At 52.1% G+C, this 70,770-nt stretch overlaps 2 protein-coding genes across 2 annotated transcripts; one reads left to right on the forward strand and one right to left on the reverse strand.

Annotated features, from left to right (window-relative positions):
* Nucleotides 1-6,497: 6,497 nt before the first annotated feature.
* SLC16A2 (solute carrier family 16 member 2) lies at nucleotides 6,498-38,677 on the reverse strand (the record flags this gene model as incomplete). The annotated part of the gene is made up of 6 exons (XM_080352548.1): nucleotides 6,498-6,718; nucleotides 8,024-8,252; nucleotides 8,760-8,903; nucleotides 9,343-9,805; nucleotides 13,794-13,938; nucleotides 38,350-38,677. The coding sequence occupies 6 exons, from the start codon at nucleotides 38,675-38,677 to the stop codon at nucleotides 6,498-6,500; spliced, it is 1,530 nt and encodes a 509-aa protein (XP_080208674.1).
* A 17,134-nt stretch (nucleotides 38,678-55,811) lies between these two features.
* LOC308045363 (actin-binding protein WASF3-like) lies at nucleotides 55,812-60,741 on the forward strand (the record flags this gene model as incomplete). Its single annotated transcript, XM_080352614.1, has 8 exons — nucleotides 55,812-55,944; nucleotides 57,326-57,460; nucleotides 57,594-57,747; nucleotides 58,059-58,176; nucleotides 58,320-58,495; nucleotides 58,911-59,177; nucleotides 59,612-59,994; nucleotides 60,584-60,741. The coding sequence occupies 8 exons, from the start codon at nucleotides 55,812-55,814 to the stop codon at nucleotides 60,739-60,741; spliced, it is 1,524 nt and encodes a 507-aa protein (XP_080208740.1).
* Between the last annotated feature and the right edge of the window lie 10,029 nt (nucleotides 60,742-70,770).

Consider the following 70,770-nt stretch of genomic DNA (forward strand, 5'->3'; position numbering starts at 1 on the left):
TCAGCATGTTTGCACGGGGCTTCCCGCTCCCCGCATTGCGATGCCGTGTTCCCTCTCCTTGCTCCGTCGCTGCACTAAGTCCTCTAATTCCCTTTGGATCTCTATTTACCACCTCAGCTCAGCTGTGGGGGGGTTTTGTTTCCCTGTGCAAGAGCCCCCGGGAGCAAAGATGATGGCAACCTCCAGCCCACCAAAGACACAGGCACGGACCCCCTTTTCTTTTTAAAGTCGTTTTATTCTACACAATTTTTTTAAACAACATTCATAAAACAGTAATTACAAAAATGGGCTAGTATGGGATAGGTTTGTTTTCTTTTCTTTTGTTTTGTATACCAACAATCAGAACTTCACATTTTGAAAGGACAGTCATACTTTTAAGACACACATTCAAATACTTTACTTCCAGATACAAAATCTGAAGGGAATACAAATTGCTTACAAGGAGCAGATGCAAAAAAAAAATTAAAAATGGAATAATTTTAGACTTTGGGGCCTGACTTCTGCACTGAATTAAGTGTCTGCTTTCAGGCTGCTGGTTTTGGAGCTCCAGGCCCCTCATAATAATAATGTTTGCAGAGCTGCTAACAGCGCCTGCAGCCTTTTAGTGTCTTTGCAGGGGCTACAGACACCCTGAGGGTGAGCGTTACCAGCACATTGGCAGGGCAAAGCAATGCATCCCACCCCAAAAACCTGCTGTTTCCATCAGCGATGGAGCTGATGCTGACCCAGGGCTGGAGTGCGGCATCGGGATCCACGGACCGGGGGTGGTGGCAGCAGGTTTGGAGGTCCCATTTTAAAAACAAGCTGTCACACGAATTACCCAAACTGGCCAAAATTCTAGCCTCCACCCTGGTGCTCTTATGTGGAGTTGGCTCCAAAATCCACCTATCTGAAAGCAAATATTTGGCTTTGTCCTGCTGCATTTCAGGGCAGGGAAGGGAGAACAGAGTAATTTCCTAACTCCCCTCAGCCTCCCCAAAAAAGTCTTGTCTCCTGCTTTAATGGGTTCAAACGGCTGAAACAGGATATGCTGGGAAAGCTCAGGCCTCGAGAAGTTGTGTCCTTTCCTCAAATGATTGGATTGAATGCACTTGGCGGCCAAAAACCCAACTGCATTCAGGCAATCTGGCCATCGCTGACCAGAGCATCAATGCTACGCAAAAACTTGCTCCAGTAAACAACTCGTCTTACATGCCATGATTAAAAATGTACAAAAAAAAAAGCTTCATTCCTTAGTAAAATAGACTTGCCTCTAATCCTATGGTTAAGAGCTACGCTTGTCTTGCTGATTGGACGTGATGTAGGGTGAGCATTGGGAAGTATGTTACAGAAACAGGAGAAGCTTTGGAGGTACAGAACCTCCTTCCAAAGCCGTGTTCTGCAGAGAACAGGAGGGACCGTGTGTCTTTCCCGGCTCAGCTCTGCCGGTGTTTTGTCCCTGCAGTGGCACAGCGGTGGTGGAGAGAGGAGACATGGGGCACCGCAGTGCCTGTCCTTGGTGGGAGTACTAAGGGCATTGCAATGTTTGCAAAAATAAAGCGACAAAACAGCCCCGAAAGGGGTTGTGCAGGATGAGCCTGCCAAAGCCCAGCGATAATCTCGCTGTCACCAGGACTAAAGTCTACAGAGCCACCGTGCCAAGCTGATAAAGCACCCGGAGTGATGCTCACCCCTTGAACACGGGGAAGGTCACCCCTGCAGCCACCCTCAGCCACCAAACCCACTCGGAGCTGCCCGAGGATGGCAGCTGCATTAATCCCACCTCTGCTTTCCTTCTGAGGAAAAAGAAGGGATACAGCTTCATTTTGGTTTGCTTTGCCAGTGGAGCCCCTCCACACTGCCAGGTCCATCCCTGCCTGACGTTAGGCAGAGGATGTTTGAGGGGTATTTAAGGAGCACTTGTCAATCACGTCACTCTCCCCAAAGGTTACAAGTGCGGCTGACATTTAAACAAAAGTGCCCAAAATTGCTGCCCAAGTGTGGGTTTTTGCGGCAGAAAGCAGCAGCTCTGGTGGCGGGAGGCGCTGCTCGGCTTGCCAAAGGAACCAGGGCTTTGAGAGTCATTCCAGTCTCCTGCTTCCAGCTGGATAAGGAGAAGCAAACTCTGCCAGTGTGAAAATTATTGAAGCTAAAATAACCAAGGTAACTCCCAAACAAAACTCTGTTGGGTACAGAGGCACGTGAAAGCCGGGTAGTGGTTTGCAGTGAAGGATGGAGGGACGGCAAGGGTCTCAGCTGGATCTGCCCCCTTCTGCATCCAGAGGATTTGGTCCAAGTTCACCTTTATGCAGGGTGTTACATCTGTATGGCCACATACAGATGCAGATGTCAAGCAGGCTTAAAATCCACCCCAAGCCACCCGAGATGCTGAACCAGAGTGATGTGAGCAAGCGCAGGTGAGATCCTCAGCACCGAATCAGGCTGCCCAGAGCAAATCACTCTTAGCACCAACGTACCAACGCCAAAAGAGCCCCTCGAGCGCTGTGCGAAATGCTCCTGCAGCACTGTCATGCATGGAAGGACGGGAATGTCCTTGCCCAGCTGCAGCCCAGAGGGTTATGAAGCTCCTTGACTGCCAGCGTGGCCAAACTGGCAGCCCCGAGCTGATGGTGGGAGGCAGAACCAAAAACGTCTTGAAACAAGGGGTCTCCAAGCCCCACGGTACCTCAGCAGACCTGCAACAGCCCTCAAGCTTTGACGGCAATTAGGATGTAGCCTTCCCACAGCAGGGAAATGTTAGGAAACCTCAAGCCCAGCCAGTGAATAGCCAGAATTTGTTAATTTTAAGCTATGTGACTTTAAGCTATATTTCCCGGGTTGTAGGACCTCAGGGCAGGGCACAATGCAATGAAACAGCTCTCAGAGATGGATCCAGCTTTGTTTCATAACTTGAAGAAGCTCTAAGCCTAGAATCACGGCACTTCCCTGGGCAGGTCCCACAGCCACTGCCCCACCAGCCTTCCCAGCGCTGGGGCAAAGCCAAAGGCTGAGAGCACAGCCAGCCCCTCAGCTCGGCTGTCCTGCTCCATCCCTCAGCCAGAGCGAGAGGAGTTAAACCCGACGCCTCACTCTGTAGCAGTAAAAAAAAAAGAAGAAAAGACAACAACTTGGTTTTGAACACCCTCAAGCTAGGGATTCAGAAGGCAGCCCCAGCCAAGCCCCGAGCAGGGCACTGCTGAGACACGTCCCGTGCTTGCTGTGCACTTACACCAAGCTACGCGCGTGCCCGCAGCTCTCCAAACACTGCAGGCACAGGGTGAAGCTGATCCCTCCCCGCTGCCTTCCACCCCCTTCCCATCAAGGGACTCGACCCATCCTTGTACCCTCGCTGGCTCTCAAAAATGTCCGAGCCTGGAGTGTCTGGCTCCACCTTCCCCTCCCAGAGCAAGGGAGCAGGGGAGGAATCACAGCACGGCACTCACAGGAGATGGAGAAGTTTGGTGTTTTTACTCAGAAAACTGAGTAAAAGGTAGTTTTTACCATGAACACTGCTTCCCATTCAGCCCTTGCCCGCCCAGAGGAGGACGTGGATGTGCTGGGCCGGGATGGGGAGAAACAGATGTTTTAGTATGAATCTTTTTGCACCAGGTAGAGACCTATTTGGCTTCACAGCACCAGACTATAACAGGGTAAAAGGATGTTTCAGGGAACAATACAATTTCTCCCTGCTCATAGATTCTCAGATTGCCACAAACCCTCCTCTCACATGCCACAAGTCTGCAAAAAAATTCTTGCAAGCTGCCCAATAATCAAGGACAAATTAAACACACAGCAGCACCATTTAGCTGATAAACAAACCCCAAAATGCTTCCCTTTATGTTGACAGACTCCAACCTTTGCCCTTCCCGTTCCCATCTGTGTTTGCAGACAGGTGAACCTTTCATTGCCGTTGCTCAAACATTCTTTCCCCACTGCAGAATTCGTCCTTGTCCTGACCAGGGGCAGGATCTAAACCAGACAAAGATGCTGAGGGTGAGTTTGGGAGGCTGGTACCAGCTGGATGAGGGGTGGATTCTTTCAAACAAACTTGGGTGGCCCATGAATGCACCTCATCACTCAAAATCTAGAGAGTAGAAAGTCATGGGCAAAGACCAAAATTTAGGGGGGATGACCATGGGTACCACCTCCCTCCTCTCCTGGGATGAGAACTGTCTCCTGCTGACACAGAGCTGACACAGATGTCACTGCAGTGTTAAGCACCCACTGCACCGAATGCAGACTCCTCCCAGGGCAATGACCTCTGCAGGCAGGCAGAGCATTTAAGGCAAGGGGAAATCTGTAGAAATTTGGGCTTTGAACCATAAATTGCCTTACGAGCCAGGGAGGTTTTACCGCAGCGAAGTCTCATGCAAAGCTGGGAGCAGCCGCTCACTCGGGCCAGCTGTGGGTTTGAGGCAGCTCTGCTCATCCTCTTGTTGATCTGAAGAAGCTACTTCTTGAATTTAAATCCCTCATAAGCTCTTTTTCAGGGGGCATTAAGATCAAAAACATGATTTAAAGAACTTAATCAAACTCCAATATGAATGAAAGCCTCAAAACTCATGAAAGGAGTTACAATATGACCTATTTCTTTCCTTCAGCTGCCAGATGGCTTTGAAGTTGCCCCACTGCCAACGCTCCCACCTGAAAAGCATCACTTTAATGGCCTGCCCTAGGCTAAGCCCGGCAGATTCTACCAGCGCTGGAGCAAAGGCACGGTGGTTCGGCTCCCCGCAAGGCACGGGTACCTGCACGTCCTGCCTTCCAGGGCAGCTCCTGCTGCCACCCGTGGCTTCCTAAACCAAGCAACGGGCCAGCAGAGCCACAGCAGATGATGCAATACAGGCAATGAGGGGTAACACCAGTCATAGAAAAGAGTATCGAAGAAAGAGACAAATGGACATTGCGTTTTACAGTCATAAACAGACATGTCACAACACACCGATTAGTTTTCCAGCTTGTAAGGGGAGAGAAGGGCCACAAGACCACAAGACCTTATAACGCATTAGCCAATGTGGATTAAAAACAGGGCCAGAGGGGCATGCAGGATCCTGAGCCTATATACAAAGGTCCCACTGCTGACTGCGGGATGGGGGGTGTCCACTGAAACCAAGTTTCCACAGTAAAGACTTTGTCTTTTATGAACCCCTGCACTCGCCTGGGGACCGAGGGACGGCACATGTTCCTGTTCAGGCTTCTCATTTTTTAATGGCAGGTGAATAAAATGAAAATCCAGGATAAATGCAACCAGGATAAATGCGAGCTTTGTTTCTTTCTCTCTTCTGAGTTATTATTCCCAGGAAAAGGTACCCTGGTCCCTCATTCACACAGGGACTCACTGGGGTGAAGCTCTGTGCCACACTCATTAGCGATACTTGGAGATAACGAATTTCTGCACAGGGCTGAGCCCTGCCTTTGCTCGGCGTGGTGGGTACCATGGGCTGTGCTATTTTCTTGAACTCTCTCCCCTTGGGGACAGCACTGACCCTGCACCGGCTCTGCACTGCAGCGCACAGGCTGCAAGTTAAATGCTGCCAGGGCTTTTATACCCTTTGGAAACACCAGGCTGACTTGTGGTTATTGCTGCATAATACACAACCGGCCCCAAAAAATCACAGCAGTACCCTGTGCCCAAGCCAGCCGCCTCCCAGCACAGAGTGAACCCACAATACATGGGGCTCTGTCTCGACCCTGTGTGCCTTGATGCCTCTGAAATCCCATCTCAGCATCTCGCAGAGCCAGCTTCCCTGCTCTTTTGCACCTCAAAAGCCCCATAATTAGTCACTGGGTGAGAAAACGAAGGTGGAAAGTGACTGAGGGACCTGCTGCTCTTGTCCCTGCGTTTTTAAGGCATATTTCACAAGAGAAGGATGCTCCTGTGTGGCTCCATCCAAGGAGGGCAGCAGGACCCGAGCAGGACGAGCTCCCCATCGCCCCCGCTGCAGCTCCCTGGGAGCACAGGAGAGCAGTGGCAAAGGAGAGGAGATTAATGCAGGACTCGGTGACCATGTATTTGGTCTGTGCATCGGACTAAAGCAGCGTTTCCTCCTTCACATCTGCTGGCTCCAAAACAGCCTCTGGTGCTGGACAAGGAGGGGGCTGCCTCGCTTGGACATGACACCGGAGGAGAAGGTTGGACAGCTGCAAGGTTCAACATACTCCATCCGTGGCCTGCTTTAAAAAGGCATTTATTAACTGTAAACTTCTGTTGTGATGTATAGAAAACTGGAGAGAGGAGCGGGAGATGGATCAAGTTTAAATCCTGGTGAGAGTTTTCCTTAGAAAAATGGTTAGAGGAAAAAAAAAATGTGGCTTTGAAATCAAACCTGTCCTGAAAGAGAGAATTTCTGCTAGTTAAAGCCTTTAACTAGAAGAACTTTTTTGTGTTTCTTCCTTTACAAACATAGTGCATTTGTAATTATTGAGAATTACAGTCCATCTAGAAAAAGACCTGTGCTTGGGCTATAGAGAGGCTGCTGGTGGCGACAGCGAGTGTCGGTGAGCAGAGATGTCACTTGTCACATGTGCGCTTCGGAGGCAGGACAGCCTGGCAGCAGCTCCCCGTTCACCGTGGTCTCTGAGACCAGCATCTTGTCTTTGCCGGAATCCAGACGCTGCTTCTTCAGCATCCTCTGATGCACCAGTGGGACGACAGAGAGCACCAAGCTGCCGATGATGGGGGGGACTCCGGCAAAATAAAAGGCTGCATCATAATTCCCAAAATAATCATTGAGGTATCCTGAAAGAGAAGAACAATGGTGGTTATACTCACGTCAGTCTAATACCGAGGTGTCTTCTCCCTCGAGTGAGAGCTGCAGCTTGCTTCAACCACCAGATCTGGGGAGATTTGGGTTTTTAAAACAAATCCTTTTTTCCATTGCATTCCTTGGAGTTTTTACAGCCTGGATGTGCACAGCCAAGAAGCAAAGCCTCAGCCATCCTTCCTATTTAACCAGAACAGGAAACAATCAGACACATCTCAAACAACCCCAAATGCAAGCTGAGACAATATTCAATGACCTGACATTTCAGGTGGCTCTTCCTAATGCCTTGCTGGCCAGGACGTAATAGGAAAAGCAGGCAGGGGCTGTTCCTCTGCAGATTGCCACCATCTGGAAGCTCTGCTTTGCTTACGGGTATTTTATCTATCAGGGGGTGTCAGAGGAAACATACATTCTGCCAGTTATAAACAATAACCGATCCCTTGAAAACCAATTTGCTTCTGCACGTGTTAGTTCAGCAAGTTCTGACACAGCCAGGCACCCGCAGAGAATAACGCACTACCATTCCTTGGTGCTGGAAAACCCCGCTGAGTTTTCCCCTGTGTAGATGCTTGCCTAGGGATTATGTCCATGAAATAAGACCCTTCACTCAGCCCTGCACTGGTGAGCCCGACCCAGCGGGTCCTGCAGCAGCACCTGAACAGCGAAATGTCTGCAACCCCCACGCTCCTTCACAAGGGCATTAAACTGAATTTTGCTGCCAGAAGCAGAAAGATCAGAGGTGCTTATGCAGCTTTAGCTTAGCGATCGCTGTTGCAGACATTCTTCTGCTCAAGGGCCAGCTTTGGCAAAGGGCTCGCTGTTAAGGACGTTGTGGTTATGACTGTGCTTAAACACATACCGAAGTTTTGGGAAGACAGAGGCTCAGGTGTCTCCATCTCTACCTTTGACTCAACAAACCAGGGGCTGAACTTACCAGTTGGCAGTTAGTCTCTAGATATCTAAAAGGACTTCTAGAAAACAAATATTTGCCAATTTTTAGCTCAGCTTCAAGCAGAAACCAGTTAATGTGATCTTGGGTCACTCTAACTGTTCCCCTACCCGTTACTTTTCTTCAGTTCAGGAGAAAGGCTCTGAGATGCTACAGGAAGTAGCACGGAGTGATGCTACACCTGTACTTCAACATCTATGTGACAATAAGCCAGAAAATTCCAAACCATATGCCTGCTCTCATGCCAAAATATAACCACAGGTGAAAGCTGTTACAGGCATCTCCTCCCTCCCAAGCACTGGGCCAGGTCCATCACCATGGCGCTACCAACCTGCTATTGGTGTACCCGCCGTCATGGGCACGGCCATCAGCCCCATGAGGTACCCTATGGCCTGGGACGCCTGCATGGGCCCCACCAGCTCGAAGGCGATGGGGGCCATGATGGTGGTGAAGAAGCCGTCGCAAAGGCCGAGGAAGAGGCAGATGACAATGACGCCCTCGAACCCTCGGCACTGGGGGATCATCATGCACAGGATGCCCAACAGCAAGAAGGACACAACCTGGGGGGGACAAAAGTGGGCATGTCATTGAGGTGTGAGATGAGTGGAGATGAGCAGCAGGAAGGGTCACGAAGAGGACGCGGAACAGGCCAAAGATATCACCCCTCCCTCTGGACCCAGTAATGTCATCCATCCTCTGCTCTCGTCTCGGAGAGGTCCTTAAGCATAACCTTTCAAGAAGCTTTAGGAAGGATTATCTGAAGGATTAGCTGCTAGATTTCAGCAGTTTTTCAGTGAGCGGGTGTCCAGCAGTCTGGGAAGAGCTGGGATCACAGAATTTGATTGCTGAATGGACACCAAGACCTCAGGTTGAGTGTGTAACTTCTCTGTACACTTTTCTATAATAATTTTTCCACCCTAACAGCAGACAAGGGTGTTAGGTAATGGTTGGTAAAGGATTTGCAGCCTGTGGTTGACAATTATTAAGCCGTGTCAATACTGATGTAGAGATGCTGTCCCCTGACCCACAGTGGTCATCAGCTACGCAGAGACGCAGACACAATGTACCTGCAGGTAAATCTTCTTCAGTCCAGGAATGCAGTCACCAATGCGGCCTGAAATCAAGCGCCCCAGACCTGACGTGGCTCCAATGCAAACCAGGAGGATCCAGTCCTTTTTGGTTTCTTGGAATCGCTTCTCCACGTATTTTACCTAGGATAGAGGGAAGGATGCAAGGACATGAATCCTTAGTAGTTAATCCCTAAAAGGGACAAGGCTTCCCACAGAGGACTCATGGCTTTGGGGGTGGTTGTGGGACCCTCATGTCTGCACTATGGTGACCTGCACACACCACTTGTCTCCACCCCAAACTAAACAGCCCCCTCCTCTCCTTCTACTAATGCCTGTCCTGGGGAGCTGTGGAAAGCCATGGCTCTACCCACCCTGGCGCAGGGGACACATAGCAGCCTTAAAAAGCTGTCTCCTTCCATCACTATTCCCGCTTAGAGGATGTGCCTGCGGCAGTTTCTTAGCTTTAAGGTTTTTGGTGGCTCTGTTCCCAACTGCCCATCTCCACCACTTGCATGGAGGAGCCCTTTCACTGCAGGCAAAGGCACCTCCCTCCCCTTCCAGTCCAAGCCAAGGTTCTCACCAGGTTCATGAAAGGTACAAGATATCCCAGGACAGCTGTAGCAATCCCAAAGGCCCAAATCCGATAGGTCTTTCTCCGGAAAATCCTCAAGTTGAAATACTTGCGCGTCTGGGACCAGCATTGCTGCCGCACACTCCGGCTGCCCAACTTGTCCTGCCCTCCGTGCTGAGAGTCACAAGAAGGTGGCAAGATGGGCCGATAGGTCAAGGACAAGAATATCTGGATGAACATTAAGGCACTGAGTACTTGAAAAGTATGTGCCAGCCCAATGGCCTTCCCGACCATCTTCAGGAAGAAGGGGAGCGGCATGGAGATGAGGCAGCTGCTGCCGGACACAATGCCGTTGGCCAAGCCAAGGCGGCGCTTGAAGTAGTGACCAAGGATGACCAGCGAGGGCTGGAAAGCGAAGGAACTGCCACAGCCAAAGAGGATCCCATACGTGAAATAACGAACTTCCAGAGACCTAGTGGAAAACAAAAACACCCAAACATCGAGGTGGTTACGTTATGCAGAGGTAAGGAAGCCTTCTCTACCGCGGTTCTGCAAAACCTGGAGCCAAGACGCAGGTCTCACACACCACAGGTGCTACACAGACAGTCTGACCTCAAGGAGCTTATTCACTAGCCAAAGTAAGGATCATCCTCAGTTCACAGCTGACACGTTAAGTCTTCAAGAAAATGGAGTCTAGCTGGGGAGCCCTTTCTACAAAGAAGAGAAGGCAGTAGCCAACTTGTCCTCCTTGGGAAGTTGACCGAACTTGAACATTTTTTAAATTACAGCAAGCAAGATTTTCTAAGGTAGGCAGGGTGGGTTATTTTTAGCTAAAAATCCATTTTTTTTCCACTGAAAGGACTAATTGAAAACATTCTGCACCCAGTGTTTGAAAGCAGAAGGCACCAGCCCCACTAGTTATTAGGCACTTAGGAAGGGAACATTGCATTTCTGCTCAGGCTCCAGGCTGGTTAATTAAGTTCTTCTTTAAGCTCTTCTGGGAGCTTCAATTAGACAGTTAATAGGTCTCATTTGTACCTTACATTGGTGGCTGCACTTGAGGAGAGAATGAAGTGGCTGCTCTACAGAACAGGTGGAAAGTCCTGAGAGCCTTTAGCAGGAGCCGTTTCCCAATTGCCAGTCCGGTTTTCCCAGCAGGAGCAGCTGAGAAAGGAGCCTAAAGATAGGCAGTGCCAATAACCCGTTGTGTTTCTCTCCAGATGAAGGATTTTTCCTTCATTCCAGTGCAATACATTCAGCTGCAAAAGTCTGCACACGAAACACTGCATGGGAAGAGAGCATGATGGAAAAGTTTGGGCAGCTCATGGGGCAGAGATGTTGCACAAACAGGATCTTTACTCCAACACTCAGAATGATTTGTGTGAAATACTGAGTGCTGCTCCTGTAGCAAGTGAGAAGACGGCAGCCCAGATCTAACAGAGCGCTTTGAAGTTGAGAAGACATTTACAAGCACATCATTTCTTCCATTACACGCTCTTCTCTTTAGCTAGCCAAGCAGAAAGCACAACATGCTTGCTGTATCCAACAGCTCCAAGACAAATGACTGTCATGAAAGGCAATTTCCAGCTCCTCCAGAAAGAAGCCACATCAGAACAGCCCTCCATGGGAGCCAGGCAAGCAGCTGGGCTGCACAGGCTGTCTCCGACCTCCCACGCACCAGCCTTGGCCATCTCAGCTGGGTCACACCAGCTTTGGTGCTGCTAAGCTGACATGTTGGATAAGTGGAGACAAATGCCAAGGTTCCCATCTGCTCCTCATGGATGCTAAGACACCCCCATATGAGCATAGCAAAGCAGGGACTCCTTTCAGCCTTTCTTCTTAGCCAGGATTTCCCACCCTGATTGCTGGGAATCAGCCAGCTGCTCTCCGGCAGGAAGGGCGGCATTGTCTCCCTTGGATAATGAGATCTCCCATGGATAATGACATCTCCTGGGACAAGGAGGTGTCCCTCACAGCCTCTCACAGGAATGGCCCTAGTTCAGCTCCGCTGGGGGAGGTTTGAGGTATTTCTCTTTGTGGGCAAAATGGAGTAGAAACTGAAGCAGGGAAGGAGAGGCAGATGAAAAGGGATCAAAACCCCACCACAAAACACTTAACAGTGAGGAAGAGCAGGGCTGGGAGGGCACTGGTGGGCATATGAAGAGAGCCCTGCTGAACTGGCTACCGTCTCCCATTCCTCATGCTGAAACATTCCCCCTTAAACTGGAGGGATGATGAAGTCTGAACACAACTGAGATTTGTCTCTTTTTGAGGGTGCAAAAGTTCTGCAGTGGCTTGAGCTGCTGAGGAGTACAGGAGACAGGCCAGTGCAAGGCAGCAAAGTGAGGAAAAGCTTCGCCTCAACCCCATCCAGAAAACTTCAGCCTTCCCCAGAGCTCTGCTTTTCAGCATATCTTGTTTATTTAGTGGTTTTCGTACAAAACTCCAAATATTTTGAGAGTAGGAGGCAACTGAGCACGAGCTGGGCGCTGGGGTCGTGCCATGAAAGCTCAGTAGGTTTTTGGATCAGCTTGGTGTGGTACTGGCAACCGCGGCTCCTCTGTTTGGACAAAGCAAGCCCATTTTAGAGAAACCAGTAGATAAAGGGTTGCTAAGCCTTGATCCAGCCCTGCCTAAGCCCACCAAACCAAGGCTACATCTCCCTTTACAGCAGCAGCTGATGAACAGCAGCTCCCTTTGCAGCGGCACTAGGTGGCTCATCTCCAGCTGCAGGGAGCCGGCAAAGGGGAGCAAAAACAAAACCAAACCCAAAAACCCAACCCCTTCTCCATTGTTCTGGGTGAGAGAAGCTCTGAATTTCGGGACATTCAGATGGATCACTGCCAAATCCCACAGCCCTGCTGCTCTTCCTCAAGCCGGGCTGTGCCGAAGGCAGCAGCGTCCCTCGCCACGGTCCAGCTGCAAAGGGGCTCCTTTCTGCCTTACAAGGAGCCAAAGGAATGTGAACCGAGAGCGAGGAGGCAGGAAATGGGGATTGCAGCTCTCGAGCTCTCCTGGAAATAATATTCTTCTCTGCCTGTTTGATTTTTATTGTTTTTTTAAGCCCAACACAACAAGCCACTGGCAGCGATGTGTCTTTGCATGAGCATTTTACAATAGTGGGGGGAAAGTCCAAACTCTGTTGATTAGAAGGAAAGCAAAATTACGTGGGAAGTGCCTGTGATCTGCTCTGCCAGGAGCACAGGCACACCTTCCCTCAGGATTGACTGTACTTTCTCCGATTAGTGTTATCTTGTGAAATACAAAGCGGTAGCACCTGCGGAGGAAGTCTCAGAGGGTGCTTTCTTGCTGCTGCTGCCCGAGATGTTTTAGCATCTCAAGTCCCCCAGCTGCAATTGGTCCCTGGGGCTTTGCAAGGAGGCTCAGAAGCTGTCCCCACTCTATGCGGTGAAGGAGTCCCATAGCTGGGGACTCAGTGACCCATCACACAGCACTATCCACAGGGAACCGGGGTTGGGCAAGAACGAGGGAATCATTGACCAGGGTAAGAGGGAGCTGGCGTCCCGCTGGCCAGCGCGGGCAGGGTGGGCAGGGAGGAGCACAGCACAGGCAAGTCGCCCTCTGGGAAACTTGCATTTGTTTTAAAAAACACTCACTTCTTGAAGCATTTTAATTAAAACAATATTGATCTTAACTGAAACCCAACCCAAAACAGTGTTTTTATTCAGAAAAACTGAGGAAAATGATGCTTTGGAGGGTGCCTCCATGGCGCCTTTGAGACTCCATTTAACAAGTGCTGCATAAAGGACCCCAGAGGTGACCTCTTTTTGCTCCCACAAAGATGCGAATGCTTGGTTGGAAGGATTCTCACAGGGAATCAGGTACACCTGCCATCCAAATGCACATCAGCAAGTGTGTGCCAGTAGAAATTCATGGCGCTGAATCAGCCATGGAAAATGAGGAGCAGTGATTGCCCTGCTCTGCCACAAACATTCAAGCTGGGAACAGCACACACTGCTCCAAACCTCGTCTGCCTTCCCCTCCCTGTCTGCCCTGCATGGAAACTCACTCTTGCCAGGTGTAATCCATCAAATATTATTTTAAGCATTAATTTACTCTCAGTACCACATGTGAAATCGGTTGCAAAGTAGAATGGTTTTGTCCAGGAGTGTCTCTTTGGAGCTGCCTGCGAGAGGCACGCCAACTTCTCACTGCCTGTTTTAAAGATCAAATGAAGGACGCGAGGGCTGAAATCCCATAAAATAAAGACCCTTGCTCAGGTAAAATTCACTCTCTTGTTATATAAGGACAAAACAACTTGGATCAATCTGGAGAGCACACATGAACAGCACATGAGCTGTAGGGGTGCCAGGAGACCTCCCACCTGAATGGAAACCACCTGCTTTGCCCCAAAAGGCAGCAGCAATGTGTAGATGGGGCAGTTGCAGGGAACAGTGAGGAAGAGGAGCTCACTGAGGAGCTGGACTCTGCAGCCTTACTTGGTGAAGGAGCTGGAGAGGAGTCCGATGAAGGCGATGGTAGCTCCCATGGCTGCCGTGGTCCTGCAGCCAAGCCGGTCAGTGAAGATGCTGACGATGGGAGAGCAGAAAAAAATCATGCCCATGGCCAAGGAGCCGACCCATGCTAGGGAGAGAGAAAAAAGGTGACGGTGAGGGTGTGACATCAAGCGGGTGACAAGAAGAGAACAACCAGGACCCAAGTCCAGCTTTGAAGGTGGTCTTGGTAGGGAAGCGGCCCCATCACATCATTAATTAACAGTGCAGCTAATAAATAGCAAGGTTTCCACACACGCTGCCCACTGGCATCATAATCAGGGTGCGAGCTGCAGCATCTCGCTGTTCACCCATGTGATGGAGGCACGGCCAGGTTTTCCTCTCATTCCCCTCCACTGGGCTCATACGTGTCCTAAGGAAATCACTGAATTTTCAGTGCTTTTTTCTAATGGCCCTTGCCGTGCATGTAATGATGCCTCCACTGATGCTGTTTCCACAGGGGACATCTCCATGACCAAAAGGCCCCTGAACTCCTCAGAGCCCTTTGCTCTGAGGCTTCGGCTGTGAAGAGTTTCATATGCTGAGTTACAGCTCTGCATTTCAAGGTACCACACTCATCCGTCACTGCTCCCCAGAGCCAGGACATCTCCCCCTCACCCCACGTTCAGCGGGGACTTCTCGTTGTGCCAGCTTGAATTGCATCCACATCACCCTGCCAGGCAATGCCCAAGTAGGACCATGATCTCATGTCTCCTTCCAATCCATCTCTGGAGAAAACCACTGTCTGGCAGGCTCTCTTTTTTCAGAAACTTTTATGATTTGCAGATTATTTCAGCCTGTCTTCTCTGTCTTCTTCTGAGAGAAAAACTCTCAGTTTACCAGCTCTGAGGAGGAGCAAGAGGCACATGTCCCTTCATGAGGCACAGCAGGATGGATGGACAGACAAGAGGACCCCAGCCCTACCCTGGTACCCAACTGGGGGCACCTCCTGGAGCATCTCCCAGCTACAGGCACTGTCTCTTGGCTGCCAAGCACAGCTTGCCCCACACAGACCGCAGGACATGTGCTCCTTGCTTTTTTTATTCCCCCCCTTCTTTTTTTTCACCCAAAGCAATCACTCTGCGAACCCTTTTAGCGCAGCCCTGCACAATAACAACCCCATCCTTCAAGAGCCATGAGATTTTTCAGAAAATAGCCAGGTCCCTATTAAAAGCAAATCCCAGCTATAAAACAGCCTCTCCAACCTCTGCTTTTCAAAAAAGGACCACACAAAGAAGCCCTTGCTAGCCTGGGAAGAACTGACCCTTCCAAATTAATTATAAGTTCGCAAGGATCCAATTTACTCCGAAGTCTTCCTTAATAAATGCAGAGCGGAGCAATAAGAAGCAAAGCAGAGGCTGTGCAGGAACCTCGTGGGATTCGCTGAGCTCTTGTCTCGACATCAGGCAAAATGAAAAAGGGTGAGGGAGAGGGACAGGGCCCCCCTCTCTGGCTGATTTTCTTGGTTATAAACACAAGGCACAGTGTAATGTAAGTCCTTCTAACAAGATTAGGTGGCACGGCTCCAACGAGCCGTCCAAAACAACTCCAAGAGAGGGCGAGGGGTGGGAGTAAAGCCAAGATGGGAAAGGCTCGTTAAATTGGATAATATACTTCCAGAAATGTTCCTTCTACTCCAGCCAAGGCAGTAAAACGTTAGATGGCCCCGTCATGTTTGAAGTTTGTTATTTTTGGAAATTACTTTAAGAAATGCGGAAATAAAAGCATAAAGCAAAGTATTAAATTTAAAGGGCTAGATTCTGATCTTAATAACCTGGGGATTTACATGCAAATAAGCAGTATCAATCTCTGGCCCCAAAAATGCACACTCACCTGCAGAGATCAAAGCAAACCTAGGGCGAGAGGCTCAGCAACGGGCACTTAAAAGCTCCTCCAGCTTTGGGTTTGTAAAAAGGAGATATCACTCAATTAAAATCAGTAAACACACAAAAAAAAGAGTCTCGTGGCAAATTGCTCTACCTTAAAGAAAGGGCTTACCACAAGCAATGAATAAAAATAGGCTTGGGGAAGAACATCAAGTTAAAATTAGTAAGAACAATAGCCTCACTTCCAGAGCGGGGTTTTGTCTTCCCAGCACTTCCCAGTGCAGCCCCGGGAAGCCGGGAGGGCTGGGCGAGCTCCAGTGCTGGGAGGAAACCTTGGTGAAATCTGGGGGACAAGAAAGCCCCCAGCTCCAGTCCCGGTGCAATTCACCCCAAAACAGCCCCTGGAGAAGCATGATTTACCCCCCTGTTTTAACCCCAGCGCGATGGTGGTTATCTTCTGTCCCCTGGGTCAGGGCAAGGCTGGAGGAAAGCCATGGCAGAAACCCATGGGTTGGGACAAAGACGGGGTTCAGGTGAAGTGTAGCCCCAAACCTGCCCTCCAGACATGGAGCTGGAATGTCTGGATCTGCTCCAGGGGATGAAGGGTTTGCTTTTGGCAACTCATGTAATGTGCTATGGAAGTTTCTCCTGGACTTTCCTGGACATGAAGGGCAGAGGCAGCTGTTCCTCCGGTGGAAACCAGACAGGGCTTAACCAGCCTGAGTCAGGCTTCCCTTCGGCAGCTCCTCAGACGCTGGAGAAGTTACAACTTGATTTAAAACCCAGAGGAAAAACAAAAAAAGGGGAATCTCTGCTTCTGATTTCCACAAGGTTTGGATGAGACTGTTAATTCCTAGCTCAGCCACACCTCGCAACCCTCTGTGGCTGATAACCTGGGTAAGATATAGAAATACAAAAAGACAAGCCCCCACAAGAGGCACGAAGCCTTATCAGCCATGCAGTGTGATCAAGCAGATTCTAAAAGAAATGATGGACTGAATCCAGCTGAGGATGGGGCTGGAACGAGCTCAAGAGCTGTGTAGAATTTGAACAGGAGTCTGGTTAAGACTTGATCAAGTCTTGAGGTGCTGTAAGTCCAACCATCTCCTGGAAGTGCCAGCTGAAGGGGCTGATTTTGGAGCTGTCACAGTGGGACCCAGCTGGCAACGGCCAAGAAACCCCCTCTCCAAGGGATGCATCTGCAGAAACACCAATGGCTTCAGAAAATGCTCTTTTAGTTAAAAAGAGGCATTTAGAGCACTCTCCTTTTGCAAGAGGGAGTGAAGATGACCTCTGATTTGGGCGCTAGGGGATGGCAGCAGCCCAAGCTGCCACCTGAGCCCAGGCCACCTGCAGCCTCGTATTCCTCTAGAGCTGACGGGACCTTCCTGGTGGTCCTGAGGATGCTCTGGGCTATGGGAAGAGCCCAGCATAGGGCTGATGCCCCTCTGCTGGAGCAGAAAGTTTGACCAAGAAGAGCCAAACTGTTGGCCCATGGCAGATCCAAACTGTTGGCCCATGGCAGATCCAAAGCAATATGGTCTTCAACACAGACAGGGTTGAAGATCTCCAGGGAGAACAGTGTGGATGTGGGTAACATGGCCAAGCTGAGCTGTCCTCACTCACTGCTCACTCTGGACTCAAGACAGAGCAAAAACTGTGTAGGTCACGCATCTGCCCACCAGCCCTACAGCATCCAGCTGCGTCCATGATCGAGGAGCTCTGGGACCAGGTGTGCCTTGGCCACCACGTCCTCATGGCTGTGGGTGACACCGCTGCTGGGGACCCTGTGGCAGAGGAGTAGGGTCAGGACCTGCAATGGGGTTGGCAATGCTGAGGGGCCAGGGAGGGCTGTGAACACCACGTTTGCATGTTCATGGCAGCAAGAGGTGGGCAGGGCCCCTGTCCTACGTGCCAGACATCAGATGAGCTTTCTTTCCAGCAGGGCCATCCCAAAAGAAGCATAGAATCATAGAATAGTTTGAGTTGGAAGGGACCTTCAAAGCTCATCCAGTGCTACCTCTGCCATGAGCAGGGACATCTTCACCAGCTCAGGTTGCTCAGAGCCCCATCCAGCCAGGCCTGGGATGTCTCCAGGGATGGTTCATCCACCACCTCTCTGGCCAACATGGGTCAGTGTCTCAACACCCTCATTGTAAATAATGTCTTCCTCATGTCTAACCTGGATGTCTCCTCCTCCAGTTCAAACTCATCACCCCTTGTCCTATCGCAACAGGCCTTTCTAAAAAGTCTGTCTCCAAAAGGATGAAAAGCTCCTTCCTTGCCAGTATTTTCCTGAGCATAAAAAGATTTCGGAGCGCTGTGGAGCAGAGCAAAGTAAGAAACAGCAGGGTAAAATGTCCCCACTACAAGACACAGATCCAAATGCCCACAGAATTTAGCACATTGTTTCAAAAACCATCACTAAAAAGTCATACCGCATAATACTTGTAGCTGAACCTATTTGTTCCTTTAAAAATGTGTCCCCAGGGAAAGAGAAGGAAGGGACGTTGCTCTCAGCTGTGCTTCCCCGCTGACCCAAGTACCCTGGGCTGGAGGGATCAAGGACCAGGAGGTGACCTCAGATCCGCCGCTGGAGGAAGTGTCTTCCCTTGCTTCCCGCGGCTTCTCCCGCTCGGGTCGCATGGCCAGGACAGGGCGGCTACTGGAGGGGACAAGGACATGCTGCAGAGGATCACCTCACCATGGCATTTGGCATTTCTTGGAGGAGAAATGGGTCAGCCAAAGGTATTTTGCCTCCATCTCCCCATCTGTACTGCTCCTCCAAGAAATAAGTAATTTCTTGACTCGTGCATTCTGGTGGCAGGGAAGCTCTGCTGCCATGATCTTCAAAGCCCTTCCCAGCTTCCTTTTCAGGTGGCCTGGGAGCCCAAGCAAACTGGTGGCCTGCCCACGCAGACACCATGGGGAAGGGATCAGCTGTGACTCCCATTTCACAGAGCTAATGTGTGCTGTCCGGAGCACATCTGCAATGGAAATGAAACAGCTGTTTCATCTTGTGCCCATAAAACACAATTTGCGTCATCCTCTTGCTTGCTCAAAGTTAAGCCTGACTTGTTCCCAACAGCTCAGCCTTATGTCCTCAACACCCCCCGCAGACCGAGAACATCCCGGGGAGGGTTGGTCAAGGCTTAAATAAAGGCAGATGCAAAGCCACATCTGAGGAGGTCACCATGACGCACAGCAGGAAGGGAAACTAAGCTAAAGAGCAGCAAACAGAAGCTCGGGAGCAGCAAACCAAAGCTGAGGAGCAGCAAACCAAAGCGGGGGAGCAGCCGGGCTCCTCTGGACGGGAGGTGGTGGTGCGGTGCAGTGGCACCTACTGTGCATCACGTGCAGCTAAAAGCCAGATAAACTCATTAATTGTATTGCAAGCCCTGCTTAGTACCATACCCTAAAGCTTCAGAACAAAGTCCTCCTTTATCAGGTTTGGCTGACTTCTCCCCGCTCCCTCCTCTCGAAAACAATTCCAAAATAGCCTGAAAATTGGAATAAATGGAATTATTCAGAGGAATTAGTCAAGGCCAGGTCTGACTAAAGACCCTTTCAAGGTCCCATGTGTGGCAGTACTAGGAAAGAGTAAGGAAAAATGTGAATATTGTAGGAGAATTGGCAGCTACTGTCACCATGCCATGGTCCCATGACCATGGATAACACAACAGCTCCTCAGAGACCAGACCCAGCAAGCGTCCATCCAGTCTTTGCAATAGGAGACTTGTAAAAAATCAATTTTTAACTTGTTCATGATCATAGGGCACTGGAGTAGAGTAGGCTGGGAAGGTACTTTGCTTTAAAAATCCACCATGTCTCTCATGATCAGGCTTCTCTGCCTTCCCTCGCTCTCAAGGACGCAGGAGACATTTAAGAGATGATGCCCAGGCCACCTCTGGTAACCACTAAGTGACAGACATCAGCTTATGTGAGAGAAAAGTCCCAATATTAGCTGCCCTGTGGCCACGTTAAGTACAGATGGAGACAAATCTGTGGTTTTGCTTGGCAAGCAGCAGGTGCGGAGTGTTTGCCTGAGGTTCCTGCACTGAACGTCTTGGAGAAACTCAGACCTAGCCACATTATGCACCATTTAATTCCAAAACCATAAAATTCAACCCCGGTTAGAGCAACATGGCGTTGGAGCTTGTGTCTGCGCTGCATCACGTCCTCCCCATTCACAGCCCAGCTCCCGCTTGGCCTCAGAGGCTTCAGAAATGCAAATTCTTGTGAAATCCATCCAAAAGCAACAAGGCAACATGTGCTCTGCAGCTGAAACCCCCCCCTGCTTCCATGTGCCCAGGCTGGATTTTTCTCCCCAGCATTCCCTTCACCAGGACAGGAAGGTTTTTCTTCTCTGCTTTGCCTTCTGGCTTACAATTTTTGAGAGATGATTCACCTACCACACACTAAAGTTACCCAGCAAATAGCTATGGTCACAACAACTTCATCTCAACATGGGCTCCCATCCATCACGTCCCATCCAGCCATCTTTCCATGGCCTCCATCCTTGAGGAAGCTGGAGATGTTGCTACTCCAGTCTCTCCTGATGTTAGGTGACTCCAAGGGATGTTGAATTGGACCAAGTTTGCCCATGTCTCATCTCCCCAGGTGAGAGCCTAGGGATGCATGTCCAGAGGGCAGAACTTGGGGTTCAATTGCTGTTGGGCAAAACGAGCGCCCTGACACAGCTCCTGCCTGAATGAGCTGGCAGAGCCTCTTAATATTGGGGGGAAAAAACCCCACATCCCAGGGGTGAGTGTTCCCTCATTGAACTGCACTGTCGAACACCCCACCAGCCCCTGGCTGCGTTTTAATACAGCAATTTTACAAAAGTTCCATTTTAATTGGTGAAAATTCCCTCCTCCCGCCCGCAGAGTGCCAATCTGTAATTAGCCTTTCATGTAAAAACGATGTTTATTCCTGACGGAGTTTATCTTGGCACAAACACGCACTCTGAAATGTGCACACATTTGAAGACTCAAACCCTGCATTTAATTCTCTATCTGCTTGTTAATCCTCATTGTTCCCAAGCCCGTTTTCAAAACACACCCACTGGGAGAAGAAAGCATTTATATATATATATATATATATATATTAAAAAAATGCTTACAGCATTAGGAACACCAGCAGTGAGTGCAGCATCACAGGCACCAGCCTGGGGTCTGGCTGCCCCACAGCTCCCAATGCTCACCCAAACACACCGTGCCAATCCCAGAAGCCTTTTGTCCTGATTTTCTTCCTTATTTTTTTTTTTAATATAACTGTTCTCTCCAGCTGTGATGTCTCTCGGATGTTCCCTCTGCAATGCAGTCACTCACCTGAAGGACAGGAGCCTCCGTGTTTGTTTGGCACCTCTACAGTGGTAGGGTGAGCAAGGCATGGTGGGGTCAGGGTTTGGGTCAGAGTGACAGTCAAGGTTAGGGTCAGGATTAGAGTCAGGGTTGGTGTTAGTGTTTGGGTCAAGACGAGGGTCAGGGCCAGGGTTTGGGTTAGGGTCAGGGCTATGGTCAAGGCTTAGGGTTAGGTTTAGGTGGCCTAGTTCTCCCCAGCCCAATGCACCTTGACAGGTTAGGGGTTCCTCCAGGCCCCATGTGCTGCCTCCTCATGCTGTGTTTGTGGGGAATGTCCCCACTGGTGGAGCCAGGCAGGTCCTGGAGCCGATGCAAATGATTAACTGTGGCAGGACGGTGTGGGTCAGCTGTGAACCCAGACGCTCACTGCTGCATGTCAGAAATTTTACACCTTTGGAAAAGCCATGACCTGACCAAATTTCACTGGGCTTTTACTAAGATTAAACTCCTCCAGTCACTTGTACAAGTGCGTGAAGGGCTCACTTGAGGACAGCCCAGCACTCCCACCCTGCCACGGCCATCCTCCAATGCTTGACAGGGCAGTGGTGACACTGTTCCTCTTCCCTGAGCCCAAAAATGAGTCATCTCCTCCAAATCCCCACCGTGGCTGCTTTTAACTGGCAGACTTGTACTGGTAACCAGTTCCTGCAGCACACAGATGACTGGGAAGAGAGTGCAGCTGGGAGATGAGGATGGAGTAGCTTCAGGAATTCACCCCGCTGCTTTATTTCCCTTCGGAGACCACCAGCACCAAGAGATCACTCTGCAAAACGTGGTTGTCCATCCAAGGCAAAAACCACCATGTTTGCAAACCAGGCAGGGAGGATGCAAGGAGGTGGCACCAGCCACCACCTCCCAGCCTGGGACCCAATGAGAACTGACACTATTGGGGGGAATACCTGACACCCCAAAAGGGCAGGAGGGTGACTCTGGAGGCACCCCACGCTCACCTTGCACCCCAGCATCCTGCCAGCCATCCCATGCACTTGGCTGTTACAGCATTTTGCCGGCTCGGGGCAGCTTGGCTGAATTTGTGATACGCCGCCAGGACGCAGAGGTTGTGGCTCCCGGCCAGTGCACATCACAAGACAAAGCAGCACCATGGCTCGTGGGCCCAGCTGAGGCCAACAGGACCCTCAGTGTCAAGGTCAGCGGTTCATCTTGCGGCCAGGCACAGCCTCCGTGTGCATCCCTACGGGTGCCTCTGCCCAGCGCAACCCTACCGCTGCAGCTGGCATTGCGTCTTCATCTATATGATGATATTATATCCAAGACATGGCTGCAGAACCCCCCAAAACCCAACATTATTCCAGCACCTGGGGCATCCCAACTCCTTGATGCCTCAGGGAGAAGATGGGCTACTGGCCCCCAAGCAGAGGCAGGTTGGGTACCCCTCCCAAAACACAGCTGGTGGCCCAAGACTGCTCCATCCCTTGCAAAATCACTGGGTGCTTTTTGTCTCCTCTCTCCTCCCAGAGCAAACCCCGCCTGGGCTGCATTTGGGGACCCTCCGCCTTCTGCAGGGAGGCTGGGGTGAGAAAGGATGCTTTTTTCCAAGCTGGAAGAGACAGAAAAGTTTCCCTCTTTGCCAAATTTCTCCCAAGCCATCTTCTGTTTCCCATTAATGGTGAGAAGAAACCCTCAAGCCTGGGTCTGTGCTCCTCCCATTGCAAGTCCCATGGGCAATTGTCAACATCCCAGTAAAAAAGGAGAATTAAACCCACCTGACCTGGCTGGCCATGATGCAGGGACCCGCAGAGCAAGGACTGGCAACGGATGGAAAACAACCCCCCTGCTCTGCTTTTACATCTCCCCCACAGACAGTTTTTCAACTCCAGTTGCTGGCAAGAGCCGGGCTGATCCCAGTTGAATTCCTTCCAATTACCAGCAAATAAATAGCAGTTAAATGGAGGGAAAGAGAAAAACACCCTTTTTTTTCAAAGGGAAAACAAAGAAGCTGGGGAAAATAAATGGAGACGAAATGTTGGGCTGGTCATACGCTCATGAAGATCTTTTTCCCCTCTGGTTTGTGTACTTGACAGCCTTCTCTTTCAGTTAATTAAGGGATACTCAGAAAGAAAAATACTTCCAGCCCTTTGCCAACGCTGACCATTAAGGGGAGAGTCATAGCATGCTTGAGCCCAAACCCAAGAGCCCTGACCACAGCTCCTCCATCCGGCCCAGCTACTTAAACCACCGTTTTTCAGACAAAAAGGTGCCATTGCAAGACATCTACAGTCTCCTCCCAACCCTGGCAGACTTCTGCCCAACCTCTTCTCCAAACCCTCTGGTGACAAGCATCTCGAACCTTCTCTAGGCAAGGGCTGGCTCTTCTTGCATTCCAAGTATTTCTCCCAACCAACACCCTTCTTGCTGCAAAATTTCAAAGCATGGCTTTGCAGCCTGTCCCGCACCAGACAGAGAAAGCAGCTTATTACCTTTTTAGCGGCTTTATAGGGAACTGAAGGCAGTGATGCACCTTCTTCCTCTAACAGGAACAACCCCAGCCCAGGCTTCTGTGCTGCTGGCTCTGCATCACAGCATCCTCCCCTCCCATCACCCCCAGCCCGTATAAACCTCACAGACCCCCCCCAGAAATGCTGCAGCAACGTCAGCCTGAACTCCCCTGGGGCAAGCGCCCTGAAACAGAGAGTGCTGGGGCGGTAGCGATGCCTCCTCCACAGCGCACGACCAGAGCCGTCTGCTCAAATGTTATCAAAATATTTCAGTTATGTTACTTATTCGCTTACACCCAACAAGGCCCCAATTTCCCTGAAAACAAAGTCCGCCCAATACCAGACTATAGATAGGGCTGGAAGTATGAAAGGGAAAATTTAGGCAGCTGCTGCGGGCGCTTTCCGAAGGGAGGCCCCTCTCCAGGCTGTGCCAGTCAGCTTTTAAGTTGGCTTTTAAGTTGTTTTGCCCCCAAGCTTCGTTCACAAAGGAGATAACACCTCCCTGCAATGGCCTCTTCTGTCTGGGCTCTCCCACCACTGTTGGTGGATCCCTGGGCTGGTCCCAGTGCTCACCCCTAGCCCAAACCCTCCGCAGCGCAAGGGATGGCACAAGGTGATGACCAACCACAGTGGAGGACCCACCAGGGAGCCTGTTCCCTTGAGCGAGTATCTTTAAAAATCAAAATAAGCTAGGAAAAGCTGTCTATAAGCAGGTTGAGCAGAGCTCTTGAGTGGGCACACAGCCAGGGCAATATCCCAGGCTGCCCCAGCCATGTCCGTGCAGCAAAACCTGATGGTCATTGGGAAATTTTTTCCTTCTCTGATGCAGAAGAGCTTCCCCTGGGTCTCCAGAATGGAGACATTAACACCTTTGGATCGAGCTCCTGAAGCCTGCTGATGGGGGGGAAAAAAATCCCCGAACAATGCAAGACTTGTGTATCATCATTAAACCACACACCTAGGGGCCAAAAGAGGGGTGAAATATCCACGTGATTTTAATCTCTTGGAGTTTCCTTACATTAAAGCACACACTTGAGAACACCTGGATATCTCAAAAAAATAGACCATGCTGTAATTAAGCAAATCCGATAGCTAAAGGAAACTGAAGAACAGCAATATTTTATTTAACTTTTTCCTCGACAAGAAACAGGTTATACCCCTTTGCCAATGGGCTGTTACTTTTGGCTGACCTGCTCTCATTTGAAAGTTTTTCAGACGCCGGGTGGCTTCGGCAGCCACCCCGCAGTGCGGGGAAGGGCCAGCCCTGCCCTTTGATGCTTTGGGCGGATGGAGAAAAGCTACGGCCGAAGCATCAGAGTTTCCTGTGTGGGACGGTACCCAGCCCCACGGTTCCCATCAGCATCTCGGGAACCCAGCCCCGAGCCCTCCAGCTCCTGTCGGTGCACCTTGAGTGAGGATCCATAAAACATATATACACACACACATATATATATGTGCATACATATGCCCATATGCATCTATGTATACACAGACATATACATATATATTAAAAAAGCAACCCCCTGAGGTCTTTAGCCCACACAAGGGTGGCTTCCCTTGAGCCCTGCAATGTTTAACGAGACCGAGGGGAACCAGGGACAGCCCATATCATTTAAAGTGCCTCAGCAGCAAAGTGCCCCGTGAAACATTAATGTGCTTCCCTGGAGAAATGCTTTTGCTTTTTGCTGCATCAAGGCCTTTGAAATCAGAATAAATAACAGGGCAGGTTAATGAAGGTTTCTATCAGTTACTGGGTAAGTTTTGGTCCCTCTGCGATTCAGGTTTAGAAACCAGGGAGCCACAGAAATACTGCATTTTGGGGTAGGAATTCAAAATACCCTGATTCCACAGCTGCCAGGCATGGGATTGCTGTAGGTAACACACACCACAGTCCCTGGGCTCATTTTCAAGTATCTGAGTTCAGATTTCTCCCACAAAGCCCATCCATGCCCAGGGGCAAAGGGAAAAGCAGAGGCCAAGCAGGTTCAGCAGTGCAGAGCTGAAGCCCCCCGTGATTTGGGGGTAAGGAGAGATGCGAGAGGCCACAGGCAGCTCTGGGATGCAGACTCCCAGCATGGGGTGGATCTAACCCTGCCACTCGCCCCAGCACCAGACTGTGGGTGGACACAAGTCTACCAGCTGCTCCATGACCATCTCTTCACTGACGCATCATAGGATTGCTCAGTGAATGCTCACCTTCTACAGTGACCCCAACATGGGGCTCTCCATTCCCAAGCCATGCCTGGCCACAGCGAGCTGGCTTTGCAAGTGGCTTGATGGATGGGCAGAGCAGGGCCAGGGTCCCAAATGCCACTGTGGGGCCAAGTGTCTGTGCCATGTGCCAGCAATGAAGGAAAGACTGCTGAGACCATGGTAAATCTGCACCATGGGGCTGAGCAGAGGCAGCCAACAGCTCTTTACTGCCCATGTAGCCCTTCCCAAGGCAAGAAGGGCTCCCAAACCCCAACTGCTACAGCTGAAGTCACAGCAAAATGTCAAGTCCTTTCTGCTGGCCAAGGAGCAACTCAGAACTGGGGCAACCTCAGGACTGGAGCAGCAAATGCAGCTGAGCTGTGCTCCCTGGCTGCAGCTGAGTAGCAATCACAGGCAACCAGAAGCTGAAATTTCCCTGCCCCCAAAAAAATCTGTGCTGTGGCACTGACCAAGTGTAGATGCACTAAGCAGAAAGTGTGGGAGGCAGAGCCCCATTTGCATCCACCACTTGGTCTGATCTGGTCACAAGGCTTCAGTGTGTCAAGGAGTCAGAAAGGGCACGGAGGTGTAAGGGAATGGGGTGATGGAGAAGCTGAATCCCCCCCAGCCATGGCTCAGGGGGCTCCCGTGTTGCTGCCAGTCCTGTTGGGCTGCAAGGTGGTGGCTGTGGGTCAGCTGGAGATCACGCATCATTTGCAGAGCCAGGGAGAGGCTCCCTCCCATCTTGATTGCTAATGAGAGTAATACCAGCTGCTTCTTGCTTAACCAGTCTGACCATCAGGCTGAGCCAAAACTGATTCATTCATAAGAAAATGGAAAAGGAGATCAACTTGTCACCAGCTCTGACTAATGGGGAAACCAGCCAACAACCTGCTGCTTGCACACTGGCCCCAGCATCGTGCTTTTTCAGCTTTTCATCATCTTCCCAAATTCAAATGCTCAGATGAAATGTGAGCTTTGCCATGGCATAGCCAGGTGGCAGGTGGCCTGAGTGACAGAAGAAAGGGCTATCTGCTGCAAAAAGTGCCAGCATGTGGCCGAGGAGTCAACATCATCTGTCAATGCCTGACATTTTGCAATAACTAATTCCCGCTTCAGAAACAGAGAAAGTATTAAAACCCCAAAAGACGTTGCTTTTCATGTTGCTCTGCCTGGCATCATCTTCCCAACAGCTTTTTGTTGTGGGTTCCCAAAACCCCCCATTTAATCTTCATCTCGAAATAAAAATCTAAGCAACCACCTTCATTGAGCAGAATAACTCCCCGGCACTCTGCTGTAAAAACATCTTTCTGCTTTTTTCTGCAGCGTGTTTTGATGTATGGGGCCAATGGGGCACAAACCATGGCAGTGGAGGCTGCAAATGTTGTCCAAAGGGAGAGAAACAAGTTCCAAAATCTAGACTGGGGCTAATCTAGGATGGGCCAGCAAGGGTTAACAGTGAGCCACAGAGGTCAAACCAGGACCCGAAGCACCTCCACTCCCCGGCTGTTTGGATTGTGCTTTGGTCGATGAAGTGAAGTAGGGCAGAGTTTAATAGCTTCAAAGAAAATAAATAAATAAATTGAAATAAATTAAAAAAAAAAAAAAACAACCAAAAACCCGCCCGTGCTATATCCACGTATGATTTATTAGCTTTGGGCAGCACATTTGATTTTACATTAATCTCCCTTAATAAAGCCCTCTCCCAAAATGCATATTCACAGAGTCACAGAATGTTAGGAAGGGACCTCAAAAGATCATCTAGTCCAACCCCCCTGCTGGCACAGGAACACTTAGATGAGGCTAAATGATATTGCAATGGCCAGGGTCTCCCAGCCAGAAGCCTGAGACACCATCTCTTGTCCCCAGACATCCTGAGTTTTTATCACCTTACCCTGCAGATGTCAGGACAAACACAGCAAAACTTGAGTTCTTGGTGAGAAACCCACCCTGCATGACTATGGGTCTCAAAAATCTTGATTGTCAAGGCAAAAAAATCCCCTGCCAGGCCAGCCTGGGCAGGGAAATGCCCCAAATCCCAACACCAGGAGTGTACAACCGCCTCAATGGTCACAGGGTTCCCAGGGGACAGCAGAAAGCCGAGATCCTGTGGATGAGAGACAAGCAGAGCTATAGGTATGAAAAACCTGCAAGGGATGGAAACCACATTCCCAAGGTGCAAGGGAAAGCCATCCAGAAAGTGGTGGACACCACCCCTGTCGGTCTTCACCCTTTGCCCTGCCAGGCTGGTTTCTCCCAACTGCGGGTGAGCTTCCCTGGCACAGGCATGGTCGGCATGGCTTTTATGTGATGCTGAATTTCCCTGCTGGCAGGGCATGCAGTGTGGTACAGGCAGGAGGAACCCTGCAAAGACCTCCTACCTCCAACAGTGATGACGCCACACTGAGTTTATGAAACAAAACAAAACAAAACAAAAAACACACAAAAAAATAAAACCCCAATACCACTTGATATATTCACACCTTGGCAACATCCTATCTCAATAACACTCTATTATTATACCCTGCAATTAAGCGATAAAGCTATAATTGCCTTATCTGATAGAGCTGGGCACAGTAGCAAAGCAGGAGCTGGCCTCTGCACCCCTGTCCCACTGGCAGGGGTGGGTTGGATTTACAGGGCAGATGGCATCACATCGGGCATTTAAAGCCACCCTGTCCAAAAGCATCCTCCTGTTTGGCAGACAGATAGACAGACAGACCATCAGGACTCCACAGCAGCACTCAGCTTCCCTTCTCCAAACCTATGTCAGCAGCATTACCCCTGTGCTACCCCACTTCCATCTCCGGAGACTTCAGGCGGTACCCAGGGAAGGTGTTAGTGGCCTCCAACCAGGATATCTGGCTGGGATAGAAGTACATAGAATAAAAGGAAAAAGCAGCTTTTAATCCACTTGTCCTGTGGGAAGGTGGAAGTGGATGGTGAGGGAACCAAAGTGCAAAACCACATCACCAGCTGCTCCTCAGCCCTCCCTGCTTCAGCATCCCAGGGGCAGCCCATGGCCACACAGCCGGGAGAGCCAGCCAGTGGCCAGGGCACTTGGAGAGCAGCCCTTCAGTACAGGATTGGGCACACCCAGCCAACCAGCCACATCGGGGCACTGGGTTTAGAGGAGGTGACCCCAGTTCCCCAGCCCAGCATCTTGACATGCTGAGCAAAGCTGCACCCAGCAGCTTTCAGGCTGCAATAAATGCGGCTTGGTATTTCCATTCACATGTTCATCACCTCTAAAAGCGCTCTCACAGGCTATGGCAGCCTTTCCAACATGACCAGCCCTGATTTAATTTAAATTTTTTTTTAAGTTTGGTGTCCCCTGTATCCTGATTCTTGCCATATTTTCAAGTCTTTTGAACATTTCCCAAATACGCCCCAATCAACCCGGGTAGTGAAGCCGCCCGCTCCCCGCACCCCCAGCCCAGCGGCCGCGGTGAGGGGTGCTGGGCCCTGCCGTACCCCCTGCCAGGGCAGGAGTGCTCCCGCCCGGGCGAAGCCACAAGAAAGGCCGATGCAAATCGCATCGTTAGCATTCTTTCCGTTTTAATAACCCAAGGTGTTACCAGCAACAGTGTTACTGATTTTTATCTCCGCAGCGCCTTTTAAGAGCTGCAATTTGTTTTTCTTGGAGATCTCATTTTGTTTTATTAAACCTGACACCGAAGAGGGAAAGGAGACATTCTGGGCCCAGAACAAAAATATCCCATTTAAATACGCCGTATTATTTTCTTGGATATGCTTCTCCTTTGACTTTAATTAAGCTCTCCCTGGGCTCGCGAGCTTGGCGTGCTTGGCTTTCAGGAGAATTTAATCCCAGCAAGCCCCCACCGCCCCCAGCACTCCCCGATTCCATTGCTTACACAAACCTTAAGAAGTAAACTGGCTTTTGCTAAAATACATGGATTAGTAGCTGGCCCACCATCAAGAACATCTTGACGTTGCCTCTCCGTCACCAGCTGGCCGTGGAGCAAGCACACAGTCCTGGCTGCCCCACTCGCTTTGCTGATACACCCCAAAAGCAGCTTTTATCTCTTATTTCTTTATTATTTTCTGCCATTGCAATGCTGAGTATGGAAAGGGGAGATCTGTCCCTTGTGCCTGACCGTGCCCAAGAGCTGCCTCGGCTATCAGAGGAGGCAAGTTCGCCCACGAGCCCGGCTCCAGTGGCCACAGCGCTGCTGCTGGGCCTTGTGCAATCGCACTGGCTGCTGCCGTAATGTCAATAATTACCCCCCACCCCCCGCCATGGTAGAAGCACTTCAGGATTATTGCAAAGTTAAACACTCCAAAAGTTGGGAAATCCCAGGAGGGAGCTTGTCTGGGCATCATCTGGTGCATACCCATTATGTAATTACCGTCGATTTTTAATCACAGGTGATTTTTTTCCATCGGACCCAATTCAGGCTGCACAGGAGGCACAACCCTCACCAAAGAAGCTGCCATTAGATTTGATTTCCACCTCGGCAAGCTCCTGCTGCTTCGCACGAGGTTTGTACAAACCCTCTGGCCGCAACGCCTGACTCCTTGGCAAGCACCAACACACCCGCTCACGCAACGTCCCCCCGAGAGCGAAGGATTTCAACTCCCTTTTACGCACAGGATCTGCGGGCGGACAGATTAAGGCCAAGAGGCTGAAAAATAAGCTTTGTTTTGGTGCCTGATGCACGACGGCCAAGAAAGGGGCTTTTGGGGATGCTGCTGCTGCATGGCAGGGGGGAGCCTCCATGCCCTGGGGCACCCATCCCAATTGGTCTTTGGGGACAGGGTGATAGGTAGGTGTTCCGAGCAGGTTCCATTGCTGCAGAAAGACTGTTTCTCCTCCCTGAGGAGGGCCTCAGCATTTGCCTGGGGCAAACCCCAGCAAGTCAGCCCATGCAGCAAGCACCCACATCGTCCCCGCAGCACGCGGGGCTTCCCCAACCCGGGAATGTCGGCTGTGACCCCACTGTGCTCTGCATCAGGGCAATCAAGCTAAAAACCATCACTGAGCTGCTAAATCCAAACCCAGAGCCAAAAAGACAGCAAAGACTGGGAGAAACAGAGTCGGGTGAGCTCGCCTCTCCACCACATCTGGAGACCAGATGCTCCCAAAGCCTGTCTCCATCTCGCACTGAGGTGCCTGCACTAGGACACAGCGCCAGGAGCTGATATTACAGCAGTGTGGTGCAATGCTCTTCCATCTGCGCCCTGCGGGATGCAGGGATGTAGGTGCGGGATATCCCAGCCTGGAGCTCCCCTGGGGTGTGCAAAGCAAAGGTGCAAAGGGGTGACGGGGCTGAACTGCCAGCACAACACCCCTGTCATCTCATCAGCCCCATGCGAGCCCAGGAGGTTGCTCAGAGCAGCCTAAGCTGCTCCTTGTGAGGAGGACAGCGGGCGGCAGGGCTGCCAGGCATGCCCGAGACGAGTCCCAGCGAATCAACCCATGACGGGCACAGGGCTGCGACCTGGCAGCCGTTCCCAAGGGCTTTCCCCTGCATTTCTCCCTTCTCCAGCTCAAGGGATGTGCTGGGGGCAGCTGGGAGCTTGAGCATCAAGTGTTTCTTTAGGGATCTGCAAATAACAGGGCAAAGGCGGGCAGAGGGTGGAAAGCCTCAGAATGTGCTGCACCCCTGCCCCGTGGGGTGTGCTTGACAGGCTGAAGCGGCAGCAGGAGCTTTGCTGCCTGCAGCCCGTGACGCAGGCAGGCAGCGGTGCAGGCAGGGTGCTGCGGGCAGCCCCACGTCCCGCCTGCCCGGGGCAGCTGGCAGGACCTGTTGTACGAGGTGCCTGGGAGAGATTGGAATGGCTTGCGTCTGTGAGCGTGTTGCAGCAATTCCCAGCACACGTCATGTGGGTTTTGCAACCGCCCCAACTGTCTCGAGATGGATAAACGGAAAAGAGCACGGAATGAACCGAGCTCCCCCATGGCCACTGCAGGCATCGACACAACCCCAGCACAAGAGCTGAGCAGGGTCCCAGGTGATGCCTAGCCTGGCACACATCCCTCTACCGGGGCTTCTTCTGCAGGGATGAATGACAGAAGTCAGCATCTCCTTCCCTTGTGATGGCAAATAATCAATCCTTCGAGGAAGAGGAAGGGAAAACAGAACAAATCCCTGCTGTAATGGGTACAGCGTTGTTTTTGTGAGCATTACAACACACGCGGGGTGCCTAGTCCTCTTGCCCTGCGTTGCCAAAGCAGGTATGGTTACGCCATGGACCCACAGGTTCGTGGCTGCGGAAAGCTGGGGAAAAGCGATTCCCCAGGGAAACTGCTGGCTGCAAGAGGAGTGTGCACAGCCACTGTCCCTGGCATCCTCCTGCATACCCCGCCTGGCTTGTAGGAAAACCCTGAGAGGTCATCATCCCAAAAAAAGCAAGCAGGAGAGACCAAGGTATTTGGTGACATGCCAGAAAACTTCCTACAGCACCTGGACACCAGCCAAAAGTGAGCAAAACCCCAATTACTGAGCCGGGGTGAAGCCTCAGCAGTTTCCAGCAAGGGGAGACTGTTCTGGGAGCCCACATGGGGGGTGGTGGGGAACAGTAAGTGTGCATGGCACTGACCCAAATACCGCCAAGGTCCCCGTCAGCCTGCACATTGCTTTGCCCAGCCACACTGTCACTCTGCTGCTGGCACACACGCTGCGCTGATTTGGCAGAGGTCCCGAGGAGTCATCGAGATAAAAAAGCAAAAGGTTACCCAGGCCCTATATTGAGATGCTGCCAACTGATCCAAATTCCTCTGGGTACAATGGGTACCGGTGCTACCGTCCCACCAGGATTAGCTCCCTGTTAGCATGGCGGGAGCAGGACTTGTTTACTGCCACCCATGCCCCCAGCAGGAATTTCTCCCTGCACGCTGCAGGACACAGAACCAGGCTGCAGACATCCCTCTGGGCACTTTCCAAAGCAACCAGGGCACTGCAGACGCCACAGAGCTCGGTCCTGCCAGTGCCGGTGGGCTCACAGCCTTGGGATGGGGGAAACTCAGGTTATTTCCCCTTCCTCAAACATCCCTACAAATCCCACTGGGGTTCTGACAGCCCCAGCTCCATGTCCACCTGGTCTGGTGGTCTCCATCATGCTGTTTTTGGGAAGATGGTTTCTTCCACCATTCGTCTGGTGACATGGTGGGACAGGGAACCCATCGGTGCTGCCCCGCAAGTGGCATTAGTCCCATGGATGGATGTGTCCATAAGCACGTGGGATACAGAGGGAGGGAGGCAGAGGAGCTGCCCTGGGGACACAGGGTAGGTGACAACGCCCACGTGAGCTATGCACAGTCAGCCCAATGGGCACTGCCTGAGAGGTCAGCGGTGCCTGGCGGCTACAGGGTTTTGCCCAACCTGATGGGTTAGGTCTATTTTAAGGTGCTGGATGTCAAACGCCGCAGTTGGTGGTCACCTTCCAGCTGCTGAGTATTTTTAAGGAGATTAAAGGGTGACCTGTCCAATTCCCAGATTTCCTCTCAAAAGGTGAAATGAAACTGACCCTACACCTCTGCATCCATCCCAGCCCCACACCCTGCAGCATCCATCCCCTTTTTCCTCCTGTCCCTCCTCTTCAGTGACGGAGCTGAAACCTGGCGCCTTCAAAGTTTAAACTACAATCAAATCGCAGCAAGGTGGGGTGGTTTTGCTTGTTTTGTTGTAACTGAAAGGACCAAGAAAGAACCTCAAACCAATTGCACAACCCCATGTGCTGCTTCTTTCTATACTGCAGCAAGGTCACGGGAGCTGCCACCACTTGAGGACAATGGCCACTAGAAATTACAACTGAGACTCCTTGGCTGGGTGGTGGGGGACACTTAAACTAAAAAAACCACTAAAATGGCAAGTGGGCTGGCTGAGAGGGACTCTGCAGTCTTTAAAACAAGAAACTCCTTTAGAAACAGCGCTCTAGCCTCCTAATAACCTTATTCACTACTGATGGCCACAAGACCAGGTTTAATGACACAGCTACGTTTTGTTTGCTTTTTAGGCTGCTTTATCTCATGCAGCACCTTGCACGCAGCTCAAGAGATGAAAATCCAGTTCCACTGCAATTCACCCCTGTTCCCCTGTGATTACTAGCTCTGTCTCCTAAAATGGTGGGAGCTGAGCCAGGGAAGAGCCCGGTGCTGGCACACCAGCATCCCACCGTCAGAAACCCCCAGTAAAGCTAGGAAAGCTCCATGGCGCCTTTTATACTCCCCAGTTAGCAGGGCTGGGTGATAATAAGCTTTTTTATGGATCTTCTTGTGGGATTTACATCCCCATGCAGTCTATGTAAATATCGTTCATGACAGCACATCCCTCCGCAGGATTAGGAAATGCAGAAGAAAGCTGGAAACTCAGATGGATGTGGGGAAGCCCCCAGGAACACCGAGGTCCAGTGCTCTCTGCCAAAGCATTTGTGAAACGGAGCCAGTGACACTCCCTGGCAATTAATAAAAGCATTGAATCCTGCAGATTTGGGTAAAAAGGTGACAACCACAGTGTCACCTTCAGTAGACAGGAGCCTCCCGGGCGCCAGCACTGGGCGATGACACCCATCACAGTTTTCGGATATATCACTGGTTGGTAATTCGTATTTAAGAGGATCGATAAGGGCGGCCTCATCCATCCCAAAGCCCAAACCTAACACCTGGGGTAGATGCCTTTCATTGCAGCAGGCTAAATAAAATGTAGTTTCATGACAGCTACCCCTATTTGACCTTCACCCAGGCCACAGAGTACTGCTGAAATTTAGTTGGGTCCCTTTCTAAGAACTACCTCTTGTGACTTACGGTCTCCTTGGGGTTTCCCTTCTCAGCTCCTAGTGCTCCAGCCACGCCGATGAGCCCTGGTGCTCATCTTCAGCCCAGAGAGTTGTCCATGGCTTCTCCTCCCCATATTTCACTGTGACTGTTAGCACTGAAACACTTTATTTTCTCCAAGAAACAAACATATTCTTCCTTACCAAGCCTCCATTATGATGCTGGAGTAAAAACAGCCTTTTCCAGCTGAGCTCATCTGTTCTAAGGATGTGAAATCAGGGATCAGGAAGAAATTTCCCACCAAACCAGATGGGAATTCAGGGGTGAAGATGACACCAGTTATGTCTTGGCTTCATGGGTAAAGACAAACCCAGGGTTGTGGGCCATGCACCAGCCTGGCTTCCCCTGGCACGGGGCACTTTGGCAGCTCCAGCTCCCTGGGGAAAGCTGCTCCCCGAGTTCTCGCACACAGACCAGGGGATGCTGCCAGACAAATTTGGAGGAGCTGCGGCCAAACCAGACCAGCTCCTCAGGCCATCTCTGAGTACTTGCAACTCCCATTCCCAGCCACCTAAATATTAAGCAAAGAGAGTTAATCTATACCTGGGATATTGACACAAAGCAGAGAAGGGCAGAAGAAAAAGATAAATATTAAAAAAAATAATCAATGTGTGTCTCCAAGCTGTCCTGCCAGCACTTGCCAGACCTCCGAGCACGGCACCAAGGATGCATTTGGAGGAGCAAGATGCACTGAAGTGCCGCTCTCCTGGCTCTCTGCTCTCCCCAGGTAGCCGAAGCACCCACTGGGACCCTCGGGTGGCTTGGGCAGAGAGCCTTGGCCGGGGACGGGCTCACCTTGTGCTCACCTCTCCCGAAGTTGGGAGAGCATCCAAGCAGTGGCAGAAAAGACATCGATTTGAGAGGGTCAGCGCTCAGTTAATACTTACCAGGACTGGTCAGCCGCTCAAATTGGCTTTTGGAGCTGGGAAAGACAAGCACACACCGGGATGGCTCATCTGTCCCTCGGCTCAGTGTCAGCCCATGCCTAGTGGGCCTGGCACTGGAGCAGCCGTGCCCCACGGATCCCTCAGCACCAGAACAAGCCTTGTACAACCGGAGGGAAACGCCACCATTCATCTCCCAGCAAACACTTTCAAGCATCACTCAATACCTCTCCAGCAGAGGAGACCGATATTTTTTTTCCTGGCTGAGTACTCATATGTATATTATGTTTTTTTATCCCAGTCTCAGCAATCCCCCCTAGGCCTCCACTTCCCCCGAAAGAAAACAAACCCAAAAGCACAGAGTGTGCCTCGCAAAAGTCCAGGCTCTGGCGTCCCACTGAGAAGGGGCACGCGGTGGTCGCAGCAGCCAGCCCGCCTCAGCCCGGCGCTGCTTGTTGACATATGCAGTACAGTATATTTCTTTAAACAAAGGAGCCTATGCATTCAATGCATTGTTGCGAGAGGATTTGTTTTCAAAGCCTGAACTCCACGGATCCTGCGTTTCTCAAGATCAAACGCGAGAAAACGTGACCAATGCAAACAAGAAATAAACCTTGATAATTATAGCTGTGTGCTAGGGCGGCTATTGTTTAGTGCACACTAGTACCCACTTTAGCATAAACATAACCCTATTTTTAAAGAGGTACCTGACCGGCTCACAACGTTACTCCCCATTTTGCCTCCAAAACCCCTCTTTGGTAGAAACCCACCTTCCGGAGAACAGAGGGGAGATTTAAAAGCGGAGCCAAAGGGCTAAGCGATGCACCCATGGCCGTGCCGAATGCTGGTGTCGGAGCTGGGAGTGGATCCTTGTGCCCTCAGCCTGCTCTCCTGGTTGGTGGAGGACAAGGGGGACCCTGGGGTCCCGCTGTTGCTTGCAGCCAGCAGGAGCAGACCGACACCGGAGGACAAACAGACAGACCCCGTCTTTTCAGGAAGGCCATATCACTTAGCGCTTGGAAAGGAGCTACAATATTTTCCTGATTATGTTTGCACGCAAACGAGTGCCGCGGGGAAATTATGCAACCCTGAGCAGGGAGGGGTGGGAGCGAGGGAGGAAGGGCTGGAGGGGGCCCCACACTGCACCCCGCTGCTCTTGGCCCCAGACAGTGCAGCTGCAGCCCCCGAGGTACCGTGCTCCCCACGGCAGATGGGCTCCATCACTGTCGCTGCCGCCAGAGCCCCTGCACCACAAACTCCCAGCATAAAGGCAGCGCTCAGCCGGCATGTCGTACAATGCAGGGGTTATTAACGGCCTCTTTGTTAAGTGCCCTGACCAAAATGCATATATTCGTCACCCAGGCAATTTAATTACTGAGCCCAGGTTCACCTCACACACCCACACGCCTTTCTTTTTCAAGGCCTCTGTGCGGTCATAGCCATAAATAAATAGATCGCAGGAACAAGAGGCAGATGCTGACTCCTACCACCTCTGTCTTGGGCATGGAGCCTTTAAACCACCAGAACTTGCAGCATTTAATTTCTTTTGTTGCCGCTTCTACCTTTAGAGCTCTGCCTTAGGCTTTCTAGATATAATCACAGGGAGCAGGAAACGGAGCTACACGATGAGCTTCCTGGGGATCACACACACACATACACACACACACTCATACAGCCCATCAATCATCCTAATTACAAATGGCCACATGTCTGCAGCTCTCCGGGGCACTCCGTTACTGCCCATGATTGCATGATCACATCGTCTCTCCAGTAACAGTATCACAGAGTTAATTAGTGATCTGGAGATGTAGCGTACCTCATAATGGATTTCATCCTGGCGCGCTCATTGTCGCGATCACCAGTCATGCATCAGCTGAGCAGAGGGAACGTGGGCAACACCAGTCCTCAAAATGAGACTTTCAGGTCCCCCCGTGCTCCCCAGCACTGCCTCTCTGCACAGCACACCCCCACTGGGGTTTCTGATTGCTGCTCACATCCCACCCTGAGTCAGGACAACACCACAAGCAGGTTCCCTCAGTGCCAAGTGCTTGTCTCTACCTGCCTGATAAAAGCAAGGTCAGCCATGGGTGTCCATCACAGGGATGGATATGACCTTCTCAGGGAATATACCAAGACGTGGGACAAGGCTGGGCCTCCTGACTCCAGTGTCTGTCATGGACCCACTGGGACCCTCACCCTGACAGGTTGGTGTCCCTCCACCAAGTCTACTTAAACAGTGAGGTCTTTGCAGCAAGAAATGTCCCTTTTCTCCATGTTAACACTACACAGTCTTAATCCTGCCTGAGCCTGTAGGTCCTAACAAAACACACAACTGGCTGCAGTTTATTAAAGGATGTTGGCTGCTCAAGACTCCACATCAGCCTCAGTGTGACCACACAGGCAGCGCTGCCCTACGTTGGCTTTCCCACCAAATGATACAACTTGGAGGAAGCGTGTCGGCAAGGCATGCTCTCCTGCAGCCACCCCGAGCGTGGTCCGGCAGATAAGGCAGACAGACATACGGCTTGAAAAACCCATAACAAAATAACAATAATAATAAAAACTAGAAGGGGTGGCTCGCACACATCAGCTAATTCACCAGTGATGCTCTCCTTACTCCAAAACGCACCAGGCAGGACAAGCTAAGGGCATGTTTTTCAGATGAATTACTTTTAATTGAGTACATAGGAGCTTTGAAACACATGATGCTGCTGGAGATAAATATAGCCACGACTACGAGGATGGAGGGGGCAGGGAGTAATCGCGGTTCAACGCATCCGAGAAGGAGCTTCCAGCCGCACCAGCTCCCCGGTGTGCTCGGGAAGGCAGAGCCGGCCGAGCCGCTGCACCTTCCCCCGCCGCGGCCCCGCTCCCCCAGGCGGCTCCCCGGGGCTGACAGCTCCGCTTGTACAAGCCCCGAGCGGTGCTCGGGCACCCCCTGTTCCCCCTTGCTCGGGCCGGGAAGGGACCGTGGAGCCCATACCTGTTTTGAACTCCAGCGCCGGGTCCTTCTCCCCGTCGCCCAGGTCGCTCTGCAGCATCACGTAGATGATCCCGAAGGAGTTGTTGATGCCGAAGATGGAGCCGTTGCACCAAGCGGCGGCGAAGACCACCACCCAGCCGAAGCCGCCCTCGGGGGGCTGGAAGGGCGCGGCAGCCCCGCTCGGTCCCGGCTCGGCCCCGGCCCCATCCCCATCCCGCGGCTCGCCCTCACCCTCGCCAGCCGCCGGCCCCTTCTCGTCGCGCTGCGCCATCGCAGCCGCGCTCCCGCCGCCGCCCGCCGCCCGACTGCCCGGCAGCCGGTCCCACATGCCCGCCGCCCCCCCCGGCCGGCCCCCCCTCCCGCCCCCTCCTGCCGCAGCCTCACTCCCCGCCTCCCCTCCGCCGCCTCCATCCTCCTCCTCCTCCTCCATCGCGCCGCTCAGTCCCTACCTGCGGCGGGGGCCGCCCGCGCACACAACCCCCCCCTTCTCCCACCGTGCCCCCCCTTCCCCCGGGCCGGGCCAGCCGCGGGCGGCGCTTCCCCGACGTCAACGGCGTTCGCCGCCCGCCCGCGGGCCTTAAAGGCGTCCCCGGGCCCGGCCGCGGCCCCGCATCGCCCGCCGGGCCGCCGCACCGCCGCCGCATCCTGCAAGCGGGCGCAGACCCGGGGCGGGCCGCCGCCAGCACCGCCCTCGCGGGGCCCGGCTGGGCCGCTGATCGTCCCCGCTGTCTCCCGGTCCGGGAGAGCCCCGGCCCTGCGCTCCGGCCCCCGGAGCATCCCGCGAGGGGAAAGTGCCCGGCGGGGAAGCGCTGGGAGGGACAAGGGGGCCCCGCGATGGCCGCAGCTCGCTCGTGCTGATGCTACTCCCCTCTGCCCCGGCCGAGGTAAACGAAGCACCGGGAAGAGCCCGAGCCGGTGGCAAAACGCAGCCCAGGTGCGGCGGTTTATTTAATTTCATCCGGTTTTGCAGGTGGGATTATTGGCTCGCCAGCATATCCGACGCTGAAAAGCTTTGAGACCGTTTTTGTAACAGCAGCCCAGAGCCACACAAGCTTCTTGCTGCGGGGTGGCAAGGCGAGGAGCCTGCAGCTTAATCCCATCAGCAGGATGTTCCCCGGGGCTGTGGGTCACCCCATGTCACCTCGGCATTGGGGTTCGCTGAGCAGGACAGGCAGGCTAGTGGTGGCCATACAAACTCGGCAGGGAGCTCCTCTCTTGCCTCTCTCATGTTTTGCAATGAGCTCTGCCTTTTCTTTCAATAAATAATTACAAACCCACCAATATATTAAAGCCTGTCTTTTCACACGCTGAAGGTATTTACACTTTAGTATATGCCAAGTCTAAGTTATTATTCTTTCTTTACCCTAATGGCTGTGTCAGTGTCAGATTCCTATCAGAGTAAAATAATACATCCCAGCCTCACGCTGTTCTTTCTTTACCTCCAGGGGTATGAATTACCAGCACCTGATGAGGCAGCAGGGCAGGCTGGGGAGCCGGAGGGGAGGTGACAGGCAGGGCCCCCATGCCAGCACCATCTCCCCACTTCTCCTGCTGCTGGAGAGCAGCACCCAGCCACGGGCAGGCGGGCTTGGAATGTGTTTGCCTACGTGCTGTGGCTCGCCGGGCTTGGCGAAGACCCTCTAGGACATTGCTACAGCCAGAAAAGCCTCTGCTTGGCCTGCCTGCTTGTGCTTGACTGCAAATCACTGCCAGATCTGTGACTACTCCATCGCCATCCGCTTCCTCCCACCCAGGGAATGAGCAGTGGTTGGTTCTCCCCAGCTTCCAGCAGCCTGAGTGTGGGTTGGCGAGATCTGAGGCACCGGGGTGCGATGGTGGGAGGCAGAGAAGTGGCCTCTTCCCCTCACCTTCCCTCTTCGCTGCCACGCCGATTGATAAGCCCAAATCCTGCCTACCCGGCGGGGTGCCTGGCGGTAACGCCACACTCCGGTCAGCCTCGCTGCTGGAGGAACTGCATTTTTATTTCTCTTCCTCTCTGGTGGAGTCTCCTCCCCGGATCCCCATCTCCGCAGCACGGCTGGGAGAGGCTTGGGAGATTTGGGAGCGTCTTCCACTGCCCTCTGCCGACGCGAAGAGCTGTAGCGCTGAATTTTAATAACCATTTTGCCATAGGGCCAACTGGATTTGCTGGCCTGCTGATTTTATTTTGTTAAACCCCAGCAATCTGAGAGAGAAGGGGGTTGGGGTAGTCCAGGCTGTGCACAGGGATGCTGCACCTCAAAATGCTAATACCTCACAGCAGCAGAGCTGGGACTGGATTAAAAAGAGCAGAGAGAGAGGTGGGAGAGCCCTTTGCCATAAGACACATCATCTCACAGGGACTTTCCTCTCCAGAGATGCAGAAGGCTCTTGGGAAGTGGGGAGTTAATATTACTTTGGACTGTGAGCCAGACACAAAACCACTGGGCAGCACCTCTCCTGGATGTTGCTGCGCGCTGTATTGATGGAGCTTTTTCTGGTGCTGGCTGTGCCAGGAATCACTGCAGCTTTCTGGGCTGGGCTGAACAGCTCCAGTGGACAAAGGGGTAAAATCATGGAGGGGGCAATAAGTGAAAGGGGGTTAAAGAGTGAGCTGGTGGAGGCTTCATCCAGGAGGGAGCTGCAACCTGAAAAGCTCTGGCGTCATCAGGCAGAAACGGCTCTGCTCACTGATGTAAGACCAGCTTTTATTTAGGTTGAAGCATCACACCCAAAGTGTTTGCAGCTCTGTAATCACATGCTGAATAAAATACTGAGAGAAAAAACAGAGAAAGCTGCTCTTCTGTGGTTGCAATTGATGAGAAAATATCCCCCTGTGTCTGTGGCTTGGCTTACCTCAAAGCCTCTAGCCCGCTGGCTTGGTAAGGGACGTGGTGGATGGCTGTGGCCAAGCTGTGCTCTCCAGGATCTGCATCTGATGTCCCCGGGGAGCTGGCAGGCAGTGCCTTGTGTTGCAGTTGATGGGTCTCTGGTTGCCCAGATAAAGAATGACTGTCAGCAGCTTGTTGCTTGTCTCTGAACTGTAGTGCCTCTGCCAAAGGGATTGGCAGCCACAAAATGTGTGTGTTTGGTTTTGTGGAAGGGGACAAGTGACTGAATGGAAATATCTTATGCAAGCACCTTGGGAAGTGTCATGGTGGGATGTGGCCTCTGAGGACAACACAAATTCCCGGTAGGTGTGCAACCTGGCTTTGTTTTGGTGGGTGTTGCACAGTGGTGTGGGGTCACATAGGGCTGTCCTGAAGGGATAACATCGCTGACAACATCTGCTGCTTGGCCAAAACCAACTCCTGGCAGATACATTCACGTGCTGGGCACAACCCCTTCTCGTCATTAGCAACGCTTTTCTCTTCAGATTTCAGCCATAGTTAAGACAGCCGTTACATCTGGCCTGACAAAGACAATACATAGATTATCCCAGAAGAATAAACAATTCGGGGGCAGCCTGAAGGGACATGGCAGCAGTCACCCACTGCAGGGGTGCTGGGACACGGGGTCTGGCACCCAAGGATTGTCATGGTGAGAAGACAGCGAGAGCACCGGGCCCCACGGTGCTGCCGGCACTGCCTTCAATGGATCAGAACCCCGATGGCAGCAGCCAGGCCATGGGCAGCACTGCGGGAGTGCTGCCTCTTGTACCCGGCCAATGCAAAACGCATGCCGCGGCACCCTTTCTCTGCCTGACTTTCCTAGTGCCTGGGATCAAAATATTAGAGGTGGCATTTTCTGCCTGCTTAACAAGATTAAAGCCAGTTCTACTTAGTTTGGCTGAAAAATGAGGCAACTTAAAAGTGCTGGTGTGAGCAGTGAGTTTTCAGGACATGGTGTGCCATCAAGCTCTGTGTTTGGCTTTGTTTCGGTGATGGAAATCACAGCAACGTGTTCTCTCCAGCGGCTGCAGACTGGGTGGGGAACGTGGTCTGGCTCAGTCACAGCCACTGCCTTGTCAGATTTACCATGCAATTGAACAAAACCACCATTTCTGGCCCAAACAGAGCAACAGGATGTATCTATATTGTATTAAAGGGCTTCTGAAGTGGTTTACCTGCCTGCTCACCTTCAGTGTCCAGGTGAAGAGGTGTGAAGGGTGCTTTCTGAGAGAGCTTCACTGGGTTTGCATCTTTCCTTTGAAATAAGAGCTACAAGGACATGTTCCTGCGAGGAAGTGAGAGCTCCTGGCCAGAGTCACCAACCCCAACCACCATCCAGCCGCCAGCAGCCACTCAGCTCTGCTGCGTAACCCCACAGGACCTCGGCAAGAGGTGCCAGAGATGCTCTGCTGACGGGAAGAGCTCAAGCCGGTGCACAAAGGAGGCAAGGATCCAGCTGTAAATTAATATTTTATAGAACACCAAGAAAAATCAGAGAAGCTAATTACAGTGATAATCATCGTGGCCCGAAGGCATTTCCATGGAAGTCAGGAATTACCCAGGATTACCTCACCCCTTGCAGCAGCCTGCGCGGGAGGCGAGCGCGTGCGGCGGCAGCACGGCACCCGGCACCTCCTCCTGCGCCGGCTGGGGGGCTGTGACCCAAACCAAGGAGCAGCTGGGTTTTGGCAGCCTCCCGGCATCCAACTCCAGATGCATGGCACTTGGTTTGCCAAGTTGAGTGTGCTGGAGGGTTGGAGTCGCAGGGTTTTTGGCTGGGTGCTTATGCCAGTGCATGCCTATGTGTCCCCAGTGCCGCTGATGCAGGAGCCACTGTTGACTCCAGGTAGGTTAAAACCCGGAGGTGTTCTGCGCATTGCTAGTAGAGACATTCGTGGATGTGCCCCCAGGATAAGTTGTTCCCACAATTCATTAATTAGTGGTAGCAACTGTTAATTGCATAGCTTATCCAGGAGCAGAGTGAATTCCCTGTGAGCTCCTCAGTCTGGAGGCTGTGGGGCACATCTCAGCTTCAGCACAGCACAAGGTTGGCCTCACGCTGCTTGCAGCAAGCCGGGAGCATCTCCGTGAGCTGTGTGGCCAGGAGGGCCGTCTGCTCCTGCCCCGCGGCCCAGGGCAAAGTCAGCGCAAACATCCCCAGGGCGAGCCGCTCCAGCAGCAGAGGAGCATTGGTGAAGCTGGTTGGTGCAGCTGAGCTCGAGCAGGAGGGCACAGCCAGTCTAAGAGACAACCTGCAAGAGAGAAAGGAAAAAAGCTTGGGTAAAAACCCGACGCATGCTGTGCAGAGCCAGGAAGAGCCTGGGCAGAGGCTGGCCCCAGGCTGAGCGTGCTCCTCAGTTCCGATGGTGCTGCTGCCTGCCTGCACCCTGCCCAAATCGTGCGGCAGCACCCCTGGCACTGGCAGAGACAGCAGACACAAAGCATCCCCTCCCACAGCTCCCGGGCAGGCATGGAAAGAGAAGTTCCTAATCTCTAGAGTTGGTAAAGAGGCAGAGAAGAGCTGCAAGGAGCTCTCGTTGACAGACCATCTGCCAAAATGTCCCTTAGCATGTGGCCTGGCTACCAGCTGAAGGCTGCGGTGAGGCAGCAAAGGTCTCCACGCACAGGAGCGGAGCTCATGCTCTCTGCCTCTCCGTCTGTCTGCCATCAGGAGCAGCACGCTGCCTTTCTCTGCCCATCCCTGCAGTGTGCCGACCAGATGGCCAAGCTGCATGGGGTGGCCCAGGCACGCTGCCTGCTCGCTGCCTGCACCCGACGGGGGCTGTCAGCACACTCACCCAGGAGATGGTTCAAGGGCTCCTGGGGCTGAGGCTTGAGGAGCTTGTGACACCCGATGGATTTGCTCCTGACGGTTTGCAGGTTCATGATGTGGTGACCTGCTCTGTGAGCCCTGGCAGCGCAAAGTGCCCTGGAGCTGCTCCAACAAGGGCTGGATGTGACTGACAGCTGCAGGCAGCACTGGGCAGCTCACCACTCAGACACAACAGGCCATGGCATGGGGGCTGCTCACATCTCCTGGCTGAAGATGAGTCCTCTGAATCCCTGTCCCTGCGACGAGGTGGTGCTGACACAGGCTGTGCCAGTCCTGCACTCATCATGCATCTGTTCTTGTTTTCTCTTCTTGACGACTACCAGGAGCGGTCACAGCAGCGCTTGGGGCTGAGGGTGCAGCAGCATAATGTGCTGGGGAACAGAGAGGTTGGCCCCGCTGCCTCCACAGTGCTCACTGTGGTGCTTTCCTTACACACACAGCTTAATCCAGCCCTGGAGCACTCCGTAAAAAAAATCAAAGCATGAGTCATCCCACTCCAAACCTCAAACCATGTCACAGACCATCCCTTGCTCTGCTGAACTTCTCCCTCTTCCCCCACACGCCTCAGAGGAAGGGGAAGCAAACAAGGTTTCCCACATCCAAGCTCCTGGCACAGCTAAAAAACCTGTCTTGCCTGGCTCACTCTGCCCTCTAGTAGTGGCTGGATTTACAGCAGTGTGCTATTTCGGTGCCGTGCCTTACTCTGCTGCACCACCACCCTCCAGCCTGGAGCTGCCCCTTGGGCAGGGGCACAGCCAAGAGTTTGGGGAGGGCGTAGGGGGCACCAGAGCCTGCCCTGGCTCCACAGCCATGCCTGTGCTAAGGAAGTGTTGTGTTTTGGTTTTGGTTTTGTTTTTTCCCTAGGTTTCCCACAGCAGTGACTCATGATAATTTACGAAGCACAGCGTAGAGAGCAGCTCGAGTTGGGTACCTCCGAAAGAGGGACCTTGAGCAAAGACAATCCTGGGCAATTACACTCTTACAGTCTAACCCTTCCACCCCTCACACATCAGTTTGGGCCAATTGTAAAATGTCTGGGGTCTCCCTGTTCTTCATTAAATCTCTTCATTTTTGTCAGGTGGACTGTTTCTTGCCTCTGTTTGTGTTTTACTTGACCAGACTGGATGTCAGTTCTATGTCTTGACCATTGGTTGCTATTTTGCACCTGCAGCTGGTGAGAAAAAGAATTCCTTGGCAATAACCATAACATTTTGTTTCTTGTCTTCTTTTAGATGCACCATTCTGTTCCTTTACTTACCTCTAGGGATGCCGCTCCTGCTGATGATCAAAAGCTCCCTTATTTTCTTGCTTGAACAGACTCTGGGGCTCTTCTTTGCTTAATGAGGCAGAAATTTCAAAAGTTCACAGCTTTTGGCCTAAGCAAAGTTAGCTACTTATGCTAAGCGAGTTATGCTAAGCAAGTTCTATATAAGCAGTTTCTAAACAAGTTCTATAAGACATAGTATAGCAAATAATTCAATAAACTAAGGCAGCCTGTTCTCCAACAGTTGGCACTGATGTGCAGCCAGCATGGGCAGAGCCGTGAGCTTCTCCCACAGTGCCCGAGTGAGTAATTTGTGTCCCTCCTTGGCCAGCCTGGAAAATCGTTGTTGAAAGTCCAGGGCTGGAGCGTTTGGTGGCCTTGCTGGGCTGGAGTGGCCTGAGAAGGGCAGAACCCTGAGGTGGGGTCGCTTTTGGACACCCAGGCTTGGTTTTGTGGTAGCTCCTGGTGAAGGCTTGGACCTAGTCTGAGACCAAGTGGCACCCATGGGCTATGAAAAAATGGGGAGCTCTTTTGGAAGCAGCAGCGTCAGACCTCCAGCCCCATTGCCATAGACCCCGCCCCCTCTAATGATGAGATGAAGCCCTTGCAAGCAGTTGCACCGGTTTGCAAAAGTATGGGAAATTAGTTATTTATTTAAAAAATAACCAAAAAACCCCCAAAGTTATAAAGAAGGGAGCTGGGATCCGCACGGTCGGTCGCGGTGCGTGGTGCCGTTCCGACCCCGCGCACCGGGGCCGATCGTGCGGAGCGGAGCGGGGCGGAGCGGGGCGGAGGCGGTGGCGGAGGGGGCACATGCGCCGTGCGCGCACTGCGGAGCGGCGCGGAGAGGCGCGCAGAGGCGCGCAGCGGACGCCGCTGCCCTGCACCGCCCCGCGGGGCCGCCGCCGAGAGACCACCCCCCAAAAAAAACCCGGCGGAGGTGAGCGGGGCGCGGGGGGAGATGCGGGAACGTGTGAGTTTGGGGGGGGACACCCCATCGCGGGGCATCGCGGAGCGTCCCCGGCGCTTTGCAGCCTTTTTATTGGGGTCCTCCAAGGCTTTGCATCCTTTGCGGGTGGGGGGCATCCTTGCATGGAGGAGACCCCACCGCTCTGCATCCTTGCATTGGAGGGGAGGAGGTGCCTGGCCGCTTGCATCCTTGCAAAGGGGGGGTTCTTCACTGCTTTGCATCCCTGGATTGCAGGGGTGTCCCACATACCTTTGCATCTGTGCATGTGGGGGGTGGGTGCATGTCGCTTTGCATCCTTGCATTGGGAGGGGGCTGTCCAAGCTGCTCTGCATCCTTACTTGGCGGGGTCCCTCATCCCTTTGCACTGATTCATCACAGAGTGATGGGGATCCTCCACTGTTTTACACCATTGCATGGATGGGAGTGAGGCTGCTTTGCACCTAGTCATTAGGGGTGGGATTCCCAAATCACTCAGCACATTTGCATCACGGTTCTCTGGGCCTCTTTGCATGGGGGTGGGCATTGCTTTACAGATGTATGGGGGAGCCCTAGCAGCTTTACAATCTTGCAAGGTGTGTAGGGGGGTCAGGCCTCCTTGCACACTTACATGGTGTGGTGGGGTGCTGTCACTTTGCATTCCTGCATGGAGGCGGGGGGGGGGAGTACATGGCTGCTTTGCACTCTTGCACTGAGGGGTGGGCATCACTTTACATCCTTGCATCCTGGGGAGGGAGGATCCTTTGCTGCTTTTCATTTTTAGATCACTGTGGGGGATAAACTGGGCCTGCAGTTGCCTGTTCAGGAAGAGGCACCTCTACCCAGCATTGCGCAGGGCTCATTACCCCCTGGCTGGGAAATGTGGGGGGCATGAGAGGATGGGGTGCTGCAGCCTGGCATGAGGCTGGCGAAGCAGAAGGAAGCAGGAAGGCAGAGGGAACAGGGCCAAGCAGGGCAGAAGCCTGGTGGCATCTGCCATGCGAGAACCCCCACCCAGCCCAGGGTCCGCTCTGGGGTTTGGACCCTGCCCAGTGTCCCCCAGCCCAGGGTACCCTTGCAGGCAGGTGAACACCCCCCCACCAAAGGTGTGGAGCCTGGGCCTCCACGCTCAGTGATTCAGCTACTTACAGGGAGCTTTAATTTTATTGCTTAGAACCTGAGTTCTTGCTGCCTCGTGGTGCTGTCAGCGTGATAAAATACCTATGGATTAAGATGCTTTTTCGTGTAGTTTGTGGCTGCTTTGTCTGCGGCTGCCTGGCACACAGCAGCCGGCTGCCGGATACACTGCCGGACACGAGCCGGAGGAGGGGAGCGCAGGACCTGGATGTATGGGCAGACCAGCAACGGCAGAATTAATAATTCATCTTCAAAACTTCAGCGTGCCAGGGCACACCCCTCATTTGCTGCATCTCATGGCCTGGATTTTAGAGATGCTGCTAGTTTCATTTAAACAAACAAACACAAAAAAGGTATTTTCATGGCATCTCTATATCTCAGTAGCATCCGCTATGACAGGTTGAACAGCTCGGTGATTTGGGGAGGTTGAAGACAGCATCAGTCCAGCAAAACTTCATCTGGCAGCTAGAAGGTTAACATGCACTGTGCTCTTCTGCCGCAAACGCAGAGCACACTAAGGGCTCTTACACAAAATGCCTGTGATGCAACTTAGACCCCTTTCCCAAGGAGCTGAAGCCCACAGAGAAAACTCGAGATGGAGCATATTTTGCTTCGAGCTGTCATCTCCCTTGGCCCAGTTCTGAACTAAAGATACTCATCCTCCATTTTATGGTAGATGACAAATCAGCTGTGGATGCCAAGATCTTGACAAGTTATGAACAACAGCCCTCAAGCCAAGAGTGTTAAAATAAAATAAAATTAAAAAAGACGTGAACCTAAAACCCAATAATGTTTTTTTGCAGAGCTGCTCATCCAAAATCCACCCTCTGGGCTGCACCCCTCAGGCAAGAGCCGCAGTGTTTTGCAGGTTTCTGAGCAGAGGGGATGCAACCAGCTCCAGGCAGGAGCTGCCCTCGCTCCCCCAGGTCCCTTTGGCATTTTGCAGGGCTGCACATACAGCACCGGTGGGCAAAGCCGTGTTGTCAATGTGGGAAGGGACCACCCGGGCACACAGCGCAGCCCCGGCAGGGAACTGACTGGGGCCGGCGGGGAGCGCTCTGTGGCTGGAGATGCTGGTCCTGCGGCTGTTCCCAAAGGCGGCGAGCACCGGGTTTCCAGAAGGCCCCTTGCTGCTCGCCGAGGGTTTCCTGGGTTTATCAAAGAGCCTTCTATATTAGGGAGAATAAGGCTGGTTTGTTCAGCGGCGTCTTGCTCACACAAACCTCCAGCAAGTGAGAGAGATCCTTCTGTTAATGAGCTGAGCACAAAAAGGAAAAAAATGTCATTGAAGATTTTCCTTTGGCAACAGAGAGTCATTAAAAACAACACAATTCCAGGCCAGGGGGGATCTTTTCCAGCCAAAACAGAGCTGGGATCTGTGCTGCTGTTCCTACTGCCCCATTCCCCAACTCCTCCTCTGAAGATCAAGGCATCACTGCTCCCAGGCGGTCCTAGCACAGGAACCGTGCACCGAGCAGCCGAGGGATGACGGAGGAGGATCACACGGAATTTCATCTGCACCTTTTTTTCACCCCTTTCACCCTTCAGCATTAGAGTATCAGAGTGTTGCATTTGCATGGGTTCAGCTTGTATCGGAAGCAGAAATGAAGCCAGAAGGTGGTGGTGGTGGCAGGTCTGTCTGGGGGCTGGCAGCAGCTTCAGTGGGATGGGAAAGACCTGATGAAGTAGCCCTTAGTGCCCTGACCAGCACCGGGGAGCACCAAGGCCTCCCCATTTATGAGAAATCAAAGGACTGAGCCAAACCCCACATCAGCTAAAACCCAAGGGAAACAACTGCCTGAAAACCCACTTGCCAATTTACCATGTTTGCTAGTTGCATACCTGTAAAGAAGCATCATTTAGATAAAAACCATTAGGAGCCTGTTCGTTTTAAACCAGACATGCAGCAGCACAAGTTTTTTATACTAACCCCAAGGTAGCGAGGCAGTTGCATTTACAGCATCCTCCTAAGCAGGCTTTTTGGCAAAGGTTGGTGTTGCGGAGCCCAGCCTTCAGAGGCGTTTGTGATTTAGAGGCAATTTAGTCAAGTGCTGTTCCTAGAGCTGTAACATTCTGCAGTAGAAGTTAAAAAAAAATACTGTGGCATTTACTAATAAAACTCTTTAGGAATATTTTTAGCTGTGATTTCACGTTATGTTGCACTTTGCTGTGAAGTGTTCGCTCGCTGAAGCCTCCTGGCAGTTGTTAGCTGTGGTAGAGCTGCCTTTGGCTGAGCTTGCAGAGGAGGAGAGCTGCAGATGGACCGGAGGAGAGGTGTGGGCAGCACTCCCAGCCGGGGCGGGCGATGTGCCTTCTTGGTGGGACACGGGTCACCGATCCAGCCCCAACCCAGAGAGCGATGCAGCTCTGCCCCGGGACCAGCCAGATGTCCAGCTCCGTCCTCCCTTTGGCTGGAGGGCCTGACCCTTTCCCTGCAGCTCAGCCCCAATCAGTTCTTGGCTAACAGCAAATATTGTGTGCCACCCAGGAGCAGGGCTGAGACCTCTCAACTCATTTCACATGTGCTCCGGGAGCAGCCAGTCCCCAGCTCCAGCTTTCATCCCCCTCAACCGGATACCCTGCAGACAGGGGACAGAAAGCAGCATTTTCAGTCCCCAAGGCATTTTGCTACCTGATGCTTTGCTGTGCAACGGGGCTCAAGATGGGGCTGGGATGCTTTCTGTGACCCAGACATTTGTAAAGCCAGACTCCTTCTGGATGGAGAGGTCTCAAGGAGGGAACAGGCAGTGGCATTGATTTTCCCATGCCCACCAGCCTCACTGCAATCAAGAGAATTTAGTCTCACTGAAGATCTGCCCTCTGGTTTATTTTTAGCCAGGGGAATGCTTGAGATCCAGCTGTTTTTAATATATTTAATTAACCTTTGGACAAGAGCTCTGGAGTGATTATCAGCTTTGCACAAAACAATGCCATTTGTCATGCTGGTAGTGTTCACAACCATTTGGGCTAGCAACAAATTAAAAAGTGGTCGCAGATGCATTTCGTAAATTAGAGCGACGAGTCCTTGTGGTGCAGATCACACTCCATTTTGTGTGAAGTCAATCAGCAGATCTGGTCCAGCTCTAGCAAGCAGGTTTCTCCGCATTGCTGAGAGCTGCCTACAGAGTTTTTGCTGTTTGATTTTTTTCAGAGACACCAAAGCTCCAGCCCCTATAGGCTACAGACTGTGCTCTCCCACTTGAAGATGTTCATGGCCCATATCAGCCAAACATCTGAGGTCAAGAAGCAGTTTTGGGCCACCTGAGCCAGAGCTCACCCCTCAGCCATTAGGTAGCTGCTGGTGGCCCCTTCTGTTCTCTGTGTATTTGTCCTGTTGCTCCTTGAACCCTCCTGCACCAATTTCCAGCACACCCTGTGGCAGAACTCCACAAATCAACAGCTCAAAAGCTTGCAGCTTTTGCAGCTACCACTTATTTGTGTCTGCTCAGAAACACTGCACACCCCGGGGATCCTTCCCAGCTCTCTCCTGTGCCAGATCTGTCCTGCTGAATTCCACAGGACAAGCTCCTGCAGGCACCTATGAGCCCAGCTGACTGTCACCTCTGCCTCTTGTCCTTTTCCTGACTCCAGAGTCCTCTTTGTTTTTTTCCTCCTTTCAGTATTTCAGGACTGCCTTGCGTCTCCTTCTCCCTCCTGCCCCTGCAGCCCTTCCCCACCTCGCCAGTCCCAAGGTATCTGCACCAACACAGGTTGCTGTCCTGAACAGGCACTGCAAGATATAGTGCTTCTTGTTCACCGCACGCTTCCCCACATTCTCCCCCAAACCAGGCTAAGGCTTGTCTCAGCTGTCTGACACACGGTGCATGAGGTTTCCCTTGGCTGCCCTGTACAAGTTCAGCTGCTGCTTCACGTGCTGGGTGCCGTGTTTTGATACCTTCGCAAAGGTATTGAAGATACCTGTGTGGCTGATGTGTTTTTGCAAGCCAGTGGTGTGCAACATGGACATCCTTCCCAGCTCTGCCACAGCTCCATTCCCAATCTGGGTTTCTCCTGCAGGGAGCACCCAACCATGGAAATCCCCAAAAGTGCCTTCTGTCCCACCTTGGCCCAGTGAAGGAGGTGGCAGCAGGGGGAACTTCTCTCTCTCATGCAATATGAAGCAGGGCACTGGGGCTGAGACTGCAGCTAATCAGGCACTTACCAAATCAAACACCTGGCATGGGGATTAGCCAGCACCTGAGAAGCATGTTGTCACCCAGCCTGTCCCTCTTTGCAGGGCCAACCAGAGCATGCATGATCCTTCAGGCCACTTTGAACCCCTCTGGCCAAGTCCAGCCTGGCTGGGCAAGTCACAGCCTCAATCTCCTGCCCAGTGGGAGAGAGCAAGTTGTGTTTGGGGGTGAAGTGGAGATTAAGTGGCAGTTATGTACATGAAAAGCTGTTGCAAAGAATGTAAGGAGCAATGGCTGGACACAAAACTCAATTTTTTGGGCCGTCTTGCAAAACCAGAGCTGCTTTTCTGCCCCAACAGCCCACAAGGACTTAAGCTGCCAGATGCGATGGCTGCCGAGATGAAGGGTGACATCTGGAAGGAGCCAGCTGTAGGGGTCACCTGTGAGCCAGCATCAGCACATCACACTGCTGGTCTGGTCTGCAGGGACTGGGCAGTTGTGCTCTGGGGCAGCCCTTATTCTCCAGCCCTCTTCTCCTGCATGGACTGGCAAAGCAGGGGCTCCTCTTCAGCAGCACCAGCAGCTCTGGGGTTTGGGATGCTGCGGTCAGTTTGCTGAATGTTCATTGGGAAAATCAGCTTGTATGGGTGGAAGATAAAACTCATTTCTAGTTTCATCACCTCCCCTGCCTGTGCATCTCATCCGGCCTTTGCTCAAGCAGTGGTGAGCTGGATGCAGTTCCCTTCCAAGCCCCTTTGCTTGTCTTGGAAAGCAGGTGGGAGGCTGCACCTCTGCAAGCTGATTCCCAGCTTGGGTAGGACATAGCAGATGTTGGAGAGGATTTGTGGCCATAAGAGAGCACTGAGGCTCTTTGCAGGCTGCAGAAGGCTGTGAACTGGCTGCAGTGAGCTGCCCCCCGCTAGACAGAGTGATGGGGAAACTGGGCTGAGCAGCATCTCCCAGAGCACGGTCAGCTCAGGGGGTCAGTGCTGCTGCTCCAGCGAGACACTCAGGGGGTTTGACAGATGTATTATGGAAACTGCAATGTCCTACCCTGGGAGGAAGCAGCTACGTGCTGTGGAGAAGCAGACACTTTCCAGTTACTATCAGCAGCAGTGCCTTTCTCTTTGCATGACAGATGAGGCTATCACCACTGCCTTTCACTTATGACATTGCCCAGTGCAACAAGGTTTAAAGTTATCGACCCTTTCAGCTGTCAAAGAGAGAAGATGAGTGTTGGGAGAGCCCACACAGTGTGTCTGTACTGTGGCAGCAGCTCCTGGGAAGCCCCTGGCTGGTCCCACTCCTCCTGCCTTCCACCTCCAGGAAATTCCTGCTGGTTTCATGGCTCCCATTTTCCTTCTCCTGCAGCCTGACACCAGCATTATCCCCCTGAGGGCTCCTCACTTCCACACTGTGTGTTGGCAATGGCCCATGGTGTGGAGCACTGAGGCGGGGTCCAGTATGTATGGAAGAAATCATGAATTGCTCTTGGCCAAACTCTGTCCACATTTGAGCTTCTCCCCGCTGCACCAGGGAGTCACCTCCATGTCCAGTGGATCCTTGCTCCTGGGAGCCCTTTCCAGAGGTCTGAGGACTTGCCACCAAAAGCACCCCCTGGAAGGCTTGGAAATTGCACAAAATATCAGCACAAGTAGGAGTAGTGCTGAGCATAACTGAGCATCCCTTTGCTGGGGTTGGGCCAAGCCACCAGCGCTCGGGATTTATCTGCAGCTTCTTGGTGAGTGTGAGCAAGACGTGCCTGTGAGGACAGAAATCAAGTTGCTGTTGTGTAGCCCATCACCATCCAAAGTGTTTTGGTCCCTTGAGATGGTGGGATTTAGGTCAGAAGTTGGCTTTTCAACCCAGACATCAGGGGTTTGGTGCCACTGGTGCACAAGGGATGCTGTTACAGCACTTATCACGGGAGGGGATCCCTGAGTTCCTATTAGCAGCCATTAATTGGGGAAGTTAAAAAGCAGCCTCTCCTGTGGCTCCGCCAAAGCTGCCTGTCCCAGCTACACTAACCGAAGTGTATGTGCCTCTCTCCTCCGTGGTTTCGTTTGCTGTAAGTTCTGAGTCTTATTAGGGCTTTTCTGGAGGGAGATTAAAGGCATCTTTCTTCTCTAGGGGTGCTTTCCCATGGCAAATGCTGTTATCAGACCACATACCCAATTTTTGCCAGCCTGCAGGTCTTTCACTGCTAGGAAGAGTTTCAGACTTCAAATCATTTTCTCCTTCATTCCTCTCTGGGGTCCCCAAGGCGGGTAGAGGCACAGAGAGGTCCCCTGCGTGGGGACAAAAAGCCCCGGGTGCTGGTGGCCGTGTCCCAGGCGGATGCTGAGAATGGCTCTTTGTTCTCTGTTTCTAATTGCTGGTCCCAAGTAGCTCATTAACCACTCTGCCCAGTGCCCCATCCCTCCAGCTGCCACTCAGTGGGGACCTCCCCACTTGGACATGCCCAGGCTCAGCCTCCCTGTTCAGATTTTGGGTTGACACAGAAAACTCAGGCTCAAAGTGAGCTTGGGGTGAAGCTGCCAGCATTGCTTGTCTCTTTACACAGCCTGGGGGGGTGGTTCAGGAGGTGCTCAGAAAGGGGAGTTGTACGTGGCCAGAGCAGCTGTCCCTCAGCAGGTATCCTCAGCCTCCCCTGCAAACCCCGTCACAGTTTTCTCAGTTGAAAAATGACCAGCTGACAGAAGCCTCTTGGGTTTCTTTGGGAGCCAGGGACAGTACCAGCCCCACCATCCACGTGCAGTGACTCTGGGAAGCACTGAAGGACACGCAGTTTGCTCTGAGCCCAAAGCATCATGCAGCCCTAAGGAGGGTTCAGAGCTGGGGTCCTTCCCATGGCACCCCGATTCCCCTGGGGCTGTACTTACACAGGGGAGCACAATCAGCCCTTTGGGAAGTTCTGTATTAATGCTTTAGAAACAATTTTTGGACTCTTCCATGGAAGGAGCTTGCATTTGCATTTGAAAACTGCAGAGGAGCTGGTGGTGATGGCGGGCGGACGGGAGCACTGGCCGGGTGCTATCAATGGGAAACTGTTCTGTCTAATGCTCCCGGGGCTAAAAAATGTGAAGTCTGCAGATTTCTGGCTCCGTTTGTGGTCAGAATTGCTGGCTCTGTTGTCAGTGCCCGGCTGCTCTGCTCTCAGCTATTAATGGCCCTGTTTGGAAGCTGTTTCTCCTTTGCTGCCAACGCAGAGCGGGGTCCTGTGAAAGACGGGCTGGATGGGGGGTGAGCGGGATGTGAAATGGGAGGGATTCAGCTCGCTGCATTCGGGAGCTGGGAAGGCTGTTCGTGCTCTCCGGTCCTTATCAGACTGTGATCCAATTCACAGCAATTTCAATGCTACAGCCATCAGTTCACCTTTGCATTGGCCCAATGCACTCGTGTCATAGAAGAACCCCTTGTGCCAGCCTGTGGGTCACTGCCTGTTTTGTGCCTGTTGGTGTCCCTGTCCCAGGCTGCAGCACCCCAGTATACACCACCCTGGCTAATAACTGCTGCTGCTTTTTCTCCTCTCTCAGCCTGTTTCACACCACTCACCCTTTACGCCAGTGGAGTAACCTGTGCCCGGAGTAACCGCTGTGCCCATCCTTTGTCTGCCCTCACCAGCTCCCATGGGTGCTCTTGCTGGAGATGGGTCTGTTTGGTGCAGGCATCTCCCTGCATCTACTCGAGCCCCACAGAAAATGAACCATCCCTGGTCCAGGCGGGGCGGGGGCCGTGCAGGGATGCTGCGGAGAGCAGGGGTGAGCTGGCTGCGGCAGCTTGCCTCAGTGCAGCGTGTGCGCAAATCAAACCCTGGAGAGCCTTGCACTGAGCTGGAAATAATAGCATTACAAGTGCTTGCTCGCTTCTGGCCTCTGTTTGGGTTGGCTGAGGCTTTTCAGAGCCGGCTGAAGGGCTGCAGCATGTGAGGGTTTGCCGTTGGTTTGAGCACAGCTCCGAGAAGGTAAGTGGGAAAGATTTCCCAGGCTTGTCAGCAGAGCACAAGGGTAAAGACAGGGCCCCAGCACAGTCCTCACCTCCATCTTGGCATCTCTGTACTTGCCGGCATCCAGAGGTTTGCACCCATGGAGCGTCCCCTGCGTGAAAAAGCCCTGCTGCCATTGTGGGGGCTGCATCCTCCGTATGCCGGTGAGAGAAGGACAAATCCCCTGGACAAAGCGCAGAGGGAGTGGGTAGAAAAAACAGGCAAAAGGGGTGTCTTTTCTTTTTTTCTTTCTTTTTCCTTTGTCCAGGAGAGGCGTGAGGCCTTGCCGGCAGCATGCCACTGGTGAAGAGGAATATTGAGCCCCGGCACCTCTGCCGGGGGGCTCTTCCCGAGGGAGTGACGAGTGAGCTGGAGTGTGTCACCAACAGCACGCTGGCTGCCATCATCAAGCAGCTGGGCAGCCTCAGTAAGTCACAGTGCAGTGAGCCCAGCATGAGACAGTGCCAGGGTGGTGAGATGCTGGTGGGATGCTGGTGGGATGCCACGGTTGCTTGCTCTGGTTCCAGTCACAGAGAAGCAGGGGCTATGTGAGAGCTGTGCAGGCTGCAGCCACCCCTAGTTCAATGGGAATTATCCAGCTAATAAAAAAAGGAGGATGCTCAGGGCCAAGCCCAGTGTGGGGCTGGATGATATTTTTAAGACCTGTTTTCCTCCTGTCTGTGCAGTGGGGGGCAGGAAGCCTTTGTGAGCCCCTTGCTTCTGGGCTTGGCCAGAAATAGGAATGTCAGGTGAAGATTAAAGAAACCCAACCTATCCTGTTTCATCTTTAGAGTTTTACGTGAAAGTGAGGTCTATATAAAAGGTCTAAATCCACATCTGTCTTCCTGCCCTGGACTAATTTTATTAGAAAAGAGGAAGACAAGAGCATTGCACATGCCGACGTGAAGGTTTAATAGGAGCAGCCTATTTCACTGCTGCATTTTGACTTAAAATAGAGAGAGAAGCATGGGCTATTCGGGGATCCCCCTCTATTTTCCCCCTCCAGAACTAGATTCTTCTCTAAAATACTCTCAGAAAAATAAACCTTATATTTGGGGAGCTGCTGAAAGTGCAGCAGGTGGTGTGAACAGCACCCATGGGTGCTCAGGCTGTGGCTGCTTAGTCTGGGGAAAAGACAATCAAATAGACACGGTTGAGCTGGGTGACAGCCAAGCAGATATCAAAAGTGCCTTGATCTTGGGAGCCATTTGATATGTGGTTTTGGGGGAAATCCTGAGGAGCTGGGATGCTGTGCCAGGATGGGATAGGTGCTGGGTGGGTGCTATAGCCTGCAGGTGTCAGCAATGCTCTGCCAGCCCCGCTCAGCCCTATGACAGCAATAGCCCAAATAAAGAGCTGTTGCAGTGACACACTGAGCGCTGCAGGAGAATAACTGCCGAAGTGAAACAAATCGCGGCTTCCCCCTGCTGTAGCACCCACCTCGCTGCCCTGCTCTTGGTTTGCTGCCTTCAGGGCTGGGTTTCTGCAGGTCATGGTGGTTTCTTTGGCTGCATCTGCCCAGGCATATCCAAAGGCTTTTTGGGGCAGAAGCCACCATGGTTCAGTGCATCCTGTGGGTACCACTCCCACTGAAAAGGATGCGTGTGCACAGAGGAGGGGGCAAGAGAAGTGTCGGTGTTTTGTGCTCCCCTCGTTCCGTTCAGCACTTTGTCAGGTCTGGGAGAGGATGAGGCTCAGCTCCCAAAAACCCAAGGCTGGGGAGAGGGCCCCATGGAGTGGTCCAGGCTGGGCAAGGGCTCCCTGCCTGCCACCCTTGCCCGTGACGGGTGCGCGTTGCCCTCCGCCAGGCAGGCACGCAGAGGACATCTTTGGAGAGCTGTTCAACGAAGCCAACAGTTTCTACATGCGGATGAACTCGCTGCAGGAGAGGGTGGACTTGCTGGTCATCAAGGTGACGCAGCTGGACTCCACTGTGGAGGAAGGTGAGGAGCTGAGGCTATTTTGGGGTGACAGCTGAGTGGGTGGGAGACACGTTTTTGTGGCCAGACCACCCACCATGCCTGGTTCGGAGAGCTGAGTCCACACCTACACCCCATCTTCTTCCCATGCCCCCAGTTTCACTGCAGGACATCAACATGCGGAAAGCATTCAAGAGCTCCACGGTGCAGAACCAGCAGGTTGTGTCTCGCAACTCCATCCCCAACCCGGTGATGGAGATGTACCAGCGCTGTGACAAGCCGCCGCCGCTCAACATCCTCACGCCCTACAGGTAGGGCAGCTGGTGCATTGCTCCTTGGGCAGACCGAGGGGGTCTTGGGATCTTTTCCAGGAGAGGCATGGTGGGGGGTGCACCCCATTTGCTGCTTGGCAAGAGCAGAGAGGCTGTTCTTTCTGGTTGCTGTGCCACCATCCCCATTGCATAGGAATGAAGTGACCCCACGCAGTGGTAGTGACTGCTCTGTTGGATGTGTTCATGGTGGGGCAACAGCTTACGGCTGTGATTGTACCAAACCCCACTGTGCAGCAGAAGATCTTATCCTGTGGCTGATAACTCCCTCTCCTCCCTCCCCAACCCCACAGGGATGACAAAAAGGATGGCCTCAAGTTCTACACTGACCCCTCCTACTTCTTCAACTTATGGAAGGAGAAAATGTTGCAGGCAACAGAAGACAAGAGAAAGGAGAAGCGCAGGCAAAAGGTAACTGGCAGGTGGGGGACACCGGGTGCTCCCCCATGTTGTGGTGAGTGCATCTCACAGGTCTGGGTGATGCTCCCTGGGTGCTGCTCATGGTCCAGAGGAGCTGGGCTGGAGATGGAGCTGCATCTCGTGTGTGCCCCCAGGAGCAGCGGCTGGTGGAGGACTCCACCCGGGAGGTGAAGAAAGTGAGGAAAGCCCGCAACCGGCGCCTGGAGTGGAATATGATGGCGTATGATAAAGAGTTCCGACCCGATAACAGGTTCTCACCATCCCCCTATCACATGGCATCATCGGAAGGATCACTGTCCCCAGATAATAGGCAGGTTTCACCTACTATGTGTTAGCTCACTGGCTCTCCTTTGCTTTTCTATTCTCTGTTTTTGGGGGATGCGCTGCTTGCAGCAGGGTTGGGATGTTAAGCCATAAACCCATGGTAGCTTCATGGACAGCTGGTGTCCCCAGGGTTGCATCCTGGACCTCAGGAGCAGCCCCAGTGTTGGGATAAAGTCAGAGTGCTTTCCATTTAGCAGCTAAGGGACAAGACTGGGTTAGCTGTGTTGGCATCCTCCTCCCCTCTGCTATCCCTCTGCTTTCTTGTAGATCTATATTTTTGTGGCCATTTTTTGTTCTGTTGTCTCAACTCCAAAATAACCTCAAACCCATGTCCCGCCAACCCTCCTGCCCAGCTGACCCCCCTCCCAGGAGTACGACCATTGAGTTTTCCTGTGCCGTAGATCTTACGCATCGGACGCAGCCGACCACTCGTACCCTGCAAGCCCCAACCACCCCGCGCAGCTCCTGGCCCCGACGTCCCACCTGGCCCCAGCAGAGCACAAGGAGGGGGTGCTGGCGGCCGTCGCCCCCCAGGAGCATGTCTACCGCCCGGCGCCAGCAGCAGGCAGCCGGCAGAACAGCCTCAACCGCCTCCAGCAGCCCCACGTGCCGCAGCCCCCCGAGGCGATCCTCAACGGGCCGAGACCTCACTTAGTCAAGGATTACGGGTAGGACTTCAGCCTGGCTCTTGCCTATGGGAAGGGGAGCTTGACTGGCGGCTAACCCCAATTTCTGGGCTGATGCAGGAGGGAGAGCGCTCCTCTGCAGCTGCTGTGATCTGAAACTACTAGTGAGACCTGAGGCCAAATCAGTGAGGCGCACTTTTGGGGTAACCTCATCCCAGATAAGGGACAAGGCAGACAGAGGGGACTGTTTTGCCCTAGGATGTTGGCTGCTTTCCCACGACCACGTGCCCCATAGCTCATCGCGCTGGCAGAGCACCCCATCTCCGTGACAGTGGGACTGAACTTACATGGGAGTCCAGAGCAAACCAAGCCACAGTTCAGCCGGTCGTTGCCCAGGATGGGTGTGGGTGCCTGGGGTGGGTGGTGGGTGCTGTTGTTCCTCATGCCACTGACACAGCTTTGCCCTCCCGTTGCAGCCCGCAGCCGGTGCCGATGGCCGAGTACTTCGTGCCGCCTGCCCCGCCACCCCCACCGCCCGTCATCCCCTCTGCACAGACGGCCTTCGACAGCCCCATCTCGGCTCCCCCCGCGCTGGCCCCCAGCTCGGCCGCCCCCCCATCCTACGCACCCTCACCGCCCCCTGCACCCCCTGGCCCCTACTCTGCTTCCCCGCCACAGGCTGGCCCCATGGGACCTCCAGTGGCACCCCCACCCCCTCCACCGGGACCCCCCGCCATCGCTGCCTCGCCGGCACACTCGGCATCACCACCGGCCCCCACCGTGGAGCCCCGCAAACCACAAATCCCGCTGATGCCCATGAGCGACGCCCGCAGCGACCTGCTGGCAGCCATCCGCAGGGGTGAGCAGCGGGGCTGGTGACAGCAGGAAGGGGTAGGGACAGGTCCCCAGCACTGCTATCATGGTGGTAAAATACCTCTTGGTGTAGACTTGTGTGTCGCTGGCTTTGTTGAGTACAAGACAAGCCTCAGGTGGCCAGATAGTGCATGAAGATGGTGGCATCCAGGTGGGACCTGAGGAGGGAAAGAAAAGTAATGCGGGGGGTTGGAGGAAGAAACCCATGGCTGGAGGTGGGATGGAGCCCCTCAGGGACGCCTGGCAGCTCTTGTGCACTGTAGCTGCCTTCCAGGCCGTAGCAGAGAACGCGCTCCAAGGTCTCTCCCATTTCTCCTTCCTGCAAATCTTCAGGTCGAATGGCAGATTTCACCTTTAGGAAAGTTCAGCCTCTTCATGTCAAGTGGAGGAGGAGCTTTGTTGTGCTATATAGCTTTATAATCACATGCATCACATTATTATAGCTGTATAACTGTGTGCATCCTCCTGCAAGGGGCTGCAGGCACTCCCTTTCAGCCAATACTTTTGACTGGGTGGGGGGATGTTGCACATTGGGCAGAATTGCCCCTAAAGCCTTTTCCCCTTCCCTACTGCAGGAATCCAACTCCGGAAAGTCCAGGAGCAATGGGAGCAAGAGGCCAAAAAAGAGCCCGTGGGCAATGACGTGGCAACAATCCTGTCTCGCCGGATCGCGGTGGAGTATAGTGAGTCCGACGATGACTCCGAGCTGGACGATAACGAGTGGTCAGACTGAGGGGCCCCGGGGCTGTGCTGGCGCGGAGTTCCCCAGCTCCGTACCAGGTGTGTATAGGCGCCTTCCCCAACGTCGATGCCAACAAGCGCGGGCAGCCCCGCTCATTCAGGAGCTTTGCTTTTACACTATGTTGAAAACCCTTCAGGCGGCAGCAGCATGGGTAGGATACACCTTGGAGACAGTGAGACCAGAAATTAGCAGCACCTTCACGTTTAATGACTTCAAAAAATATTCTGAAGGCAGGTTAATAGGATTACTCCAGATTTACACCTAAAGCAAGACCAGAGACTGTCCCTGAGTGTACTTTGCTAGGAAAGGGAAGCCCAGAGGCAGTAGTGCTTTTTCAGCTAGATGTTAATTGTGTTAACGAGAAGCTCCTGGGGAAGCAGCCTGTTTGCACAGCCAGTGCCAGCATGGGCATGCAGAGGTGGCCATGCACTGGGTTTGAGGACACTTTGCTGCCTCTGCTTGTAACATCGGCAGATCCAAAAGCTGCATGTGGGCAGGAGCCTCCTTCCCACAGAAGGATGCACTGCATTTCGCAGCAGTTGCGTAGGGACGGTCATCATCATGCGGTCACTCCTTGGAGAAGACCAAGGTGTTGGTGACCTGAGCCCATTTCCATTCTTAGGACTGGTTTTATGGGACAAAAGGGTAAAGGCAAGGCTTGTGCAGCTGGTGGGGAGATGCAGTGCTTGTCTTGGCTTAGACACTTAGGTGCAATGTGGACTGTCCTCAGGGAGGGGGGAAAGGGGCTGCCAGCAAGGGAGAAGAGCTGTTCAGGGAGCTTCCCCAAGCCCAACTCTCCTTGGCCTTAGTGCTACACCATTTCAGTGTTATTTGAGAAAAAGAAACACACAAACAAAAACCAAAACCAAACAATTATATAAAATGCTGCTTTTACATAAACTCTCAATTTGCACTTTGCAGCCCCACAAACTGCGCCCGTACAATTAGGATCAGCTTGGACCCAGGCACTGTTGCCTCCTGGCCTGACCCTGCCCCATCCCTTACCCCGCAAGTGGGTGCTGATGGGGGTCCTGGAGAGCTGGTCCCCCGCCACAGTGCCAAAAATACTGCTTTGCTCATCAAAATAGAGCGTGATTCATCAAAGGCTTTTTACACAGCTACAAAGGGAGGAAGCAAGAGAAGGCAGAGCAGAGGGGTGGGGAATGCTGAAAATATCGCAGTCAGAAGTCAAAGCCTTCAGAGAGCTGGGAGAGGTTCCCCATCAGCAGAAAATGGGTCAGGACCAGCCATGGACTTGCCCAACATGCTGTCCTGAGGTTTCACTTGTGTTCCCGTATACCACAAGTCCCTGAATAGGGGAAAACTGAAGCCCCACATTGAATCTCTTCTGGGGAGAAGTTGGGCTCTGAGCCCACCTCTCTGGCTCTCCCAGTAGCCATGTATGTGATGGCTGCAAAAATAGTATTTTGACTATCTAGGAGCAACCAGACCTGTAAAGGAGGTGGGAGGATACAGCTGGGAGCCAAAAGACTCAGAGGCTGATGCTTAAATTCACCCTGAGAACTACCAATGTTGAATGATGCCCAAAGTATTTGTTTTCCCCGTGGTGAAAAACTCTTCATGGCAAGATGTGATGAACCCCCTGCCCAGCTGCTGAAAGGTGTCCCCAGGTCCCCTCCCTTCTCCTGACTGATACAAAATGGTCTCTGTCCCTTGGGTATGACACCTCCTCCATCTCTGCATCTGGGCTGTGAGCTGTGGTGCTGAGTGGGAGGCTGGAATGAAGGAACATTGTGGATGTGGGGGAGAGCAAGGGTGGTTGGGGAAGGGTTTAGGACAGAGTGTCCTGCCATATCCCTGGCTTGGGTCCCCGTTAGGGAAAGCTCCTCTTACCTTCAGCAGTGCTGATTGTTGGAGCAGGAATTGCAAATAAAATCCTCGGATTCAAGCCCAGAATTCCTCATCTTGGCAGCACTGATGCTGTTTAAGCTGCTCAGGTGCTCATCCTGCTCCAGCAGCCTCTCCTAGTGTGAGGAAGACCCAGCAGTATGGGATGAGCTGTATGGATCCATCCCAATTCCCACATAAGCATCCCAGGAGGCTGACAGGGAGGCTTCGTGCCTCCCATTTCACCCAGTTCCCACCACATGCAAGAAGCAGCAGAGCAATAGGACACATGGAATAGCTTATCTGCGAACCCCAAGGCAACAGAATTGACCCAAGGAGGCAGGGAGACATGCTGTCCTGTGGGTACCCAGGGAATTCCTGATTCTTGGTGCCCAACAAGAGTTGTCAGTTCTGAGATCAACCCTCTGAGATGCAGAAAACTGGCTGCAAAAGCTTTTGGCCAAAGCCTGGTGTCTCCACACAGGCAGAAAGCCCCTGCAGTGCCTACGACAGGCTGTCCTTAGCCAGGCAGCTGGGGTTGGAGCTGGAGGAAGTTCAGAAGAAAGGCTTGCAAAAATTTAGAGTAACATTTGAGAGTCACCTCGTGGTATTTTGTGTGGGGTGTTACTAATGTAGATGTGATCATAATACTGTTTGTATGTGAAGAGAAATTTGGTTTATGTGGATAATTTAGAAACAGTAACAATGCTTTGTGAGAGACTAGCAGTAGGCTCTTGGAGCTGCTGTTACCTGTTTGTGGTGGTCAAAGGGCTGCAGTTGACTGCAGGGACCCAGCTGGGGCTTGGACAGAGCTGATGAGTCCCACCAGGACGTGAAGGAGCTGTAGGACATGCAGAGCTGGTTTGTCCCTTGGGTCTGTGAATGTCCCAGTTCTGCAAAGCTGAGCTGATCCTGATAGGAACTGGAGAGGAGCCCAGTGCCCCTAGAAGACTGGGTCCCTTCTTTTCATGCACTAGTTGCTTTGTGTGTGTCATGTGAATCTATGATAACTCTGGTAGGACTCCATTGGTGTGTCAGGATTGTCCTCAGAGCCTCCCACTTCCCTGTCACCTCACAGCAGCTTTGCTCTGTTCGAGATTGGCAGCGGTCACTCAACCCCTGCCACTAGCAGGGTCAATGCTGTTGAATGGCAAAGCGCCTGACAATCACAGAACTCCAGCCTCGCCCTGTGCACCAGCCACGTCTGCGGAACAGATGCACAGCTGTAAGCCTTGGGGATGCAGGGAGCAAAGCTCATCCCCATTTCCTCACACCGTTACATTCTTACACCATCCTCTCCTCTTTGGACATCCCAGCACATCCTCACCATTTACAGTCTGCTTAAGAAAATTACCAGCCCCTGGTAACACAAACCCATTTCACATGCTCAGCTCCAAAACAAGTCAGCAGGACCATAACCTCCTGGTGTGGCCCATTGGTTGAAAACATCATGATACAGCTCTTCCAGGGATCTGAACTGCCTTGGCTTCACTGAAGCTGTCTTGATACCCTGGATGGGGCTGATCCACAGGTAGCCTCCCTCAGTGAGATGTCTGCATCAGAGCTCATTGCTCAGGTCTCATGCGTAATCAGTGTGGGCTGTAGACACCCATTTCTGGTCTGATCATGGTGCACCTTGTGCTTCCCAGCTCTCCTGACAACATCACATGGTGGCACCAAGAGCCCCAGTCTCCACCATTCTTGCAAGGCCAGCTCTGCTGGTCAACATCCTTAGTGCCTTTGTTTGATGGACTCAGCCATGTTTGAGGATGAACATCTTACTTTAGGCGCATTCATCTATTTTTTTCCCAGATGACTTCTGAAATCCAACACAAGTGACACCAACTCCTTGGTTGGTCTGGGCTGGGTTAGTGCTGCTGGAATTGGTTGAGCCATACTAATTAGCACTGCCTGGCTGACCCATATGCTTTGTACTCAGTATTTTGTACATATGTGCCTATTTCCGTATACTCTTCCAAAAATAGGCCATGGCGTGTTACACAACCTGAAATGCTCAAATCCCCACATGGGCTGATATAAAAGTGAATATTTAAATATTTTATCTAGCTTGGCAGCCATTAAAAATACAATCCAGGTCACAGATGATTTAATTTCTCCTTTCTCAAGCATACCAGAAGTGAGCTGAGGAGATTCTCTTGTACATTAAGGCATCCCATTTCATGTTAAAATATAGCAGCAGCATTTCATTGCCAACAGATAATCAGAGTGCCAAACATTTAATGAGCCCAACTGATCTCCTGAGAGCTTCTCTTACCATTTTATCTGCTTTCTCCTACTTGCCAATTTATGGGCATAGATTAAAAATAATAAATATGACTGCCAATAGGAGGAAGTATATTCTGCATGCATACAAATGAATTGGGTCAGAGGCAGTGGAAGAGTAAATAAGCCAGTTTGGTTCTGCTTTGATAAATTAACAGAAGGCTGTAGTCCTTGGGGTCCATCAGGAACCTCTTGGACATTTCTGATTTACCTGAAAAGGAACATCATGAGCACCACTGGGCACAGGTTATTACCTGTGAATGCTACATAGGTGTGAAGTCTGGTCTTGCTTAAGTTTCATGAGGGTTGGTGGAAGTGTTCATGTCCTGGCATTGCACTCTCAGTGTCTCCTTGATTTTGAGTGGACATTGGAGCTGGCAGTTGACGCTGGTGGCTCTTAGAGGATCAGTGCCCTGAAGGAAAAAAGGAGTTGGGTAGTTTCTAACTTTCCACCCTGGGCAGTGACCTCAGGCATCTGAGCATCACATCCTATAAGAGGTCCTGTTTTTGCAGCTACTTGATCTCAGGTTTTCCTCTAGTGAGAATTTAAGGCTGAACACAGCTCCAGAGAACTCCCTTCACCTAAGAGCCCTCAGATTTCCTCCCAGCAATTTTCCCATCTCTGTCTCCTTTTCAAGACACCAAACAGCCTGAGCAGCAGCTTTGCAGACTCCCCTGGGAACAAAGCCTGAATTAACACCTCAGCTTTAAGGACAAATGGAAGTTTTGCTTGTGGGGAGGCAGGTTGTAGCACTGGAGGTGGTATTTTGGAGGTACATGGCTGGCAGGAGCACCATGCCAGTATCTTAGGGACAGACCACGGAGGGCTGTGAGAAGCGTTCCCCATCGTGAGATACTGGCAAGGAGAGCACAGGCTGTTCCTTCTACCATGGTTCCTGTTTTTCCTGTAGTAGTGGTTGTTATTTAGGGGTAAGTGTTATTTAGAGATAAGGTTTTCTCAGCTGGCATGTCACTTTACAGATAAAAAAAAATAAAAGGGCGGGCAAGGACTTTGTCCTGAGGAGTTTACAGTTTACAGCAAAGACCATATAACCTGCACTGCACTTTAGAAGCCTCAAACGCTCACCCACCCATGAATTTACCCCCAACTGGGCAGCAGCACGTTGAGGACTGTTGTCCCTTCCTTAAGTGACCCCACAACCAGCACCACGACCACATCCCCCTGCTGATGGCAGCAGTGGGGCTCTCCTGCCCCTCTCCACTATCCCCACACAAAAGTGCCTGAGCAAAGTACAGGAGCACCAAGACATGCTTGTTTTGTCTCTGAACAGGTCGCCATGCCCTCAGGATGGTCCCCACATGTCACTCAGGGCTCTGCTCCTCTGGGATGTCCATGCATGTGATAGGAAACATGCCCAGGGGCACCATTGCAACTACCTGCCAACACTTAGAGCTGTGCATACAATATATATAACACCCTACTAACTCATAGAAAGTGTCCTCCTTCAAGCATCTATACATAAGCCTAGATTTGGAAGTATTTCAGTCTTGTTTTGAGAGTCAAAGGGGTTTTTTTGCTTTGGTGTGTGTGAAGCTGATCTTTTAACAGACCCCAGGTTTTCTAGGATCACTTTCTCAAGCTCTGCTTTCTCCAGGTGAGAACTGCACCTGCATTTTGCTGGGGGAGTGAAAGAAATAACCACACTCAAAGTTCAGTGAGGGGTTTGTCCGTTCTGTACTGTGCCCACAGGCAGGCTGGGAGGAGGGCACCAAAGTGTTCCCAAAGGAGGACACCATCCTGGTGGTGTCACTAGGCTGAGGCAGAGCCTGCAGCAAGGGATGGGCTTTCGCTGCAGGAAATCCCCAGCTCAGACCTGGATTGACCATAGTGTCCCCTGAAGGTTATGCTGATGTGACATTATCACTATTATCTGTCTTATGTTGGTACAGGGCCCTGAGGTCACAAACATCTCCATAGAACTACATGATGGTAGATCACCAATGCTTCACCCTCCCATGGGCATATCTCCTAACAGACATCTTCCCACAGAGCTGCACCCACAGACCCCTCTGTGGTCTTTTAGCAGGAACAGGCTTAAATCTGCTGTTGGTCATTGTGTTTGGGAGCTTGCAAACCCAAGGGTGCATGATATGAGCCTTTCCCTGCGCCCCTCTCCCATGGTGGCAGTACCAGTGGACTGGGTTGGTCCCAGGGGGACTTTCAGCCCAAAGGTAGCTCTAGCACTTAGCTGTGCAGAAAGTGTTCAGAGTGCAGAGAGGAGAAAACAAGACAGAAAGAAAATAGCCTGGCATTTTAGGTTGGTTGTGCTCCCACCACTCCATATGGGAAAAGCCTCAGGTGGGCAAAAACCTCTGCAAAGCTACAAAGAACAGGGAGGAGAATAAACCCATTTTTCTGTGCATGTGTTGGACTAGAGTAGAAAGCAGAGGCTTCAGTTGTGACAGAAAGGAGTAAAATCAGATCTCAGGGCAAGCTTTCTCAAGGTAAGGATGAAGAAACCCTGAAACAGGCACTCAACCATGGAAGGTCTTGGAGAAGCAGGTAGGCAAGGACCAGAGAGGATCTCATGTTGGCCCAGTGGATGGTGGAGGTGCCCACAGGGCATCTCTTCCAACTCGGTATGTTTGTAGTTCTGCCTCATCCCCTCCTCCAGCACCACCACTACTTATAGAGCTATCCTGGCAGGTTACAATCCCAAAACATTGCCCATCAGCCAGGGCAGGCTGCTTGTGCTCTCCCTTAGCTTTGTTGCCCCTTTTCTGATTTTGGTGTTGACCCTTAAATACAATACAGATAAAATATACTGCAGAATAAACACCGGAGGGGGAAGGATATGAAGTAACCACAGAGAAACAGGACACACAGCTGTTACCACTGTATTTCAATAGTTAGAAAACAACAGCTCCACCAGCCTGCTCCTTCAGACCATTCACGGGCCACAGACTGCATTGTATAAACCATGGTGGTGCATCAAGTCAAGCAATTTTAAAGTTACCCTTTGATTTGGGGTAGCTCAGTTCAGGAATCTAAAAACAAACACAAAGCTGAAAACAAACAAAAAGTAACTTACATGTGATTTCCAAAAGGAAAATCTGTTCTGTCTCCTTCCCCTGGACCTTGAGGGACAGTGAGACCCAGCATTGCTTCCCAGCTAAGCACCAAAAAATGGAGCAGTTATCACCATAAGCACTTCCAAAAATCAGCTCTCTAAGAAACTGGTGCTTGAGAACAGAGCAAGCAGCACATCAGCCCACATGGCAACAGAGACAAGGCTCCTGCTATTGTAGGAAGTGCTTTTATCCCCAAAGGTCCCACCCCAGCTCAAGTGTTTCAAATCCCATTGATTTTCACCCGTTACCAGTGCTTGTGTATGCCTGATGCCTCAGCTGGGAACACTTACTCCATAGAAAGTCACTTCTTGGTGTGAAAAAAAACCCATAAAAATCTTGCATTAGAAATGCAGAGGACTTTGAGCCTGATGATGTTACTGTGATACACATGGAGGACTTGCTGGTTTCCTGCTGGCAGTAGGAGCATCTTTGGTGTGATCTTGCCAGGTCTCTGAAAATCATAGTGTTATGAGCATCAACAACCCCTCTCACCACCACCAAAGTTATTTTAATACTGAGATGTTTCAGATCTACCTTTTATTCTGGCCAGTTTTCCACAAATGGGGCCTCTCTTTGTGGCGCCTTTCATCTCAGAGCAGATTAGGCAAAAGAAAGAAAATCCCCACTAAAAAGAAAACTTTTTCTCCAAAATGCATTTTTAGGAGTGTTTTGGGGCTGATGGCTCCTCATTTCCTTCATTCTGGGGCTACTTGATTTGCCTGGGGGAATCTGAACCAGGTTATCCCCTGTGTGAGTTTGGGCTGATGCTGAAGCGTTGCTGGCGCTTTGTACCCCTGCGCTTTTGGCTGTGCCGTGTCCCTCGTGCCTTTTCTGGAGGTCCCCATTGTGTGGCCGAGGAGCGCAGGGCTTCCCGGGGCTTCCCAGGGCGGGTGTGTTGGCCAAGCTGGGGAAGGGCAGAGCATTTCCAAGTATTTCTGATGCTCAGCCTGTCCTCACCTGGGTGGAAATGTGGACCTGCCCAGACCCTGAGGTATCCGCTGGGATTCCTTCTCCACGCAGGGGGTTTTACAGCCCTGGCTGTGCACAGGTAGTTTTGGGAGCAGCTTTTACTCTGATCTTGGCCAACCCAAGGGAAAATTTGCATGGGGACATGGAGGGCATGCAGGAGGAGACAAACCCTGTCACCACTTTGCTGTGGGACACGCACATGCTGGTGGGTTTGCTCCAGAGTGTGTGCACTGCTACTACCATGGGACAAGCATTCAGGCTGGAGAGCCTTCCTCCTCCTCATCCTCCTCCTCCTGCCGCAGCCCAGGACATGATTGCAGCAGGACAAGAGCCAGCTCGCTGCCGGTTTTCCATGGCCATCAGGGTGAGCAGGAGCAGCAGCACCCCTGGGTGAGCCTATGTGCTGCAGGAGTGTTATTTTGACAGGCACTGAAGCCAGGGGAGGATCATCTCCTGTGCCCTGCAGCCACCAGCCGGGGGTTCCAGGCCAGCCCGCTCTGGGAGCACCTCAGATACCCCAAAAAACCCTCTGTGCTACCCAAGCACAGCAGCTACGAGGTAGGGAAAACCCCTGGGGAACTGATCCTCCTAAAATACGGCATCTGTGAGTGGCCGGCTCAAGCCGAGCACTTTAAAAGCAATTTTCTCCCCTTCTAGCACTGGCCTTTCATAGGGACAGCCTGGAGCTGGGGCTGATTTTCACAGAGGTTGGCTCCAGCTCTGCAGGGTTGGCATGGCGGGGACAGGGAAGTGTGGTGTGCTTCCCAGCATCGATGGGGCCACTCCGATGCTCCCGCAAAAGGCTCTTTTTTTAATACCGGCAGAAGTATTACCTGTATTTCTTTCCACTTGCTGTTTGACAGAATCAGCTGATGGGAGATGGGCATCTCTCCCATGGGAGGGTCACCCGTTACAGGCCATAACTTGATTTCCGTTATTATATAGTTGACATTGAAAAAGAGGGAGATGTTCACTGTCTAATGGGGTCTTTTAACCATGTGCACTTAGTGAATAGGTGAGTAGATGTTGCTGCTTGTATCTATTTACCGTACCCAGTTGCTACATGTGAACAAGTGTGTTTTTTCCCAGTGTTGTGGGTTCTGCCTATCGTGACACGATGACGGAAAGGTAGGGACTATGTCCATTGCAACACAAGCTTTCTTCTGTACAGTGTAGAGAGGAAACCTGGAACAATCCGAAGCACCGCTTGTAACTACATTTGTTCAAAAAATGTCGTCTTAATCCCAAACTGTTGACACTTTATGCATGTGATAATTTAAAAAAAAATAATAATAATAATAAAGATTTTAAGAGGTTAAAGTAGATTTGGGGTTGGCTTTTTGTCAGCTTGCCCTCACTGATTCCCTTTGCTGTGAGTTATCAGCCCTGTGATATGCCCTTCTCTATTAGAGTCAGGGCACAGAAGCAGAAGCAGGAACCTGTGATTTCTCTAGAACTCTTCATTTGGAGAAGCCGGCTCTCAAAGATCAGTTCATTCCCATGAGTATTTAATCCCTGACCACCTGGGCGATCAGAGGACAGAATCACTTGCTGATGGAGAAGTCTCCATCCTTTTGCATGGAGCCGTTCCTTTCCAACCCGTACGATCAATGTCTCGAGCAGGTTTTATCCTCACCCAGCTCATCGTGATCCAAGTGGAAACACAGACCTTGGGTGAGGGAAAACAGAAACCTGCACCAGGCTCACTTCAGCTGAAATAAAAACATACACACGCACAGTATGGCACATACCTGGGACAGGAGCCCAGATCTCCAAATGTTTTAATTTTAACCCCCCCCCCCCTCTATTTTTGGATATCCTCTTGAC

The sequence above is a fragment of the Nesoenas mayeri genome, assembly GCF_963082525.1.
Source record: "Nesoenas mayeri genome assembly, chromosome: 13".
In the NCBI taxonomy this organism is placed as follows: Eukaryota; Metazoa; Chordata; class Aves; order Columbiformes; family Columbidae; genus Nesoenas; species Nesoenas mayeri.